Here is a 72089-nt window from a genome sequence, read left to right on the forward strand (position 1 = left end):
CATGCTAACGAGTGCCTTTAGGACGGAAAATTATTATATACTTTTGAAGTACCATAAATGTGTATTCCCCCCTCTCACATGAATGGTGGGTCCCACCATGAATTTAATTAGTGGGACCCACCATTCATGTGAGAGAAAGGAGTACGCATTTATGGTACTTCGAGAGGACACAATAATTTTCCCTTTAGGACATTGGTTAACAATTTATTTTAGGAAAATTTTGTTACCACTTTTATGGGAAATGAAAAAAAACTGTTAAAATATTAATTGTTTTTTTTTTTCCCCATAAAAACTTTATTTAAATAAATTATTAAGCAATATCCTAAGGTTTCGTTTGGGAGGAGGAAATGGAATGGACTGGAAATGAATGAAAATAATCATTTTAGAATATTCTTCCCTTTCCTTGTTTTAGAGTTCTAATGGAGGGAATAGAAAACTCATTCCTTTCTTTGGGAGTTTAAGTAGGAGGGAATGAAATGAGTAGGAGGGAACACTCATTCCTTTCTATTTCCTTAAAACTTCAAATTTTCATTCCCCCCGAAATTGGGAGGAATGGGAGGAAATGTAATTATATTTAACGATTTTTTTTACTAAAACTCCCAAAATACCCATGTATATTCAACTCTTTATTTTAAAGTAGGGGTCTAATAGTAATATTGTTATAAAATGATTCCATTTCATTTCCTCCATGTTGCTCTCAAACAAGATCACTTACATTCCATTCATTTTCATTCATTTATTTTAAAACATCCAATCAAAGTTACTTAATTCCATTCCATTCTCTTCCCTTATGAACTTCCAAATTAGGCCTAAGGGAATTCGTTAGCATTTCCCTTTTAATATTTGTATATATTATTTTAATGTATAGAATTGAAGAATAGAAGATGTGATATATGGTGAATTGTAAAATGGAGTGCTAAAATAATAAAGTAGTGTTTTTGATGTGTCATTTATTTTAAAGTAGGGGTCTAATAGTAATATTGTTATAAAATGATTCCATTCCATTTCCTCCATGTTGCTCTCAAACAAGATCACTTACATTCCATTCATTTTCATTCATTTATTTTAAAACATCCAATCAAAGTTACTTAATTCCATTCCATTCTCTTCCCTTATGAACTTCCAAATTAGGCCTAAGGGAATTCGTTAGCATTTCCCTTTTAATATTTGTATATATTATTTTAATGTATAGAATTGAAGAATAGAAGATGTGATATATGGTGAATTGTAAAATGGAGTGCTAAAATAATAAAGTAGTGTTTTTGATGTGTCAAAATGACATTTTTATAGAACACTTGATGAGAATGCTCTTAGCCTTTTTTTATTTACTTTTATATATTTGCTATTTTAGTAACTTTTATATTATGTATGGAGTTTTTTTTTTTTTTGGGGGGGGGGGGGGTGGGTGGGGGAGAACATTATGTATGGAGTTTAGAGTTTAGATTCTCTACCCATTTATTTTGATATCATTGAGCTAAATTATTATATTTTAATTAATATCAATTTCATGTTTCACATGTATATGCTGAATTGAATATTTTATTATATTATAATATGTGCTTTTTTGTAAGATATCTAGAGCTAAAACTAATATTACCTATAATTATATTTCACATGAAATGCATAACTTGTTTGTTATTAATTTAAAGAAAGACAAGTATACAGCTTATCAAGTCAATCGTCCTAGTTTATTTTATGGTTTCTCAAGACCTATTGAGTTTGATTAGTATTCGTTCCATGGTTTGACGTAAGTTATATCAAAACACTTTTAATAGTTTTGACTTACCCCTTTATGCTCCTATTTTTACAATTTTGAGAATTATAGTATTTTCTTTTTTACAATAACCAATTTGCTCATGCGAATATCCAATTGGATTGTGGCAAGTGGTGATGATATTGTAAAGATTGGGGTAAAGAAAACAAGGTGATGTTATAGATAGATTAGAGCATTCACATCAGCTGGTGGAAAATTGTGTAAAATTGTGCAAAATGGAAAAAGGTGATCATTTTATACAACGAGCAAAAAAAAGACCCACATCAGTGTGGGCAAACTTGTGTATAAATGCAAGTTGCTACAGTACCTATGCAAATATGCACGGTACTGTAGCACTCCTATTTATTATTTTAATGTTTTTTTTTATAAATATTATTTTAATGTTATATTGGATAGTATAAAAACCATCTTTTTCACACTTTTTCTCTCTCCTCTCACTGAGCAGCCCCCACGCCGACAGCTTGTTCCTCCCTGTTTCATTCCTGAGTTAATCCTCTCGTCTTCTCTCTTCCTCTGGTTCTTTTCAGCTCTTGCTCATTGTCATCATCACCGGAAATTATGTGATCGGTTTGGAGTTTTTGTAGCATCGTGAGGAGGGTGAATCAATCCGAAGGTATCTCTATCAGGAGCTTGTTCCTCCCTGTTTCATTCCTGAGTTAATCCTCTCATCTTCTCTCTTCCTCTGGTTCTTTTCAGCTCTTGCTCATTGTCATCATCACCGGAAATTATGTGATCGGTTTGGAGTTTTTGCAGCACCGTGAGAAGGGTGAATCAATCCGAAGGTATCTCTATCAGGCTTTGGACAATTTTCTCTAAGAAGGTATGAGTTTTTCTCATTGAGATTTTAGGTTTTTTTTTTTTTTTTTTTTTTTTTTTTTTTTCAAGCAATATTCTTAGGAGTTTCTCTAAACTAGTTTTTTTTTTTAAGGGTTTCTTGTTTCAAATTTTTTCTGGTTTGGGTTTTTTTTTAGGGATTCTTCGGACACACCCGAATTCCTTTCTCTCCTGTTTCGGACTGCTTGAACAGAGTATGTACGTTCTTGAGGAAACTTAGAAGTGGATATAATTTTTTTATGCATTATTTCATGGTGGGTTTGTGCATTGAGGAATTTTTTTTCTATGACAGATCGTTGTTGGTTTTCAGTTTTTCAGAGTTAATATGCAACGTTCTAGTTCTTCCAATTTTCATGAACATCACCAACAGGTTTGGTTTTTTTTTTTTTTTTTTTTTTGGTTTTATTAATAAATTGCTAATTAAATTTGCAAGATTTTTTTTTTTAATCAGTAGCCTGTCACTGGAACTTACGCATTATGTATGAGTTTATGTCCAATTATATATGGGAATCTTTGCTCATTTGTTTACTAAAAGCTTTAATTTTGTTGTATTGAAAATTTTTTATATCGATGCTTTCACTAGCTTATTGGCCAATTTTAGGATCTATATAGGCAATCCTAAGTAATCTGTTTCTTAATGTTGTTGCCAGGTAGTAGTGTTAACTATTAAAATTAGTCCATCTATTTGAGCACAGGAAGACTATGTACATTCTGTGAATTGCCATGTTATTGGCAGATATTTTTGCTTGTGAAGACTACCCTTTGTCTTTCCGGTAATGACCTTGCTGTGAATTAAAAGACTTTATTTTTCAGTGTCAAACCTTTTGTTTTAGGAACAATAATATTTTGCATTGGTTTTTAGGAAATGTGGTCTTTGAAGAACTTCCAAGTTGATCCAAACTATTCTTTTTCAATTGGTTGTGTTTTGTACTTATGTATTGGTTATATAATTATTTTTTGGTTTTGTACATTCTGTCCACTTTGCATTGGTATGGTAACAACTCTAGGTATTTGGTTTTGGCACTTTGTTAAGGAACCACAAATTGTGTGAAGTGCCTATTATGGTTATTAAGCTGAAAGTTTGGTCTGGGCCCTGTTCGTCTTGCCCATTATTCATGTGCTTTCTAGGCACATTTAACCAAACCAAACCACATGGTGTTAAATTATTTTGTTGCATATTCCTGATTTTCTGTCTCACATGGTATCTCATAAGACTTATTTTGGGGAGTGCCCAGGTGTGGGGGTGGGGTGGGTCAATGGTTGGGAGGAGGGGTAACTACCTGGTTTGAAGTCATCTTGTCTTTGTATAGCTGAAGTGCATGCAATAGTTGGAATAACTCATTTTCTTTCACCATCCCATCTAAGTTCTTGCACCTCCAGTTCCCCCATATCTAAATTACTTTGGTGTTTGTTAGGTGATGGACTCACAAAATCCCTTCTTCCTTGACATTTTACAAGACAAGGAACAAGGTTTTGAGTCTTTTGATAGTAGTATTTTGATGTCTACTCCGCATTTAGACGTGAATGTCCATCAATCTCCACCCGAAGTTGAAATGGGACAATCTACACCCCCCATTGCAAAAAAATCAACTACTAAGAGAAGTCAACGGGGAAACAACTTCACGGTAGATGAAGACATTAAGCTAGTATCGGCGTGGCTTAATGTTAGCTTAGATGCCGTGATATCGACAGACCAAAAACACACAACATTTTGGGATAGAATTTGGTCCACCTTCCACAATGACAAGAAATTTAACCGCTCTAAGGATTCTTTATGTAGTCAGTGGTCAACAATTCAAAGGGAGACCGACAAGTTTTGTGGATACTTAGCCCAAATTGAGAACCGGAATGAAAGTGATAAAACTGAGCATGACAAGGTATTTCAACTCAACATCTAATATGTATTGTATATTAATGCACTTTTAGTTCTATGATTCTCATTATTTTAAAATTTTTTACTTTTGTAGATTGAAGATGCAAAAACTATGTATAAAGAAAATAGTAAAAATGCATTTCAATTGGAACATTGTTGGAGAATTTTGAGGAATGAAGCTAAGTGGTTGATTCAAAGAGATAATTTGAAGGTCCGCCCTAGACAACTAACTACACAATCTTGTAATACTTTTGCAAGCTCAATAAATTTGGATGAAGATAATAATGAGATGAACTCCGACAAAACCTTGGAGAGACCTATAGGCAAGAAGGCCGAAAAGGAGAAATTAAAGAAAAGAAAGAATTGTGATGACGTGGTCCCAATACTTTCCTCCCAATTGGACGAAATCAAGGAAGGAAAAAGGAGAATGCATGAGGAGAAAAAGGAAAGTATGCGCATTGCATTAGAAGAACGAAGAGAGTTCTTGCGCATTGCATCCGAAGAACGAAGAGAGTTGATTCGTATCAAATAAGACAAGAATGAAGTAGAAAAGAGGAAAGCAGAAGATGAAATTATGATGAAAGATACAAGAACTATGGATCCTGAGTAAAAAGAATACATTCGCCTACGTCGTTTGGAAATCTTGGAGATGTTAAAGTCTAAATTTCTATCATCATCATAATTTGTATATTATTATTGACAATATCTAATTAAGTAATTTTTTGTATAGTGCAAAGATACTAGCACATGGTTGACATAGATTGTTTGATGTTAGACATCTCTTTTGTAGTATTTACTTGTACAAGGAACATGATTATTCAATCTCTAATCATGTTAGATATATTTTTGTAATCTTCACTTGTGCAAGGCTGTGATGTCTCCTTCTGTAAGCCTATACTGTTTTCTCTCAATGACTAAAGCTGGTGGAAAAATATTGCTATCATGCTGTGTTGGAATTGGTTGTCATAAGTAGAAAGGGAGGGCAAATGCTCTATTCTGTTAATTTATTTTTATATTCTTCATTGAATATGAAGATTTCTAGTTCCCCACCCCCCCCCCCAAAATATAGTTCTGTTGAGCTCCAAATGTGTAATGGAATTTTGTAGTGGGATTATTCAGATTGCAGTTATCTGGTGCACACTAAGCATATTCATGAGGTCGTTTGTTGGAAATATTATTGTACATTAACTCTCATTGTTTTACTTTAGTAGGAATTCCTAATACAGAATACAAGATGGCACATTTTTTAAGTTTGAATGATGACCATAGGAATGATGGAAAACAATGGAAATCTGCTTGTGAACTCAGATATAATATTAATTTTTTGTGATGCAGGACAAAGTTTAGAGAAGCTCAAATGGGCACTTTTTCAAATAAGTTAGTTTGGGTTGTCTTTGCAAACAAAATTAAAATACTGCTTACAATTTTTGATGGATGAAAGATGACATCTAATTTTGTAAATACAGATGCAAAGTTACATAGATAGATAGATAGATAGATAGAAATATCAAATATGATTCATGCAATAAATTTGAATATGTAAATATGGATATAATGGTTGCAGGGGCTGTAGAAAACAACTACTTGCACAATATTTTCATCACCCCCAACACATTTTCAGCTAAATTTTTTAATCATTCCTAAATTCACTATGTATTGTTTCCTAGGCTACTAATGCACCTCATGTATACAGGCAATAATTTCAAATTTGCTGAAAAGGTTGAGAATTAGAATGCTTTATTTTGACTTTATTTTTATTCACCCATCATGGATTTTTCCAAATTTGTCAATTGGAAGTAATAACACTCACAAAACTATAAATGAATTTGATTTAGGTGAAAATAAGTGCAATGCTTTCTTTAGTTTAGATTCGAGAAGATGGTTTTCCACTTATCAAGTGATTGACACACCATTAGAATTAAGAACATCTTTTATAAGTTGATGTTAAATAGTTGAGTTGTACTTGTTTCAATACATATAGAATGCCACTTTTTATTATATATATATGTGTGTGTGTGTGTGTGTGTGTAGAGAGAGAGAGAGAGAGAGATGCCATCTGTTTTAGTTTATTCTTTTTTTTTTCCTTGGTTTGTGGGGGGTGGGGGGGGGGGTTGTTGAGGTGGTTGATTCTTGATAAGTGGGTGAAGCAATGCCTCCAGTAGTCTCCATTTATAATCCACAAACTTCCAATCTTTCTTGGCATTACAGGAAAGCAAATACACACATCACGTGTTCCTTCATTTCACTAATTCAAATAAATAATCTCATAGAACAGCAAAGGAATGCAATTTGCAAATTTTATTCTAATATTAAACTTAGTAAATTTCAAAGTCCAATGAAGGTTCACATTAAATAAAAGTAGTAATACTTAGAAAATTAATTCCAAATTCCTACGACTGGCCTTATAGTTGCCATAGATGCTCGACGAGATCCGCTTAAAGTTGAGAATGAATTCCTCTATCTCTAATGGAATTATGGCGTTCAATGAATTGCATAAGGTTACAAGTGGGATTATGTGACACCGGTTTGGGTCCACTATTATCGATTTGATCATAATCAAAGTCATTTGCTCCAAGGTAAGTATGTCGCTCATCTTCAACGATCATATTATGCAATATTATACATGCCATCATAATGTCCTTAAGCGTTTTAAGGTGGAAAAAACGTGCAGGCCCACGCACAATTGCAAATCACGCTTGAAGTACTCCAAATGCATGTTCGACATCCTTTCTTGCCGCCTCTTGTGCGGAAGCAAAATGTTGTCTTTTATGGTCTTGCGGTGCTGGAAAAAAAATTATGACTGTTGGGTAAAAAAAAAAAAAAATTTCGGCGGCGTTCGCCGGAGCCACTCTGGCAGCGTTCGCCGGAGCTATTATTTCGACGGTTCAGCCATTGGACCTCCACCACAAGCGGCTCCATTGGCCGAGCCACCAGTGTTGGTTGTTTACTTAAAATATAAGTTTAAATTAAAAAAGTATGACCATTATGGAAAATAATAAAAAATTGATGAAGAATGAATATTTTATTGAAATATCTTGTAAAATAGATAAACTGATGTGGGTGTTTTGTAAAAGTGATGGTGTAAAATAGAAAAAGTAGGTTTTTTGTGTAAAATAGACGGAATCTTTTCCACTAGCTGATGTGAATGCTCTTAGAAGTTAAATGGCTTAGGGTTTTCATTTGAAGTAGATTGTTCAAAAGATTTTCAACCTTCGTATAGATTCCCAATGCACGAGAAATTTCGTTTGATCTTTAAACACATAAACTCTTTGTTTGACAACTCAGATTGAAACTTGCACTTGTGTGTAAATTTTTAATAATGAGAAAGTTATCAAATCACTTAAAAAATGACACATCATTATTCTGTTAAACACATAGGTAAGGAAACTACGAATGTTAAAACATAGAATGAAGACTGATCAAACTCAATAGGTCTTGAGAAACCATAGAATGAATTATGACAACTAACTTGATAAGTTCTATACTTGTCTTTCTTTAAATTAATAACAAACAAGTTATGCATTCCATGAGCAAATTGGTTATTGTAAAAAAAAAAAAAAACAAAATTCTCAAAATTGTAAAAATAGGAGCATAAAGGGATAAGTCTAAGCTATTAAAAGTGTTTGATAACTTAGATTGTGACTTGATTGTGTAATTTTGTAATAATGATAAAGTTGCAATGTCACTTAAAAAATGGCGCATCATATTTCGTTAGACATATAGGTAAGGAAACTAAGGATGTTATGGCAATGACCAATAACACTAATTTTTTAAACTTCAGGGACCAATAGTGCTCATTTGAAATTTTAAGTATCAATAGCACATTATAGGTAAACTTTAGGAACCAATAGTGTATTTATATCTAAAATAACTAAAGTGTAGTTCGGTAAGTCATGTGCAATGCACATAGTAAAGACACATATTATCTTTTTATTGTTGGCTATATAATCTTAAGTTATAACCAAGTTAGTTGTAGCCAAACTTTGTCATTTATTTTAAACTGAAACAAACTGGCAAAATTTGCAAAAACTTTTGTGTTTGGAATTTGCTTAAAAAAAGTTTTGTTTTTTGCCTTTTGGTTTTGATTTTTTTTTTTGTGCAAATAATATAATTTTTAAACTTTTTGAAATAAACTATTTATATTTTGACATAAAATTTACCAACATCTATATATTTTTTATAAACACTTTTTATACTCAAAATAAGCAAAACCCAAGCATTTTGACTCTTATTACCAAAAGTAGAGACACAGAGATCATTCCCAACCAAAAAATCATTACTAATCGCATCCAATACACAGTGGACCAATAAAGCAAAATTTATTTTATTTAACTTTAAAGTTTGAATTATCCCCATAAATGTCATCAACCCAAACTCCAGAGTAGGCAAATACCATAAACAACCAAACTCATTATTATTAAAAAAAAAAAAAAAAAAAATTCATACACAACAATCAGCTTCTTACACATATAGGCTTAGTGGTTGCCCCCTTCTTGATGGCTGTGCCAGGCACGGGTTCGAGTCCTCATACCCCATAGGTGTGGGGTTTGGACTTTGGTTTCTAAAAAAAAACAAAGTGTATGGGTGGAGTCCAAGTCGCGGGCACCATTATGTGCTGGTGGTACTCACAGGCGATGTATCTGTGGGGTGTGGTCGGCTGTGATATCACACGTGAGCCACCCTTTTTGGTTTCTCAAAAAAAAAAAAAAAAAAAAAGCTTCTTATATATAGCTTACGGTTATAGCTTAACCTCAAAATCAAAACCCTCCATTTTCTCCAAAAAAAAAAAAAAAAAAAAAAAAAACACATCAACCAGAAAAGCCCCAAACTTAAAAAAGCTATTTCTCTCTTCTTTCTTTCTCTCTCATTTTGGACTCACAGGTTTTCAGTTTCTTTCACTCTTTTTCTCTCTCTCTGTAAATCGGACACATCTAAGCAAAAAGTGTCCTTCTCTGCAAAATTTTCCAAACCTCAGGGGGTTTTAAAGAAACTTGCAATCGCCACTCCGATTTCGTACGCAATTTCAAGGAAATTTAGGGTTTTGTGGCCAGATTTCCCATTACATTCGAAGTTCAGTTCATTTCGGATAAGGTACTTCTTGCAATCTTAGCCATCAGATTGGTCGATCCGTGGGGGTTGGAGGGGGAAATGGACGCTCGAGATTCGTTATCGCCATCGACGGTCGCTTCTTCTGCTGCTTCTGTTACTGCTACTGCTGCTGCTGCGGCCGCCTCTGCTGCCGTTACCGTTTCTCCGAATCGCGACGGTTCTTCCTCCGGCACCGAAGACGACGCAGTTTTGTCAGCCGCGGCGGCTCTTGCAAAGGACGCTGCCTTGCACTTCCAGTCCTCCAAGTTCGCCGACTGCGTCGAAGTCCTTAACCAGCTCTTGCTCAAGAAACAAGACGATCCCAAAGTAAACCTTCTCTGTCCCTCGCACTCGCTTTCGCTTTCGCTTTAATTCAAATCTTCATTTCCGGTTTTTTTTTTTATTTTTTTATTTTTTTATTTTTTAAGCTAGGTTTTGCTTGGCGTTGTCGTTTTGATATGGATCGCATAATTGGATATTATTGTTTGTTTTTGTGAGAAATGCATGTAGGTTGATTTGGTTTTGGATGTGAAGTTCGAGCCTTATGTGGATGTCTTAAGTGAATGAAAATGGCAGAGATTCGTAATTGAAGTGCTGTTGGTAATTAGTACTGGAAACTTGATAAACAACGAGAAATTCAGGCTGTTAGAAGCGTTTTTAGTTTGTGTTTTGTTTGAAAACTGAGATTTGTATGTGTTTTCGGTTTTATGGTCGGGTTTAGGTTCTGTTGGCGATTGTCATATATTTGGTGTAATTTAATATGTATCGGGTGGAGTGCTTGTACGTGTTAACTGAAAACTTGGGTGAGAATGAACAAAATTACTATCAAGCACAGACATAAGGATCTATGGAGAAAGCATTAACGAGGAGGATCAATTGCAGCAAATGTCATAAGGATTTATTGGGTTTGTCTATTTGTCTATGTTGGCAAAAGAGAGGGACCATTATCTAGAAAAGAGTAGGGTAATTAAAAGCATTATTATCAACCTCTTAGCTTTTTATGTAGAATGACATATGGCTGTCTGGCACACCCTCTAACCCCTAATTTCGTTTGAGGAGTTCTTATATGCATTTTATTGACAAACCATCCCAAATGATTTATACAGTTTAGGGATCCCATAACATCACTAAGAGGGGTTGAATGTAATGATGAGCCTATAAAGTACTAGACAGACACCAGTGCAATTACAACAATTTTAGACCGTCTTCCTATAGATACTGTGGTAGCATTTTGCGTAAATGAACAGTTAGTTGGTCTAGGTTTCTAATACAATTAGCCTGCTACTTTAGGCATTGGGAAGGCATAATCTTTGTGGTTTTTTTTTTTGATAATTAGATAGTTGGGGGAGGGGGGATTTGAACCCTGGACATTTCTGTTGGAAACACCAAGAAGTGTCAATTGAGATTCCAGGCTCTTTAGAACCTTCGTAGATTGGCTGTCAGCTTTGAGAAACCAATCATTCTCTTCCTTTCTTGAATTTCTTGATTTATGTAATTTTTGTACTTGATTTGTTTGACCCCTGTACACTTCCTGTGTTCTAGGGCGTCCCTTTTTTGATGTCAATAAATCTTATTACTTATAAAAAAAAAAGCTTCCACTAATGGTATTATCCATTCCAAATATTAAGTTGGGTCCTTTTTCCTTGAAAGCAAAAATCTCCACTATGGTTATTACTTGGCTATTTGTTGTTTTCTATGATTAAAAAACAGATTAGGTTTTTTTATTTATTACAGAGGAATGTCTATTTGGTAAATAATTAGAGAATATTCAATATGAAGCAGATTTGGTTCTATTAGTAATATTCAATAATGTCAAGCATTCCGTTGTAGAGTATATCCACCCCCCTCCCCAATGAACAAGTTCAGTAAATTGAAGGATTTTCTTACAATTCTACTTGTTAAATTAATTTAAATTGTGGAGTCTTTTCTTATGAAAGTCAATTTTTGTTACCAAGACTACCGTACAAAATCGTAAAGTTTTAATATTATTTTTGTATGGCTTGGGACTAATTTGATACGAGCCTCTTGATTGAATTTTCTGTTCATATGAAATTTTAAGTTTTGTGTGTTATCCAGATTCAAATCTTTTGTAAGCATTTCTGTCAAATCGTGGATCACACTTGTAATCATATTAGTGGACACAGACATAACAATTATTATGCTACATTTTGACTTCCATGGATTATGGGATTGCTTACATCTTTCTTAGCTGTAGGATTTATTTATATATTCTTGATAAGTTTTTTAGCTGTAGGATTTATGCTTTCAAATCTTATGGATATTTTTTTTATAGGTTATTCATAATATTGCAATCGCTGAGTACTTTCGTGATGGCTGTTCGGATCCAAGGAAGTTGCTTGAAGTACTTAATAATGTCAAGGTACATATCCTTTTACCTTTTCTCCTTGTTATATATACGGATGTCTGTTTTATGCTAGTATATGGTCATTTAGTATGCTCATGAACAAAGGCATGAGCATCAGGCACATTGTGCAATACCTTACCAATTAAGTCCTTTACAGAAAATTAATATATTATACTGTGATGTTAACTTCTTTTCACTCTAGATTCCCTTATATCATGTGATATTTTCTTTTTATAATAGATGGCAATATCAAACTAACAAGGAAATTGAGATTTTGTATGTACTTTCATGAGCAGGGAAAAATTAGATATTGAGAAACTTAAGTTAAAAGGATTAGATTACCCACAAAAAGAACTGGCAGTTTCATTATGCCTATGGCAGAGGTTGGGAACTTCTGTTTAGAGTGTTTAACATGATTGACTAGATATATTATTTTCTTTAAGGGCATAAAGTTATCTTGTTTACAACAACCATCACTTCTACCTCCCAGGAGGAACCATAAATTATTGCAAACCAGATTTGGCTTTACAAGGAGCATATGTCATGGGTTGTGCCCCATCCATGAAGATTTCACAAACCTCTATGTTTCCCATATAGTCTGTTGACGAGTTAGATTCCCTTAACCCAAAACAAGTATATTGTATTGGTTCATTATCAAATGCATAATAGTTTAACATATGAGATTTAGCATTATCCAATTGAAGCGTTGTGTACAAGCTTTCCATTTTCCAAGGTAACACTGATGCCCCATTAGTACCTCATTGTCTATGTTTTATGGCCAAATTGAGGGACCTAGAGCTTGGGGGGATGGTAGTCTCTTGGATGCACACACCTATTTGTGTCTTCAGCTACTTTAATTTCAAGCCTTCTAGCATTTCTAAATCTCTCTTTTCTCCAACTTGGGTGGTTCGAGATGTTTTTGTGTTGAATCAAAATCATTTGAAATCTTAATGGAGGAACGGGTTGTAATTTTATGTTTAAGATATTTGAAAAATGGCAATATTTCCTACAATCTATCTTCATGGGATGAGGTGTTGTAAGGTGTTTCTTGGCAATAATTGTGGACCTTTTTACAATTGACTAGACCAAAGATTTCATATGGTAAACCAAAGAAGGTGACAAAGCTTTCTCGATCCAACCACGCTCTAATGTGTTTGGACAAATTTATGGCTCTAAAAGAATATATTAGAGGTGGAAAAAAGAGTACAATGGTTATTCTAGAAGGCAACCTTGTTAGCAGCTGGAAGGGCTTTGACTTGGATACGAAAGTGGTTAAAGTCTCATTATTCTAACGCAAAGAACAAGTACACATCTAATACAATCTTAACAATTAACACATCCGTAATGAAAATTGATAATGAGACTCTATCAATTTAAAGGGTGTAGATTGTGATGCAAAACCATCTAAAGGGTGTAGGTTTGGAAGTGGGAATACAAAGCCAGTGTTGGTAAAATGGAGAAATAAGAGGCACGTGCTTCCTATGAGGCAGTGGTGCAAGGAGAGGTGTGACAATATTCATTCAAATTGGTCGACACTAAGGCTCTGCTTGGGAGGAGAGAATGGAATGGAATGAAAAGAATATTTTTAGAATATTCTTCCCTCCCTCTTGTTTGGGAGTTTTAACAGAGGGAATGGAAAGTTCATTCCTTTGTTTGTGAGTTTAGGTGAGAGGGAATGAAATGGTTAAGAGGGAATACTCATTCCATCCTAAGTCCTCAAAATCTCAAATTTTTGTTTCTCCCAAATTGGGAGGAATAGGAGGGAATGAATTTAGGTTTAATGAAAATTTTATTGAATCTAAATTACCCCTTGAATCTTAGCCCTCTTTATTCTCATTGATTATTTTTTATGTTCTTTAAAATGAGGGATATAATAGTAATGTTAATATAAAATGATTCCATTCCATTCCTTCCAATGTCACTTCCAAACGGTGTCACTTACTTTCCATTCCATTTATTTATTTTATAACATCTAAACAAGATTTTTAAATTCCATTCCATTCCTTTAATGATCATTCCATTTCATTCTATTCCTTTCCTTTATAAACTCCCAAGCGGAGCCTAAAGTAAAAAGAGACCACCAAAAAAGGTGTAAGTTCTAGGAAAAATTTGTAGGCATGATATGCGGAAATTTGAACCAAACATAAATTTCAACTTAGTAATTATTTTGCGTGAAGGAGCTAAGTGGAGAGTTTGTTGTGAGGAACAGGGCCATAAAAAGAAAGAAACGAATTGATTGGCTCTAAAACACATTTGGTTTTGGGCCACGAGACCATCAAGATAGAAACCATAGGTGGGGATTTAAAAAATAGATCTCTGGTCGGGAGCCAAGGAACCAAGATTGAGCTAAAATAGTTTTGAAGTGTGCAAGCGTATAAAAGCCCAAATTGAATTGGTGCAATGGCTTGGATGCAGATTGGGTACTTGAGTCCTTAACATCTGAAATTCTGTGTAGATTTTATGAATCTACATAGCTGAACCCTCAAAATTTGCAATTGTAGGTGGGAAGTATGAAAGACCCAAGATTAAGGCTCGGTTTGGTCGGAAGAATGGAAAAGTGAGAGAACAAAAAATGTCGGAAGGACAAAAAAGTGGATGGATAGAAAATGTTTTAATTTCCCTCATATGTGTTTGGTAGAGAGGATGGAAAATTTGCTTTGAATAAATTTTCTATTATATCCTTATTATGTAAAAAAATGATAGAAAAGATTGTAATTATAAGGGATAAAATAGTAAATTCTCTGTACAAAACATTTTCTCTCCATCTTTTCTTCCCCAGTTTGGGAGGATGGTTTTGTTTCAGCTTGGGTGGAAAATTCCACCCACCCCCTTTTCCATCCTTCCTCATTTCCATCACACCAAACAATGGAGAACTCCCATTTTCCACTCAACCAAATGGACCATAAACGTGATAATGTTGGGGTGTCCCATGGGAATCCAATCGGAGGCTAGGCCAGTGGTTATTTCTAGATAGGAATTGATGGTGAGTATTGAGCATGCAATCTCTTTCTTGGGCTTCGACGGCAATGAGGATGGCGGTGTTTCTTTTCCTAATCAAGTAGCAACAATGGAAACAAATCTCTAGATGATATCGTCCATGCAAGAGGATTGGCGGGTTGACGACAACCCACCAAGAGCCTTGTAGCTCAATTGGTTGGCATCTCATGATATTTCCAATGGAGACATCTAGGGTTGAAATCTCTCCTCCTCTGTTGTAAGTTGTAACCATGGTTTTAAAAACCAGATCGGACTAGCCGGTTCAACTAGGAACCGAGCACCAAACCAGTTCGATAAAACCCCTAAAACTGGTCAGAATCGGCCAAAACCGGGAACCAGAACTAAAAACGGTTCCTTGCCTGTACCAGTTTTAAAAACCATGGTTGTAACTATTGAATTATATAAAAAATGGTTTGACGACAACCTGATTGAGTCATTGAGGCTGAGGACGGGGATGGAAATGGTGATGACATGCATAGTTGCCTAGAAGTGATTACTTGAATGGGTAAAGAAGTGCTAGTGTTTTGGTCCTTGGGTAGGGGTGAGATAGTCTTAGAAATTTCAGTATTGGAGATGGTACTCTTCAGAAGATCCTTTGATGTAAGTCCCTCAGCTGCATTACAAGGCAACACAGTGGTGATGTATGATGTTTCAAGCACCGAAGTTTCAGACTGGGTAAGAAATGTATTAATAGATTTAGTAAATTCTTGGGAACTTCTTTTGAGGCAAGAGGAAGTCATGATTTGAGAACATGAAGAGCACTTCAACAACGAGATAAGGAAACAAGTCTAAAATGAATTGGCAAGGGTATAAGGGACCTATAGAATTTGTTGTCTTTAATAAATTACTAGAAAAAAGGAGCAGTGAGTGAATATCCTAGCATGTGAATATCTTGTAAAATACTAAAATGTCCGTGATATGAATGATGGGGATAAACAATAGAGAACTAGAAATCTACTAAGAGATTGGAGAACAGATATAGTATGCCTTCTAGCAACCAGGATGGGAATAATAAGTAGGGAGACTATGAGAAGCTTATGGGGAACCAGTTTTGATAGGTCTTAAGTACATTGGGGGCTGTAATAGGCACCTTGGTATTATGGGACAAAAGGGTAGTAGACAAACTAAAAGAGTCAGTGGGTGATCACACAGTTACCTGCAAATTCAACTATGTCTCTGATGGTTTTTGTGTGGTCTTTTTTTGGTGTCTATGGTCCCATTGTAGATGGGGAAAGATGTGATTTATAGGAGGACCTGTTAACAGCTGGTGGGTTCTTCCCATGGTGCACAGCAGGAGATTACAACACCAATTGTTTCCCTAGCAAACGAGTGGGAACAGATAGGGCCTGCACAAGTATGTGGGATTTTTCAAATGTCAAGGCATTCAATAAAAAAGGATTTCTTCTTTTTACCCTTATGGCACGATATCCAAATAATATTGATTCACCAATTTTTTGACATTACTGAACATGGTTTGATAAATTTACCTTTGGAAGGAGGTGCTTTTACCTAGTCCAACAACTATGAATCCCCATCCATGTTTCTTGTTTCTCTAGAATAGGACGAATACTTCAGTAATTCAAATCAGAGATTACTTCCTCAAATATTATTAGACCACTTCCAAATCCTGGTTGATGCTAATGGCATTAATAGTGGAAAGGGCCTGTTTAAGTTTGATAACATGTGGCTCAAAATAAAGGGCTTCATGGTAAAGGAAAGACAATGGTAGAGTAGTTACCATTTTAGTGGGACACCTAGTGTTAACGCAAACTGTTGAAAACTGACTTTGGATTTAGAACAAAGACCTCTATTTTAGTAAATGATTGTGGAGTTATGTGCAGGAGATGGATGCACTATGCAGCAATAATTTGATATCAAGTTTGGTACTTCCTTGGCATTAATAGAGGAAAAGGCCAAGTTTGAGAACATGTGGCTCAAAATAGAGTAGTTTGTAGCCAAGGTAAGACAATAGTGGAGTAGTTGCCATTTTAATGGGACACCTCTAGTGTTGCTATGGTGTTTAAACACAAAGTGTTGAAAACTGACTCAAAGTGTTGAAAACTGACTTTTGAACAAAGCCCTCTATTTTGGCAAATGGTTGTTGAGTTATGTGAAGGAGAGGGATGCACTATGTAGCAAGGTAATTGATATCAAATATGGTACTTCCTAGGGTGATTGGCGTTCAAATGACACAAGGGAGGTTTATGGAGTGAGCTTATGAAACATTATAGATGTGGTTGAGACAGCTTTATTAAATTTGTAAGATTTGAAGTGGAAGACGACACCAAGATTTTTTTTTGGCATGATAAATGGAATGGAGATTTAACTTTGAAGGAAAAATTTCTTGAGCTCTTAATTGTTGCAAGGAATAAAGATGCTTGAGTTGCATACTCCATGGATTGCTCAAATGGAGCTATCCATTGGAACCCTTTATTTTTTAGGCCAGTTCAGGATTGGGAAATGAAAGCTAAGGAATACTTTTTGGATGATCTTTATTCTACTAAGGTTAGGCAGGAAGGAACAGATAAAATCGTTTGTCACTCCTCAAAGAAAATGGATTCTAGGTTTAAAGCTATTATTAGATGTTGCATTCAGAGGTTAAATGGGTTTCCCTCGGAAAAACATCTGGAAAGTTTGAGCTTCATTACAGGTAGCATTCTTCACTTGGACTGTTGCTCTTGGGAAATTTTTTGACAGTGGATAACTTGAGAAGTTGTGAAATAGTATTTATGGACTGGTGTTGTGTGTAATGCCTAACGGGTGAATCTGTGGACCATTTAATTATATGCATTGTTCAATAGCATGTGAGATATGGACACTGATCTTCTGTCTCTTAGAGATTAGTTGGGCAATACTGAATTCAGTAGTTGATCTCTTGGCCAACTGGAAAGGGAATTTTGGCAAACAGGCTTCTGGTGAGATTTTTGGAAGTCAGTACCAACGTATTAAATTACTAATGTTGTTAATATGGACCATTTGGAAAGAAAAGAATAGACCTACTTTATTTCATTTTTTATTTAATCCTTTTAAAGTTCAGCAGTGCTTCTTCAAATATATTATTCTTTTTGCTGGGTTAGATTAGAAGATTTCATAATTTGGAGTTCCCTATCTGAATATACTCTCTTTTTGCAAGTTGTTTAAAAGTGCTACTTCCAAGTCTGCTAGGTCTATTTTGCGCGGTATATGATGTTTGATATATAATATAATGGCATTGATCCATTTTTTTGATAAGGATTAAACTTCATTGAAATTGAAAAAGTACGAAAAGATAAGAGCAGGGCACACATGCAGTGTGCTAAGAGACAACAAAGGAAAACTAAACAGTAATGAAGGTACAAAAAAAAAGCATGTCAGGTAGAGACATTCAGGCAAATGTAAACATATGTTCTTCCCTTCTGATAATCATTGTCTCATTTTTATCCTTTCCTCCATTTTGTCCATTGACATTGAATTTCTGTTGTGGGAAAAGTCAAAACAAGGAGGAAAACAAACGTACCTTATACAGATCTGGCTTGTATATTGAACAGTTATGTTCTTTAGCCTAGTAGTTGTGTTTGTTAGTTATGACATGGCTATTACATTGTTACATCAAGCATGCCAATACAAATGGGCTGTTTGCAATTTTCGAACCATGATTTACTTTCATCCTCTTTTTCAGTCATGTTATCTATCTATGGATGACCAATAAATAAGCCATTATTCATGATTTTATTTATTGGCAGAAAGATATTCTGCTGCTGGCCCCAAGTTGTCTAGACTGTGAAAGATACTAATTAATTGTTTAAGCCATTATTACTTGTTTTTCTTGTCCTCACGTATTGTGGGATAACAAGCAGGTGGAAAGAACATTCTCTTATGAAAATTGGAGCTATCGAGATAACTTATCAAAAAACATGTCACTGTAATATTTATGGTTCTGTAACTTAATATTCTCGATTTTGAAGATTGCTAGTTGATGGTTTTATCTTTGTTTATTTTTGGTCATTCATTGTTTCTTTTTGTTGTTATTGGTTCAGAAGAGAAGTGAAGTGCTTGCTTGTGCATCTGGAGAGCAGGTGGAGGCTGTTAGCAATCTTGGGAACAAAGTTATTTCTGGGTCTAAAGGAAGTAGTGCTGCAAATAGTGCCAGTATCGTTTATACGGATGAATTTGACACTTCTGTGGCAATCCTAAACATTGTATGTTTTTGTTATGTTTATAAGTGAATATGTTGGAGACTGCTGAAGGGTAATTCATCTGTCTTGTTTTTTGCTTGAATTGACTTGCTTGTCTTAAAATTGGTCTTATCTAGGCGGTTATCTGGTTCCATCTTCACGAATATGCAAAGGCATTATCAGTTTTGGGGCCTTTGTATCAAAATATTGAACCAATTGATGAGGTATGATAATTATTACCTATGGTTTTCTTTTTGCTATTGTAATCCTGTGTTAAATCCTTTTCTATATATTATACACAGACGACAGCTCTTCATATTTGCCTCTTGTTGCTAGACGTTGCGCTGGCGTGTCATGATGCTTCAAAATCTGCTGTGAGTTCAATTTTTTAATAGTTTATCTAGTTGCTTCATTCAAGATTTTGCATGATGTTCTCAAATGTTTAACATTCTTGCTATAAGGATAATATGGTATTATCGGACAAGGAGTGAATGCTGAACTTAAGCATTGTATGTCATGGGTAAGTTGGTCTCTTGTTATGGCTGTAATGAGATGAAACTTTGCTAATGTTGAACATCTAAAACAAATTACTTTAACCTTTTGGTTGGAGTTTGTGTTCTTATACTTGGGATCAGGGAGTCTCATAGACCCCAGTGAGATGTTGTGGCTTTTTGTTTGTAAACTTTTAGGGAATATACATATTTTGGTCCATGAATATACATGAATGTCTAATTTAGTTCTTGAAGTTAGAAAGTTGCAATCAAGTCCTCAAATGATGTGAAAAGTCACCATAAGGTTAGTGCTACTTTGGTTGGAAATGTCTTGGCAGAAATGGCTGTTCGGTTAAAGAAAAAGGAGAAACTAGAGATTGAAAAGGTTCCCTTTTTTTTGGGGGGGGGGGGGGGTTTTGTTGTGTCTGTGTTTTTGGGATTATTTCTAATAAGACACATCATTGCTTTCTTAGGTGAGGTAAGTGCAGATATTTAAGTGCAATTCCATTAGCAATCAACTGCCTCCTAAGAATTTCATATGACATATCATCAGTTTCTGTTAGTTAGATTGTCAGAAAGAGAGTTCCAATTTTTAAATTATTTATGGACTTCAGCTATTTTAAATTTCATACTCTTTTAAATTTTAGAGACTAAATTAGAACTTCAGCTATTTCTCAGGGACTAAAATAAGTGTTTGCCTAAATTTTTATGAAAGTAATGTGTCTGTGTGTGTATTTTAAGGTCTGTTACTTCCAGTTATATTATATCAAGAAACTCATACAATATATTCAATATGTACAATTTAGAACTAGTTTCTTCAAATTGAATGATTCAATCATTCTAATGAGCTCCTTCATCATGCCAATTCCATTACTAAGTGGTGCTTATTGTGTCCGGTCCAGTTTTGCTAATTCAAGGGATCACTCTCCATATCACCACACTATGACATCTACCCAACTTGCCTTGCCATAACACTCTTTGTCATAACCCAATGAACCCTGAAGAGAGAAAAAAACCATGCTCCAAAGCTCTCGAGCAGCAGGGCAATGGAGAAGTAGATGATTAGTAGTGTCCCCATATCTCTTACACATGCAGCACCAGTCTATAATAATTATCCAATGCTTCCTGAGGTTATCAACAGTTAGAAATTTCCCCAAAACTGCTGTCCAAAGTAAGAAACTGATGTTAGTTGGAGCTTTAGGTTTCCACAAACTCCTCCAAGGAAAGGAGCAATGGGGTGTGGATGCAACGTTTCATAATAGGATTTTTACCTCAAAAGGAATTCCATGAAGAAGGATTCCATTAACAAAAATATACCTGTATTAGAGGAGCCTTAAATGCTGCCCAATGTTAGTATATTATATATGCATATAATTCATAAGGCATTTACAATATTTTATACTTAAAATTTTGATTTTTTTTTTGGGATGGGGGTTAATCTGTTAATTGTGGTCATTTGTTGGTGTCTTAATGTAGTGTAATTTGGCCTCTGAGTCTATCTTTAATTAGTTTTTTAGTTTTAAAAACAATTTTAGTCGCAATTAACTAATTATTGGGATTTGTGTTTCTATCAATTAATTGTGAATTTTTAGAGGTATTTTTGGAAAAAAAAGGGGGGGGGGGTAGTGTAATTTGGCCATTAGGTACAATCTTTTTTTTTTTTTTTTTTTTAATTCGCAAAAATGATTTGAGTGTTAATTATTGGAATTTTGCCTTTAATACTAATGGACTGCAAATTCTTCTGAGGTATAGAGCATGTAAAAATTGGATAGTATCTCTGAATGTTTTGAGAGACTGATAATTAGAAAGCTTGTGATTGCAAGTGATAACACAACTTTGGTGTAGAAGTTAGATGTCTCAGCTAGTTTTGTGTTAATATATGTTTTCAATCATGTAAAAGTGTTGGCCAAGTAGAGAAGGAGCAATTTCAGCCAGTCAAAGTTTGTCATGTGCCAATGAAATCTAGCTCAAATGGCATATGCTCTATCAGTAAGCATTGTTTGAAGGGTGAAAGTTGTGGGTTTGAGACCCACTGGATGCACGTGTAACTTTAACAATCAAAAAAATAATTTGCCATTTCTTGCTAAATTCTCTCTTCTTGCTCACTAGAAGTTTGACTTTTTTCTTTTATAATTGTGCTTGGCCCGAATGACATCTCATATGCTTTCTGGTTTATTTAAAATATGGTATCACTTTCACAACATAATATTGGAGGAACTTAACAAGGGAGTAGTTGAGTTGAGTTTTAAGCAACGTAGAATTCTGGACAACCTAAACCTCGTTATAAATATTTGCAGAAGACAATATATGTGGCCTCCTTGTAAGGGGCCTGCTTTGTGACTCAAGGTCTTGTGTGTGACTGTTGGATTGGCAAATGAATGTTGTTCTGTTGGGTTTCTAATTTAACTACGTGACTATAACTTGATCAAGTCAGAACACTTTTTTAGAAAACTTTCCACAATTTAAATGAAGCTGCTGGCTCTCTCAAGATGTTATGCTAGGGCATTTTAGGCAGTTCATGCCATCTTCTGCAGCTGTACACATGCCATTAATAGGGGCAATGATGACCTAGTCTAGACAGTTCTGATCCAATATGAATATGATGCAAAGCCTTTTTTTTGGTTTAATTTGCTGACAGTTTCAATCTGAAAATTTTTGTTTATCACAAAGAAGGAAATTCCATGGTATCATTTTCGGTTTGCATATAGCATTCTTAATCCAAAATGGTAACCATTATAAATCTTTTTGTCCAGGATGCATTAATTTATGTGGAAAGAGCTTTTGGTGTAAGTTGCATGAGTCAAGTTGACAATGGAAGCATGGCACAACAACAATCTGCCAACCTAGTTGCAAAATCTTCCTCTTTTCCTAGCAGCTCATTGGCTACGGATGCTTCTAATTCAGATTTAGCGTCTAGTGTGATTGCCTCAGAAAATCCTTTAAGAAGAACTTTATCAGATGACGCACTCGAATATGAAACTATGCTATCGAAACTGGATATTGGTGGACAGAATGCAGTCAGGCCAGCTGGTCTCTCATCTTCAAATGATCTGTCAAGGACCCCAGTTGATAGGTCTTTTACCACTGTTGATTTGAAGCTTAAGTTGCAGCTTTATAAAGTTCGGTTTCTGCTTCTCACTAGGAACCTCAAGCAAGCAAAACGTGAAGTCAAGCATGTTATGAACATTGCACGTGGGAAAGATTCATGCACTGCCCTCCTCCTCAAGTCACAGATTGAATATGCACGTGGCAACCATCGTAAAGCCATCAAGCTGTTGGTGGCATCCAATAATAGGACAGACACAGCAATTTCAAGCATTTTCAACAACAATCTTGGGTGCATTTATTATCAGCTTGGAAAATACCATACGTCATCGATATTTTTTTCAAAGGCACTGACTGATACATCCTCTCTTCGGAAAGACAAGCCACTAAAGCTTTCAACTTTTGCACAGGATAATTCTCTTCATATAATATATAACTGTGGTTTACAGTATTTGGCCTGTGGGAAACCAATACTTGCTGCTCGCTGTTTCCAGAAGGCCAGTTTGGTATTCTACAACTGGCCTCTTTTATGGCTCCGACTAGCTGAATGCTGTCTGATGGCTTTAGAGAAGGGTCTAGTGAAAACAAGTCGGCCTCCATCAGAAAGATCAGAAGTCAGAGTCCATGTTGTTGGTGAGGGTAAATGGAGGCAGCTTGTTACGGAAGATGGGATATCAAGAAATGGACTTGTGGATTCTGTTGAAATGGATGATTGTATGCTAAGCAATGATGAGCAACCAAAGCTCTCAATGTCCCTTGCTCGGCAGTGTCTCTATAATGCTCTGCACTTACTGAACTGCTCTGATTCGACCCATTCAAAGCCTGATTTGCCCTCTAATTTCTCGGAGGAAAATGAATCAAGTGAGGTGGCTTCTTCCAAGAACTCAAACCACAAGAACTTAAACAGCGTTGAATCCAAAGCATTTTCTGTAACAGTAGGCATAGGTCAGGTTAATGCAAATGGGGATGCAAGAGAACCAAAGGGAGGAACAAGTCAGGAGCTCATACAGAACTCTCTTTCCCATTATGAAGGTATTCGTAGAAATGAAAATCAGCTGATCAAGCAAGCTGTTCTTGCTAACCTGGCTTATGTAGAGTTGGAGCTGGAAAATCCCATGAAGGCCCTGTCAACCACAAGGTCTCTCTTGGAACTTCCAGAATGTTCCAGAATTTATTTCTTTCTAGGTCATGTGTATGCGGCAGAGGCACTCTGCCTGTTAAATAAGCCAAAGGAGGCTGCTGAGCATTTGTCAATTTATTTGTCTGGGGGAAATAACTTTGAATTGCCATTCAGCCAAGAGGACTGTGAGCAATTGCAAGTGGAGAGGACCATCGACAGTGAAGAGTTAAATGGAGGATTGGTGACTGCCAAGAATTCTTCCCCTGATGACTCACAAGGTATTGTGTTCCTCAGTCCCGAAGAGGCATGTGCAGCACTTTATGCAAACTTTGCTGCGGCGTCTGCAATGCAAGGCGAGCTTGAGCAGGCCTACAATTTTGCGACTCTGGCACTATCCATATTACCCAACAGTCCAGAAGCCACTTTGACTACAATCTATGTGGATCTAATGCTCGGTAAGTCAAGAGAAGCTCTTGCCAAGTTAAAGCAGTGTAGTCGCGTTAGGTTCCTCCCCAGTGGCATAACAGTCAATAAATCTTCTTGATGATTGTACTGGTGGTTCTTAATTCGTTATGTCCAGCCCTCTCTCAGCATTAGTTAGCGGGTAGATCAGCAATCCTTCAAGAGGATTTGTAACATATATATAGTTCAATTCAGGGAATAAATTTTTCTGTTCTTTTTTCCTTATAATTTTTCACATCTAGGGTTCATTACTTGGTGGTGGCTGTGTTTTGGTTAGTGCGGATTCCCACCTTTCAGATTTGAGTTTTAGTTCGATTCAGATTATTGTGTTTCAGTGGCTAATTCTGTTGGTATTAAAGAATATAGAGCATGTGCTTCTCACGAAAGGACTAAAATGATTCATTTTGGATTTGAATTCCAAGTCATATTTTCATATCAAGGCTCTTACCGTTTCTTTTACCTTTTTGTTCTCTACATTTTGAAGTGTTAATATCCAGATTATATATATATATATATATATATATATATATTTGGTTGAAAGGAGATAGATATATTAAACAAACAGCAGAGAAAACTCAGTCCCAAATTTGAACCGGAAGCCCAAACAACCTCACTTGGAGGGCAGAAAAAACTAATGGCCTGTTTGGATAGAGGGGAAAGGAGGGGGAGTGGAAGGGAGTAGAGTAGAGTTGACTAATAATAAGTTAATTTTGTGCTAAATCTACTCTACTCTACTCTACTCCCTTTCTCTTTCCCTCAATCCAAACGGACCATAAGTAATATTTCCTGGCACAAAGGTAGGCTTTCTTGGCAAGCATCCTTAATGCTGAAAATGGATTTACATGTTTAACACTTAATTTATAGTCAAGCTTTCTTCTAAGCAACAAGGTGCACTCGCACAAAAATTGAAAGAGTTTTGCTAACACATACATTACATGCCATTTAAACATGGTTTCTTTTTACTGTTTCACCCAACATCGATACATTCTAAAAAATAAATAGATAAAACAGAATTATCAAAGTGAATCTTTTGACCGAGGAAATTGGTCAAATGACTTGGTGATTTGGCTCATTTGAGTCTCAGGTCTCAACGATCGGTTTTGGAAGCTAGTGGCAAGTTTGCCTTTGTATTCGTGTTTACTTGGAATCGTTGATAGGTCATAGAAAACATGCAAATTGTAGTACTTTTTTTGATACCTCAAAATTTCATTTGAATCATGAATCACATTTCATGTTGCACGTAAAGTAGCGTACTTGAGTTGTCTGCGTACCACTTGTCATAATAATAGAAGGTGACTTATAAAAAACAGAAAAAAAAAAAAAAAATAGAAGGTGACCAATAGGTCCAGTTCTTCGTAATCTGACCAATAGGTGGAAAATATGTAAAAGTTTAATAATACTAAGTGAAATAAAAAACTGAGACGCTGTTAAATGTGGAGATATAATAGAAAATGTACATTTTGACAAGAGAAAATATTGATTCATATTTGTTGATATACACTCCATACACATAATGTCCATATTTGCACATTAACTATCCACATTTTCTAAGAATATACATATTTAACACATGGAACTAATAATGTATATAAAGTACATAATTTTCAAAAAAATTTATGATATACATTAATCAGGATGAGATAATCAATATTCTTTTGACAAACCCGTGAATAATCAACCATTTTCCTAATGGATTTGGTTACATAATTACATAATCCTGGTGCTACACTGCAAATGGGTAAAGCATTATAAATTTATAATGCATGAATTTCAAAATTTTCAACTGGATCATATCAAGAAACTGTATAGGAAACAAAGAAACGCATGAATGTACGAGTAAAACCAGCTATGGTTTCTTTCTTGCAATTATATTGTACATCCAACATGTAGGCAGTTAGTTACTGTACCAAAAGTTCACACTTAAAACTTCCTCCATGAATGAACTCGTCCGCAGGAGTGGCTCAACCATAAGACCATTTTGGTAATGCCCTAAGCCCCAAATGGAAGAAGGCCCCCCTAGAATAGAATATATTATATCTATATTATACTCTTTTCAAATGTTCAATATTTTATAAATACATTTTACTATGTTTGCAGTAGTTTAAAAATACAAAAATTTTCAACCTTCCAAAAATTTTACCCTTCCTTTTCCTTTATATAAATTAAAAGTTTTCGAGAAATTACTAAAATCTATTGTTCAATAATTGAAGTTCAACATTGCCAAGAGAGATAGTGACCATATAAAATATAATATTTCTCATGATATTTCAATATTTTTTAGAATTAAAAGTTTAAAATACGTTTTATAAATATATGAAATTATTCCAATTAATGTAATAATTTTTTTATTAAAATTAATGTATTAAATTATATAAAAATGTTGAATCCTTTTGTATATTTCATATATCATATATAAAATATTAAGTAATAATACACTTTACATTTGCGTTTGACTCCAAAATGTGTTGAGTCAACCCTAGATTAGGCCATATGTAGGGCCTAATATATATATATGTATAATATTTTTTTTTTTTGGTAGACGGTGAATTCGAGCAAGATTTGAAAAGAATATGTTTAAAGCTGGATTGAAGTATTCAATAAAAACGACACTGTTTAGAATTTACAAGTTTTTGAAACTTTTTATTTTATATTTAAAATACTCTGTGCATATGAATCTTCATAGAAATGTGGCCATATTTTGCATGAAAGATATTTAGCATGCCAATAATATGGTTAATATTTCATGATTTTGGCATGATCATAGTGGTATTAATACAAAGAAACTAAATCAATTGAGACTAAAATTATTAAAAAAAAGCAAATTTCAAATTGATAGCTTTACAAAGAAATGTTTAATGAGTACCACCATTAGGATATTGGAGGAAATTAATAACTTTTCATAAATGACCTCATTACCTTGATAATCTGGAACTCAATGGTTTATAAAATTCTTCGAAAAACACATCAATGAACTTATTATCAAGAAACGAGCTCTGTGTTTTCAATAAAAATAAATTTAAACTCAAGGTTGAATAAACACAATAAAGATTTTTTGTATAGGTTCCATTTATAAAGAAACAAGCTTTATGTTTTCAATGAAAATAAATTTAAACTCAAGGTTGAATAAACATAATAAAGATTTTTTGTTTAGGTTCAAGTAGAAAGTTACTCTAAATCTAACAGTATCGTTTAGTTTGGAGTCAAATTTTTTATAATATTATCAGAGGGAGTGTTTTGCAAATATTTAGTATGGTTTTAGTAGTATAAACTATAAAGTTGATACCCAGTCTCCCATGCACTTGGTTAGATAGTTTTATGTCAAAGCGTCATTTAGAACCTAAGACTACTCCAAGTCTAGAAAAGGCTCTCATTACAAAAAATGACCCAATTTTATTTATTTATAATTATTGGGTTAAAAAAAAGGGTTGTGTACTATTTTCTTTACATCCAAGAAGACCTCCAAAATAAATTCTATTGATATTAAATTAGTATCAAAGAGAACCTCCAAAATGAATTGTATAGATTAAGTTATTGAAGAGCCCTATAGCTAAAGATTCCATCTCTCTTGTTGTAATCATTGAATTATCAAAAAAAAAAAAAAAAGTTATTGTATATTTAGATGTCCTGTGATATTTGATATTTGAGTGTTGAGGGAGTTCTAAGGTATACTTGATTGTCTGTAGCGGCGGAGTAACATTTGAACACACACACACACACACACACATATATATACATAAGGATTTACTAACGAGTGCCCTTAGGGCATATATTAGTAATTCATTTTAGGAAATTTTTTTATGGAAAAACGAAAAAGTAATTCACTGTTTTGACAGTTTTTTTAATTTTCTATAAAAACTTTCCCAAAATAGATTGTTAATGTGTGCCCTAACCAAACCCATATATATATATATATATATATATTAAAGTGTTATACATATGAAACGCTTAGGACATCGTACGTATATACCAATTAAATTTAGGAAAAAGTTAACCAATGCCTAAGGCCGAGCATTGGTTTAGAAAAAAAAAAGATTTTTTGACAACTTTTTATATTTCTATGAAAGTGGTATGAAATTTTTTTAAAATAGTTCATTAACAAATTTTTTAAGAGTTAAGAGCATTTGTTTGCACATAACAAGACATATGTCATCTTTTTATTGGTGGTCGGATCTCAAGGCTCCAAACATGTTTGGAGCCAAACCTTTTCCTTTTTTTAATTATATATATCTATAAATAAAATTATTTCTTTTGAAGTATGTAATTATTATGAGAAAGTTTAAAGTTATTTATATTCATTTAAATAAGGCCACAATCTCATTAATGAAAAGTTGTATATACAAATTACTTAAATTATCTGGACATTTATAAAATTATAATGAACACATATCCTAACAATTATTTTAAATAATAAAGAGAAAAAAAAAAGTTTTGGTCTTTACAATTTATAGCTTATAATTTAAATAAAAGTATCTAATTTTACATTATTGTTTATTTTGTTATTTGCCTAATGGCTGATTGTTGATTAAAGACAGATTAGAAATATAAAAAATTTGTCAAGTTGAATAAATATATCTCTTGTAGTACACATATTATGTTTTTTTTTTGGTTACGAAAAACATATATATGATGTTATAAAGTACTTAAAAACCATTTTAAAATTTAAAACTGATTTATAGTATTCTTTTATATTATTATATATATATATATATAATTTATTCATTACATTTTTATTTTGCTGCCGAAGAACAAATTCCTGTCTCCGTCATTAATTATGCCCTTGCTGACGTGAATCGAATAATAATTTTGTTCACTAAAAAAGCAAAAAAAACTAAAGGTGCATCTCATTTTCAGATCAGATAGCCAGTAAACATTTCTCAGTTGATACACTGTCTCAAATCTTGAAGAAAGATCCAATTTAACATTATTATGCTATTTAATTACCTTGAAATTGCATAAAATAACCATGGAATCTCTTGTGATATCAATCAAACAACAGGAACCCTTCAAATTAACAGGCACCACATGTTTTAATGGGAAGAGACAAACAAATTAATTTCATGTGCCTTAGGTCCTTACTTTAAAAACTTAAGGTCTTGGCGGGATTTCTCATGTATTTGTTTTCTTATCCCTTCTCCGTCTTTTTCTCAAGTAAGGCAGCACACAAGATAAGGTTTTCAATCTTCAATCCCACCATTTACCTTCACAATTAATGTAAGAACAACAATTTTCCCTACACAACTTTTTCATAATTTTTTTTAACAGCCAAATTAAGTTTTGGTCACTACTAATAGACGATATAGTGATGTTAATCATAAACCTATGTTAAAGTCAATAACAATTTTTTAAAATTATTATTATAAAAAATTGTTTTGTATGTGATATTACTAATGTAAAGGCTCTTCTTCTTTCTGTGGGTGAAAGCTACCATTTAGTCATTAGGATTTTTCTTTTCGGACAGGAACGTACGTGACTTAAAGTGAAACCCTGGGAAATATGATAAGAAATTAATGTTGCAAAAGAAAAATGTGTAGTGCGTGGGGTCTAGTTCATGCTTTTCAAGTGAACCCTACCTAGTATATATGCTTTGCTATTGACTATTGGACTAAATTAAAGATTCGATGTTCTTCTTCAAGTGTGGTCCACCAATTTACTAGACTTTGCAACACGATCTTCCTTTCGTTTATATCTTGATGGTTGCTACATTTGTTATAAAAGGTTGTAAAAAAAGGTTGTACATTGAAACAGTATGAACTACATATTTCTATACTTTCCTAAAGCATTGAAATATCAATGGGTGCTTCAAGATTTTCCATTAAATTTGGGGTTAGGCTTCAAAAGGGGTCAAGTCCAGCGTTCACAGTAAAGTTGAAGGCTTGGTAAAGAAAAAAAAAATTGGAGATCAAATATATTTTGTAAAGTTACAGGCATGCTTTAGAATATGGAGTTTCTGTGTCAAAAGTGATGGAAAAAGTTGCACTCTTGGCAAAGGTGATGTGTCCAACAATATTAATTTATACTCAATCACTCACTTTTAGCGTAAATGTAACACTTTAAGAATGGTGGAATTTCTCAACGCCCATTGGAAATCACAAAACCAGAATCTCTCTTTTCTCTCTCTCTCCAATTATATGGTGTTCTTATAAGAAAAATTATCTTGTGTGTACTGAGTCTAAGCTGGCACCAACTACATATGAGAATGGGGCATATGCACTTGGGACAAAAATATCTCCCCCTCTCCAATTACATGCAAGGTGTTTTAAAATGAGAAAAATTATCGTGTACTGCGTGCACATAGGCTCTAATTATAATAGGTATGAGTCTCATGCAGTCAGAACTTAGAACACACAATATCTAAGATGAAAGATTAGGTTGATTTAGAGCTAGCTATGTACTTACCAAATCAAGAAGATCCCCTTGTTCAAGCTCAACAAATCTATTAATTGTACAAAACCGCCACTCTTTTAAGATTTGCTTCACTTTTTTACTATAAAGAGCCTTATACCTCAAGTTAAAAATAATTATCATATGGAAGATATCGTTTGATAGAGATCCAAATTATAATTCTCATGCGAGGATTCCATCTCGCAGTTATTATTAATCTAAGGCTCACTACTTTTCTCTTCTTTTTTATTTTTATTTTTTAGGCTCACTACTCTTATTATACAATAAATATAATACAAGATGATATACAACAAGGAGAGAGACCGATAAAGAATTGAAATTTGAGACGAAAAAGCATCTTTGATTGCTTCCTTGCTTAATTAAGACAAAAACACACATGCAACAATCCCTTAATTTAAAAATAAATGTTGTACAATTTCGCCAAATTAAAATACCAATCAACAAAAGGATAAGATTCTCGGAAGAGAGAGAGAGAAGGAAGGTCGACATCCTCTCATGTCGATCTTGTCAGTCCAGCCATCAATCTAGCAACCTGCAATCCAGCAATTACGACATCCAGTGAGCCAAATTTTCCTAATTTTCCCATATCCAAAGAAATAATACATATGCATGCTATTAGCAAATAACATTTGAATGGTTGGATATTTCAAGAAAACGACTAAATTGGCTAAACTATAGCTTCACTATTTATAAATGCACTATATTCAACCTTAAAAAAAGGGTCATTGTCTTTTCTTTTCTAGTTCAGATTATGAGTTAGTGAGTGCGCAAATTGCCTCACATTTTTAGCTCTCATATATTATAAAAATCATAAGCGTACCAATGTTAGGTCAAGCTAGCTAATACACCTTTTTCGGATTACAAGCACAAGTAATTAATTAAGTTAATTAACATCATTTTCAAATGCTATATCTTCAAATATTAACATGAATAAATGATTCCGTACAATGTAAAAGAAGAATTTTCCTTGATATGAAGCAGAAATAAAGTTTTTGCAATGAATTTACTCCTAAGTCCTAATAGTGATAAAGCTCATGAACATGCAGAAAAAGCTTATGGGCTCATGAACATGCAGAAAAAGCTTAAGGGTTACCTACGGTTTCGAGATAGATAAAGTGCAGTACTTAACTTGTTTCTACAGAGAACAGGTGTAACCAGGAGGAGGTGTCTTCCCACAAGTTACAAGGAGCTGAAGTGCTAGTGGGACATAGATGTTAAGGTTGAGAAGCTTGAGCTTGAGAGTGGTGCACAAGCAAACTGCAGCTTCTAGCTCAACAAGTCCTGCCAGAACTGGACAACACTGATTAACCACTGGATCTCCAAGCCCAATGTGAATCAACCCACCTAGAAGATCCACACAAGCACCTAGTTTCAATGTGTCAATGGGGCATGTTTGGGCCGTTCCTGGTGGCGGTGGGCATGGCGTGCCACTTGGTGGCTTGGTCACTGGAGGAACTGTAATTGGAGGGACTGTAACTGGAGGTAGAGTCACAGGTGGTTTCACAATGGGAGGGAGTACTACTGGGGGCAGAGTCACTGGTGGTTTTACTATTGGGGGTAGAGTCACTGGTGGTTTTACTATTGGGGGAAGAGTCACTGGTGGTTTAATGGGAGGGACTGTCACTGGGGGCAATGTGATTGGGGGCTTGACAATGGGTGGAGTGATGGGGTGTTTGGGATTCTTTACCTTTGGTGGCCTTGTTATTTTGGGTGGCCTTGGATTCTTGGGTGTGTTGTGCTTTGGGGGCTTGCCACCACCACAGTATCCACAGCCAAGAATGGGGGTGACTGAGGAGATGAAGAGCATGCAAATGAGCAAGAGAGCAGAGATCTTAGAGGATTCCATTTTCATGGGGTTATAAGTCTCTCTCTGGAACAAAGAGAGAGAAATATAGAGTGGTGATTTTTTTTTTGAAGAGGAAATAGGGTGCTATATAGGGATAGTGAGGATTGCAAGAAAACAAGAACCCTAGAAGCATATCACGTGAACATAAGGGGACTTGCTAACCTCAAAAGGCAGCTGTCAAACTTTGCTAGTTGGCAACTACCATACAAATGCATGAATCCATATGACTATATGTTCATGTGCTATTATTCTTTTTTCCATCATTAACATTTAACATCATCTTTCGTTTTCATTTGATTGAGGAAGACACGCTCATTAAAAAAAAAATTTGAGGTAGAGACTTCATTAGCGCTAACATGCATGGTTTTTGGTGGAGGAAACTCGATCTATGCTTTAGAATCTAAATTTAATTAAAATTTATATATATATATATATATATATATATTAAATAATAACATGTAAAATTGTGAGGTTTCAAAAACTTATGTGGCAAAATATTATGAAATCAACTAAAAGACAATTGTTTTCGGTTATATATATATATATATATATATTATAGATAAATTGATGATAATAACAAGTAGGTGTTCACAGTGCAGCTCGATGTAGTTTTGGGCCATATTTAACACCACACTGCATAGTGAGATTTGCCCAAAACCTTCACTGTATCTCACCTTAATAGATTGCTCATCGTGTGGTGCAGCAAGATTTGATCTGTTTTCATATATATATATATATATATATTATATATTTTTTTTTTGTGGGGAATCCATATTTTTTGGAAATTAAAATCTTAGAAATTTTAATTATGCAAAATAACATATATTAATAAAAGTATATATATATATATATATATTATATTTTGTGGGGAATCCATATTTTTTGGAAATTAAAATCTTAGAAATTTTAATTATGCAAAATAACATATATTAATAAAAGTTTGCCGAGCCTGAATCTAACTCCATCATTTACTCTTAGGATTATACTTCAACAGTCTAACTGTCATGCATATAGCCTCATATTTCATCGGCATTGCTGGTCCTTTATAAGGAGGATTGGATTCAAATTATCTCTTTTAAGTGTCGTTTGGCAATGATTATTTTTGTCAACTAATTTGACTATTTAGTTTATTTTTGCTATTATTTATGAGTTCTATTGCACTTTTTAGTGTTATTCATGGGTCTTATTGTACTATTTCAACTAACTTTTACTTTTATCTATAGTACTTTTAGTAAAAAGTTTTCAATTTCGGCAAAATAAGTGGATTCCAAATGAACACTTATTATTGTAATTATCAAATCATCAAAAAATATATATATATTTATATATTATTTTGTTGATATTCTCAACTGATAAATGCTACGTGCAAATGAAATTGATCTATGGTTTAATTATTGATAGTTAAAATAATAAGAAAAGAATAAAATTGTTTAATGGATGTTTGATTTGATTTAGATTATTTTAGTACAACACATGCATCTTTCGTTCCCTAGTCATAATATATATAATCAATTTTGCACTATTTTAGTCTTGCCCCACGTGATACATTCTCATATCTCAATCAATCTTGACGGAATATTTTCTCCCTAAAATAAACATGAAAAAAGGATTGGTAAAGACAAAAATACCCTAAGATTTACAATTGTAGTAACCCTTTTTTGTGGCTTGTAGTAAAATGCGTCAAATCTACTAAAATATTCGAAAATTTATTTCACATAATATATATATATATATATATATATATATTTATATTTACCGTCTACTTTATTTAAAATGTCAGTAAAAATCTTTTAAATTTGAGTTTAAATTAAAGACAATAACTTTGAAACTTAAACTGTTTGGTATATATGGATTGGGATCTAGTTGCTAAATGCAATTGCACCGTGCAGTTCACCTAAGTCCCTCATATTTTATTTTATTTTATTTACTTTTTTACTTTTCCTCATTTTTTATATTTAATGGTTGAAATTTAAAGTTGCTTTTTGCAACTTTAAATCTTGATTATCCATACCAATTGCATAAGGTGCAATACCCTAAGTATTGCACCTGATCTCAATCAGGTATATATATGTTTTCACAACTTGTTTCTATCACTTAATTAAAACAAAATGGGGCGGGACCTACTTTGAAAACTCATTTGGCTCATCATTTCTAAAGACTCAAAAAATCACCTCACAATTTCATTGTGGAGACAAATTTTGGTACTAGCTAACTAACTAGGGGAAGAATTGGAGAAGGACTGGTGGGGTTTGAAGCCAAGTGCCTAAGCATCATAAGAGGTGTTATTAAAGAGGTGTTATTAAGGTATCCCTCGATTCCTCCAACAATTTTTATTTTTTTGATAAATTCAATAGTTACAAAGAGAGAAGATGAATTTGAATTATGAACATTTCTATTAAAAATACTAGTTTGTAACCTCATGCATATATTTATGCATGGATATATATATATATATATATATATATATTCTTCTCCAACGTGTCAGTCCCACTTCCTCAGAACAGATAGTTTGTTTTCACTCAGGAATTTGGACTCCCACTCAGCTTAACTATAGTACTATTAAAAAAGAAATTTTATCTATAGTACTATGCATTTCAAAATTTCAAAGTGATCTTTTGAATCAAAAGTTTTTACTAAGGATTGATTCTTGGACCCCAGCACATACCTCTGTTGTCCAAGAAATCAAAAAAATATGTCAAGACACTCCCTTGTCTAGGAATCCCCTCACAAAATTCCTTCTACCTTTATCTTCCAATTTCTGGATCTAACCTTAGATCTGAAACAGGGTGTTCTCAAAGAGACTGGTGCCTTCTGTGAATACTGTGGAAGGCTGTGGAGTATGGTCTAGTGGTGAATACTGAAATCCTGCCAGTATTTCAACCTGAGCCAAACAGTAATTCCCGTCAAGCCAAGAGAGCGTTAGGGTATGAGCGGAAAGGTTGTTGTAACACCAGAATAGGAATAAGCGGAAGTAAGTAGTAACAGTAGGGATAAAGGCCCAAGATCATATATTGGGCCTTGGGCTTTGTCCGAGGATATTGATAGGTCCGAGGATAAACAAACAACTATTAGGAGTTCTCAATTAAAGTCTCATAAGTAGGGGACGAGTAGAGGATGATTCGAGGAGGAACTCCTCCTCGGATATAATAAATGCAGCTTAGATATGTATTCCGACAATTAAAGTGACCCTTCAAGAAGCTCTCATAATAGGAACGTGCCTTACGAACATACTAGAAAGAAGGAAACCCAAAAATATCTTAGGGAAAGCTGCTACCATCGCATTAAATGCACTGCAGCTACTTTTCTGGCCGCATTTATGTGGAGAAGACCTTCGAACAATGCTGCCTTGACCACCACAACTCACAGAAAGCCAGAGAGAGTGTCTAATGGGACGGGTATTCAAGTAAGGGCTCAGATGATCAACAAGTGTAAGACCAAGATGACCCAAAGGAAGCTATATAATGTGAAAGACCCTCCATGAAAGAGGGGGCAAAAAAATAGAGAAAAACATTGTAGAAATCTAAATTATCTTTGTATCCATCTGTGATTAATTTATACAAAGGGGACCTCCTCGGACTGAAAGTATATTAAAATAAAAATCTCTTATTTGTGTTAGACTGTCATTCAAATCAAAACTAACCGTTGTTCAGTTTATTAGGGCCTAATTCTTCAACCCACTCTCTACAAATTTATTGTATTTTGCTTATTGGGCCAACATCCCATACGTTTTGGCCTTGGACTGTAAATCGAGACCCTACAATTGGTGCCGTCTGTGGGGAGAGCTTATGTGATAGTGAAAAAAATGGTCAACTATGGTAGGTTCAGGTCCACACCAGGCAGAATCCATAGCATCTCAACGTGAAAATCCTTTCGCCAACTTTGAGCGTAGGAGAGATCAAGAGGGCAGTGTGCACACTATGCATACCAGCAAAAGTCACTCTCGAGTTGGGAGTCATGTCTCTCAAGAGCAACATAATAAAGCCATGCAAAAGGAAATCGATCATCTGAAGAAGAAATTACTCCATGCACAACGAAAACGAACTCCCACCCCATTTGATTCCTCTTCCGACGATGAGAAGGATAGCGATTATAGACGTAGATCAATGACTCCTTCTAGTGAATTCTTCTCATATGAAGAGGAGCACCACCGTGAACGCAGATGTAAGAGCCCAACTCATAGAGGGCTGGGAAATGATGTGATGAGCAAAGTTTTGAACCAGATTTCCAAGTCGCCCTTCACACATAGGATTGAAAGGGCAACTCTTTCTCGGCATTTCCATCAACCAACATTCACCATCTACAATGGGCGAACGGACTCGATGGAGCATGTGAGTCATTTTAGTCAGAGAATGGCTGTCTATTCTAAGGACAAATCCTTGATGTGCAAGGTGTTCCCATCCAGTTTGGGACTTGTGGCGATGAGATGGTTCGACAGCCTGAAGACAGATTCTATAGATTCCTTCAATGAGCTCACTCAGGCATTTTTCTCTCATTTTATCACATGTACCAGGGTCCCTCGGCTCTTAGACTCCCTACTGTCTTTGTCCATGCAAGAAGGGGAGACCCTGAAAACATACTCGGACAAGTACTGGGAGATGTACAATGAGATAGATGGTAACTTTGATGACGTTGCTATTAGTACTTTCAAAAGCGGCCTCCTAACTAAGCATGGTTTAAGGAAGTCCCTAACGGGAAAACCTGTCACCAACCTGCACCAACTCATGGACCGGATTGACAAGTATAAAAGGGTGGAAGAAGACCAACAACTAGGTAAAGGAAAGGCTAAGGTTATCCTTCAGGAGAAGAGGGATTTCAGGTTAGACCGATTCAATAACAACTGACCTCGGAGAGATTTTGCTGGATAATCAGGATCTACCAACACCCAGACCGTTAATGCAGTATTTCGAGAACCGGTGCATCGGGTTCTAGAGAAAATTAAGAACGAGCCATTCTTCAAATGGCCGAACAAGATGGTTGGAAATCCCATGAGACGCAACCAAAGCTTTTATTGCCAATATCTTCAGGACTAGGGGCACACTATAGAAGACTGCAGGAATTTGTGGGACCATCTAGACCAGTTGGTCCGAGAAGGGAAGTTGAAGTAGCTGCTGCGCCTTTCCAGTGGCCAAGTGGGGCAGACAGGTTCGGATCCCCAGAGAGATGCCTCTTCAAGACCTCCTCTGGGAATAATCAATGTCATCTTCGCTGCCCTTGGTAGGACCGGTTCTTGTCCTTCCAGAGTGATATATGTGGCTCGGCTATCCACCGAAGACAGAAATTCAATGCCAAAAAGAGTCAGAATAGAGGTCCCACTGGTTCTGGGCTTCTCGGTCGACGATAAGATCAGAACTATCCAACCCTATGACAATGCTTTAGTGGTCACACTCAAAATAGGGGGGTATAATGTGAAGAGAGTGTTGGTAGACCAGGGAAGTGCTGTCGAGATAATGTACCCCGACCTTTATAAGAGGCTAAATTTGAAACCCGAGAACCTAACGGCATACGATTCCCCTCTAGTAAGTTTTGAAGGGAAGACTGTTACTTTAAGAGGTCAGATTAGACTGCCCATACAGATCGGTTCGGACGTGGTAGAAGTGGACTTTATTGTGGTGGACGCTTATTCACTGTACACGGCTATTGTGGCTAGACCTTGGCTTTATGCCTTAGAAGTTGTCTCTTCTACCCTGCACCAGAAGGTGAAGTATCCGTCTGATGGCCAGGTTAAAGAGATTGTGGGGAATCAGTCCATGGCTAGGCAGTGTATGGTGGCTACCATCTTACATAGGCCCAATGCTGAGTCCTCGGCCTTTGCTGAGAGGGACTTATAGCAATCAAAAACTCTGGTATTGCCCAATAATGGATCAACCGAGGAAGTAAAGTGCGAAGATTTAGAAAAGGTTATTGTTGGCGATGATCCGGAGAAGTTCTTCCAGGTCGGCTTCGAGCTACCTCCCCAAGAGAAAGAAGAACTAATTGAGTTCCTTAGAAAAAATGTGGATGTATTCGTGTGGAATGCTTATGAAGCTTCGAGGGTGGACCCAAACTTCATTTGCCACCATTTGAATGTCAATCCATCTATTACCCCCAAAAAACAACCTCCTCGGCGCTCATCTAGAGATCATTTCGATGCTGTTAAAGATGAGGTGACAAAATTTAAGCAGGCAGGGGCTATCAAGGAAGTTTTCTACCCTGAATGGCTGGCCAATACTGTGGTAGTGAAGAAAAAGAATGGGAAATGGTGAGTATGTGTGGATTTCATGGATTTAAACAAGGCTTGCCCAAAAGATCCCTTCCCTATGCCTCGAATAGACCAGCTGATAGATGCCATTGTTGGCCATCCTCGGATGAGTTTCTTAGATGTCTTTCAAGGATACCATCAAATACTACTGGCCCTGGATGATCAGGAGAAGACAGTCTCTGTCACTCCCACTGGAAACTACCATTACAGAGTAATGCCATTTGGCTTAAAAAATGCGGGATCTACCTATCAAAGAATGATGACTAAGATGTTTGAGCCGCAGTTGGACAAGAGTATTGAGGTCTATATAGACGATATGTTGGTGAAGAGTAAAGTGGTGTCTGAGCATGTGGGAGACATTGGAAACATTTTTGAAATTCTGAGGAAACACAAGCTACGCCTTAACGCTTCCAAGTGCTCTTTTGGTGTGGGATTAGGCAAGTTTCTAGGCTATAAGGCTTTACTGGAGGGAATGTCTATGGTTCAAAGAATGGGAGGAAAGACAGTAAAAATGTTCTTGGACTCAAGGCTAGTCGTTGGCCAGGTAAAGGGCGAACTAGAAGCAAGAGATGAGAGAATGCAAGGGTATTTAAGCCAGGTTAGGCATTTGCAATCAGGATTGAATCCTTCAGCCTATTGCATGTCCCCAGGAGTGGAAACACACACGCCGATTCCCTAGCCACGCTTGCAACCTCCTCGATGCAAAGTTTACCTCGGGTTATCCTTATAGAAGACTTGTGCAAACCCACAGAGGTAAGGGGAGAAGTGGTTTATGTTCACCAAGTCAGGCCTAATTGGATGGATCCTATAGTACTATACCTGAGAGAGGACATCTTGCCGGAAGACAAATTAGAAGCTGATAAGATAGGAGAAAGGTGCCTCGTTTCTGGTTGTCCGAGGACTAAAAATTGTACAAACGCTCTTTTTCTAGGCCATATCTACTCTGCATTCACCCTGAAGTATCAGAGCTACTCCTTGAGGAGCTGCATGAAAGGATTTGTGGAAGCCACAAAGGAGGCAGGTCTTTGTCTCACAGAGCCATCACTTAGGGCTACTGGTGGCCAAATATGCAGAAAGAAGCACAAGAGTATGTGAAAAAGTGTAATCAATGCTAGAGATTTGCACCAAACATACACCAGCCAGGAGGAGTTCTTAACCCCCTATCCAGCCCCTAGCCATTTGCTCAATTGGGCTTGGATATAGTTGGTCTTTTCCCTAAAGCAGTAGGGAACAAGAGGTATCTGCTAGTTGGCATTGACTATTTCACCAAATGGGTTGAAACTGAACCTTTAGCAAACATCAGAGATGTAGATGCTAAGAAGTTTGTCTAGAAAACATTGTTACCCGGTTCAGGGTCCCTCATTCCCTAATCTCGGACAATGGTCTTCAGTTTGATAGTAAGTCCTTCAGGAGATACTGCTGTGAATTGGGAATTATAAACAGATATTCTACCGTAGCCTATCCTTAAGGTAATGAACAAGCCGAGGCTGTTAATAAGGTCATAGTGAATGGACTCAAGAAGAGGTTGGATGATGCAAATGGAAGATGGGTGGAAGAACTGCCCCATGTCCTGTGGACGCATTAAACCACAGCTCGTAGATCAATAGGGGAGACCCCCTTTTCGATGACTTATGGAGTTGAGACTGTTATTCCTTTAGAAACGGGTTTTCCAACGCTAAAGACCAGCTCATTCAGTCTGAGTAGTAACAATGAGTTGTTAGAAAGGAGCTTAAATCTCATTGAATAAAGAATAGAAAGTGCAATGGTCTAATTGGCATACTACCAACACAAACTCAAGCAAGATTATGATGCTAAGGTAAAGCTAAGGCCACTAGTGCCTGGTGACTTGGTATTGAGGAAAGTTCTGGGCACTGCAAAAAACCCAGCATGGGGAAAGTTAGGACCCAATTGGGAAGGACCATATTGCATCACCTTTGTGGCTGGTATAGGGGCATATTTCCTAGAAGACTTAGATGAGCATGTAATACCATACCCTTGGAATGTAAACAACCTGAAAATGTATTATTATTAATGAAAATTTCCTTAATCAATAAGTTCTTTTGTTGTTTAAAGGCATTGTGCTTCCTGTTACTCAATCTATTCAAATATTAAACAGAACCTAAGTCTTGTATGGCTCTTCGGACCACAAGCGTAGGGGAAATTAATATCTTATGGCATCTTTATAAGTGTTAAACAGATTCCAAGTTATGTCAGGTTTCTCGGACCACATACTTAGGTAAAATTAACACTCAATGACATCTATTCAAGTATTAAACAGAACCTAAGTTTTGTATGGCTCCTCGAACCACAAGCTTAGGGGAAATTAATATTTTCGAGCATTTATTCAAGTATTAAACAGAACCTAAGTCCTGCATGGTTCCCCGGACCACAAGCTTAGGGGAAATTAATTACTTTTGACATCTGTTCAGGTATTAAACAGAACCTAAGTCTTGCATGCTTCCTCGGACCACAAGTTGAGGGGAAATTAATACTCAGTGGTATTTTTATAAGTGTTAAACAGATCCTAAGTTATGCATGGTCTCTCGGATCACATACTTTGGTGAAATTAACACTCAAGGGCATCTTTATAAATATTAAACAGAACTTAAGTTACAAGGCATGTTACTTATTTCCTTTAGATTCAACATTCATTGTATAAGGGTTGATTCATAATACAAGTGGATAATAACTCTCTCTTGCTGATACTTAGTTAGATTTCTTGAAATATCAGTAATGAATTACTGTTAGAACACATTGGAAATGGAGCAACAATAGTTCAAACTTGTTTGCAATACTAATCAATATGAAAAGCATAAAAAGTAAAGATCCAGGGAATAGAAGGAAAAGTTCATTCATTAATTCAAAAGAAGATATATTACAAGCAGTGACCTAAGCCACAGGAAAAGAAAATAAAAGAAGGTACATAAAAGAAAATCCTACAACTACTTCTTTGTTGGCTGAGGATCCTCTTTAGTATCAGCGATCTTGGACTTAGCATCCCCAACCTTAGGCTTCTCAGCTACCTTAGCCTGGGAGATTACATCCTTGATTGTGAGGGTGTCCTCAGACTGAGTATCTTTGATTGGAGGCAGACCCTCCTTGCCCCTACCTACCCCTATGGAAGCCCCAGCATCAAGAGTAAGATCTTGAATACTGGAAACCTACTCAGGAGGGGGCAGGGGCAGGGTAGTGGAGGGGAGGTCAGCTGGAACTTCTCTAATGTATTCAGGGAAAAACACGCTCTCAGCCTTCCTCAGCTCGGAGTCCGCAGAGACCCCTGCACTGTTAAGAGCCTCCATCCAAGTCATAGTGCAGTAGTCCCTGCACACTTCGGCTACTTCCTCAGCCAGCCTCTGCTTCGTCTCAAGCACCCCCCGCTTATAGGCTGCTTCCTCCGCGGCTTTAGCAGCTTCCCTGACTGTCTGGGCTTCAACTTTAACTTTTTGCAGTTCAGCCTTCAGACTTAGAACCATCGCTTTCTCGATGGCCAGTTTCAGCTCAGTTGTATAAAGTAGCTTGCGCTGGTCCTTAGCCTGGGCCTTAGCAGTTTTAAGCCCCGCCAAGGCGCTTAGATGATCATGCTCTGAGGTTTTCAGCTTCTCGGCCAATTGTATCTTCTCCTCCTTTACGACCTTGAGTGTTTTCTCAACCTTGTGCCGAGAGTGAGTGGGACTCAGCTTCAAATTTATTATGGGCATTTCGAACCCACTCCTCGGCAACGTAGATTTGTTAAGTGACCTGCATAAAAGTATCAAAGGGGCTACATATAAAAAAAAATATATGAATGAAAAAGGGAATGAATTAAGGTATTGCTAGAAGCTTACTTACCATAACAAGGTCTCTCTTTAGAGACATAAATAGGTTAGGTTGCCTTGTCCGCCTGAGGGCTTCCATGTCCCTAGAAAGGAGGAGAGGCTGCTCCACATCTTGGGCTAAATGGGTAGCGTGCCCTCTACTGGATTCCCTTATGGTAGAATCATAAGGGATGGGGGCTCTGTCCTTCTCTATCACGGGAGCCCATGTGCGTTGCTATTGGTGTACCTCAGTGTCATCCCTACTGTCTACAGATTTAGCCCTCTTATCTTTAGGGTCTTTGGTTTTTTGCTGTTTGGTGCCCCTCTGAGGGAGCACCTCCCCCTCTTCCAGCTCCTGTATTGGTCTCTTTTTCTTTAGATCAGGATTAATACGCTGTCCGAGATCAGCAGGAGGAGGAGGAGGAGGAAGAGGAAGATTGGCAGAAACCTGGGCTTTGGGGATTTCTGTCAGAGTTGCCCCTTTGTTCCTATTGGCGATCAAACCCCTCAAGCTTGGCCTTTTCTTTTGATCCATATTCTCTCCTTCTTCGGAGCTTGTATCAACTAAAGCAACCGCCTGTTCTGGCTGATGAGCCATGGAAAGCCTGTCGGACTCAGTCTCAGAATCCGAAAGCTTCACAAGCTTCTCTGGGGTTCTCTTTTCCTCTGCAAAGTGAAATCTGTCAATCTCCTCTTCAAGTGATAAACGTGAGGAGGAGGCTATCTCTTCTGCTACTGCTACTGCTGCTTCGTATGGAACTTGCCGAAGTGGTATTGCTAATGGTGGAGGGTTCCGTTGAATAGGCAATACCATAGGTGGGAGATCCCGCCTCGCTAGGAACCCCAGTTTGAGACGTCTATTCGAGCGAGCCTAGGGTTACCTGCTCTTAGTGCTTGGCCTGCGTCCTGGTATATGTGCAACAAGGGCTCGTAACTTAAAATGAGATGAGCAGCCCGCAACTGATTATTTTCGCTCACGAATATTTCTGACCTCAGCAAAAAGTTGAGCCTAGGAACGTTGACCAGACTAAGCTTCAGAGAGACGTTATCTTTATCTGCAAAAACATTCGAGAAGGGAATTATGGTTAAATCGGTAATAAACACTATCCGAGAAGACAAATTACTAAAAGTAAGTAAAGGGAGAGCTCAGAAAACTAAGGTCCCGACCGAGGGACCTGATCCTAGGGTACCTCACCTGGTGTTCCTACCCTAACTGGGTAGTGAAGACCATCGTGCCATTCCTCAGAGACGACCAGATAATTGTCCTTCAAGCTTTTGTTGGACTTAGGAAGGTAATATATCAATCTTACCTCGTCGGACCGAGATTTGAGGTAATATCCCCCGGTAAGGGAATGACACTCGTACAAATGAGTGACGTCGTGCCATGTAAGACCGAGGTTCATCTGGTTGTTTAGAGCGTCTACACACCCTAGGACTCTAAACATATTGGCGGCGCATTGATGGGGGCATAACTTATGGTTGAGCAGATAATCTCTAGTTATCCTACCTATGGGAAGCGTTATTCCTCTCTTTATAAAGGCGATCATTGGAATGACAACTTCGCCCACCTCTCTATCTGTGAGTACATGGTTTGGGGAACAGTATTGTAGGCCTACTCCTTGGGGGATATGGTACTTGGTCCTAAAGCTCTCCATACTAGCCGGAGAGTCTACTAAATACTTGAATCTACCCATTTAAATGAACGGAGATGATGCAGGAAGAAGTTTCTAAAAAAGAAAGAAAGCCGAGGAGGAAGGCCGAGAATAAAAAGGAGAAAAAAAAAAAAAAAGGACTTATGAGAATGAGTATGTTTATCTTTGAAGCTTTTAAAAGATTTTCAAAGAAATCTTGAGGGAAAGGTTTGGGAAGCTTTGTAACTTAGGAAGTTTTGTGAGTTGGAGCGCTTGAAATCACTAGAGAGCTTGAAGATTGGTAAAGTAAAAGGAAAACAAGTTCCCTCGAGGCTTTATATAGGAAATGGAAATAAGTGGGAGTTATCCCGCTCAAATTTCCAAGAAAAGGCTCAACCGTTGGATCTGAGCTTTGCCATTGGATCTGGGGAACAACACGCCACCTGAAGCAATTAATGATGCTTTGTGGGCTGCGAAACGTCAGAGATAATCATGAGGCACATAAAACAGTACTCCTACATGTACGAACAACAGAGTCAAATGGTGTTAACTCTTAAAAAATCAAAACCCCACTTCCCAGTTAAAGTCTCATAAGTAGGGGACGAGTGGAGGATGATTCAAGGAGAAACTCCTTCTCAGATATGATAAATGCAGCTCAAATATGTATTCCGACAATTAAAGTGACCCTCCAAGAAGTTCCCATAATAGGAACGTGCCTTACGAACATACTAGAAAGAGGGAAACCCAAAAATATCTAAGGGAAAGTTGCTACCATCGCATTAAATGTACTGCAGCTACTTTTCTGGCCGAATTTATGTGGAGAAGACCTCCGAACAGTGCTGCCTTGGCCACCACAACTCACAGAAAGCCAGAGAAGGTGTCTGATGGGATGGGTACTCAAGTAGGGGCTTAGATGATCAACAAGTGTAAGATCAAGATGACCTAAAGAGAGTTATATAATGTGAGAGACCCTCCATGAGAGAGGGGGCAGAAAAATAGAGAAAAAAATTGTAGCAATCTAAATTATCTTTGTATCCATCTGTAATTAATTTATACAAAGGGGACCTCCTCAGACTAAAAGTATATTAAAATAAAAATCTCTTATTTGTGTTTGACTGTCATTCAAATCAAAACTAGCCGTTGTTCAGTTCATTAGGGCCTAGTTCTTCGACTCACTTTCTACAAATTTATTGTATTGAGCTCATTGGGCCAACATCCCATACGTTTTGGGCTTGGACAGTAAATCGAGACCCTACATATATATATATATATATATATTTTTTTTTTGGATATTGCATGGATATATTTAAAAGATATATATTAAGATGTATAATATAATTCCTATATATATAATTTAAATACTATTGATATATAGTTATTATTATATTTTGTTAACTCTTTAGAAAATCAAGTAAGAATATTATTAGGTAGAAAATGTAAATTTTCCATATTAAATTTTTTTTAATGAATTCTTAATTTTCGATATTATGAAGTACTTTTTTTATTTTATGTATTCTTAATTTTCGATATTATGAAGTACTTTTTATTTATTTATTTATTTTTTTTTATAGTTCATTAATTCTATACTTTTTGGTTTTTGTACTCAATAACTCACTTAAATAAATATTTATGATGTGATCTCATAATTAGCTCCAAAATTAAGAAATAAAAATCTTTAAAAATAAATAATTTAGAATATATAATACAAAATTAGACTTTAATTGTAAAATCTAATTGAATTTTCTCTAAATTTTACCTATTAATATATATATATATATATATATATATATAAATAAATTAGATGGTGTCAGTTGAGCTGTAATACAGAAAAACTCTTGGCATCCCTCCAACAATTTTAGTTGGAATGGTTGACGAAGGTCAAAATTTACCTTAATTGCTTCATTTATTAGAGTTGAAGCAAAAATAGGCATGGAAAAAGATGTACCTTGAGGTTCCATGCTTGATCATTTCTAAAAGAGATATAGGTCCCACATGAAAGGGGACTGAACGTTTGGACTGACAAAATCCGCTTTATAAACACGTTGATGGAGGTGGGGTTACAGGAACTACTTTGCGTTAATTATTATGTGCAAATAACAAAGAAACTTCATGGAAATTACAGAAGCTAGTAGCTAGTACATGCAAATCCTTGAAATCTTTCACTTTATTTTCACTCCATTTCATTTTTTTGTTCTGACAATTGTTGCTAGAAAACAATTCTCTCTCTTATGATTTAGTCCAAACATTACATCTTGATCAAATTTGTTTGGACATGGTAAGATCTGAAAAAAGTTAAAATAGTCTTGGACGAAAAACAGTGAGCTAACAAAAAGCAAAATACCATCTGCTATGCTAACAAAAAAGAGAGTATTATATATGCAAACATACAGAGAGTGGAGAGTGGAGAGTGGTGAAGCTGCTGTGTTTGGGGAGCAGTACAGCTATGCAAGCATGTGCAATGGTGGGGTTAGAAGAAGAAGGAAAAGAAAAGAAAGAAAGAAAGAAAAGGATTATACAGTTAGAAAGTGTGTACTGAAGCAAGGTGGGGGAGATCAGAGGGGCATACATGGACATGGTGATGGGTCTGGAAGTTGGTCTATATGTCCGTCCGTGAGTTAATCTGTGAAAGGATATCCTTGAGAGGTTGGAAGTTTTGTAATGTTGTGTATCCGTGATACTGCTTTGCTCACTCTGATGTGATCGGTCGCCCTCTTTTGCTCTTGCCAATCTCTCTCTCTCTCTCTCTCTCTCTCTCTCTCTCTTCAATGATCATCTTATTTCTTCAACAATGAAATGCTATAAATTACAAGTATTTATAAAAATTGCTTGCAAAGCTTATTGGCCAAAATATCCCACAATATAACAACTTAACCAACTTGACTACACTTCTTCTCAAAAAAAAATAAAAAATAAAAAATAAAAACTTGGCTACACTAGTTGCAATCTTACTACTACCAAGCTAACTAATCTTGTAACTGTGTGATTAGAAGAATTACACCTGCACCCCTATATATAGTACATGTTTGGGTTCATTATATATATTACCCTCCCATTTAGAACACCTTGCTCACATGGTAAACGTTATTGATGGGGAGAGCTTTGGATCATCTTGCATGCAATTGCAGCAGGTTGTAAAGTCCACTTGGAAAAATGTTGTCCCAAATGAGATGAGTGGATTGGCTTGCTGAACGTGGGGGACCTATCAGGGGATATCATCGAATCTAAACTACGAACACATCCATTGACAAATCCCACCAAAGAAACTTTGTATCCTTCTGTTATTTTTGAGGGAGAGTAACAAAAAAACCCCTACAGTTGAGTTTCATTTTAGGGTAGAGGAAGAAACTTTTCAATTGACATCTTTATCATGAGTGACCTATTACTTGGATCAATATCTTAGTGACATCTTGTTCATTTTATTATTACAATCTGTTTTTAGCAAGTTTGAGAATGTCTCTCTCAATGTTTTTCTACTTTTTGGGTTGAGTTTTAAACTATCTAGCCAAATTCTTTTTACTATGAGTAATGCTAGAGATATAGATTTTTTTTACAAACTGCTGATGTGGTGAGTGGTTATTGGTAAAAGAAAAAGTGATGTTAATGGTAGGCCTAGATGAAAAAACTGGCCATATCAACAATTTATAACTGTATCATTACTCGTTTCACTAATATACCATGTTTGCACCATTAGGATATTCCTTTATCCTTTTTGTTAAATTGGTTATCCCTTTATGATCATAATTGATTATTAGTATATATGATCATCGTGCCCCTCGTTGCGTGATAGTCACTTCACAAGTTAGTATACTTGTAAGATATAGGATCCGGACAGGGTGAATAGAATTCTATCTTAGATAAAAAGAAGTTACCAGCGTATATACTTCAACACACGTACGACGAAAAATGTGAATTTATCACGAGACAGACTTCCTGGTCAAGACTCATGAAAACATTAATCCAACGCATACGTGTACATTACTCCATGTTTGATCCACATCGATTCACAAATTCCTCTGTGCATACGCACGAAGACACGAGTCTTATTAATTGGTTTTTTTTTGTCGCGTGTGGTGTCTCTATACTGTAACATTTAAATTTAATGGACGCTGGGTCTTCATGGCTCAGAATCAGATTTCCTCCATGAAATTCATGGCCCTGAATGCAAGTCTCTGATAAAAATGAAATCTGAGCCAGTGATGATAGTGTTGGGTTGGGTTGGCTGTGATCATGTACGTGGATATTGTACATCCACAGAATGCTTGACTAATTGTTTTTAGTTTATTTGTATAGGGAGCCAAAGAAAAATGTGATGCTATCAATAATGGCACACGGGAAGCACGGGGAGCGATCATATTCTTTTGTTTTGTTCTTTTAGTTCGATAATTAAAATAGAGAAGTGAGATTTAAATTATAAATGTTTTCATTAGAAATATTAAAAGGTATTCGTTTAACTACAAACTTACAAGGCTTTTGGTCATTTATTTGTTATACTACATTTTTTGAAGAGATATCAATTCCAATTTTCATGAGCGTATACTGTGTAAATTAATGTAGCTAGCAAGGCAATGCAACCAATGCTATATAGATTGATCCCAATGCTTTGGACCTGGTCAGAGTAGCCCTATGTTAAGTTTAAAAAATTATACAAATCTTCTTTGTGATTTAGAAAAATATCAAAATCTCCTTATATTTTTGAAAAAGACAGTTGCTTGGAGTTATTATTTTTAATTTTTAATTTTGCTTATCATACAATTTATTTGGTTAGTAAGCATTATTTTAAAATTATTTTGGATGAGAATCAAACTTGGAAAATATTTATTTTGACTTAATTTATAATGAACAAAATGATCATAGGAGTTTTTTATTTTATTTTATTTATATATAAATCTCAAGGTCTGAAGTGTTGTTTATAAAAATTGGAGGTGACTTATGATATTTTTACAAACCTGGAGAGAGATGTTGCAAGCATGTAATTTTCTAGAAGATGAACTAAATTGAAATAGCTTAGTTCGTATAGGTTTTTTTTTTTTTTTTTTTTTTTTTTTTTTTTTTTGAATAAGGGAAGGATATATATTCTAAACCCGGCCCATCAGTCCATCACCCATCTCCTCCACAAAAACTTCAAGGTAGAGATTATGGATGGGGATCATATTCTACAAAAGAACAAGAATCAGCCCAATCATGAGCCCACGCAGCAATGGGCGTGGGCCTAGCAATTAGAATGTCCATACTCCATACACATGAGAGCATGCCCATCTGAACTGAAAAACAAAAGAAAATCGAGAGAGAATCAAGGGCTTTTTTTTTTTTTTTTTTTTTTTTTTTTTTTTTTTTTAAATTTTTTAATTTATAAAGAAACATCAACAGGCTAGCTTATGTCCTCAACAAATATAGACATTCTAATTGCTTATTTTCCACAATCCCCTCGCTTGCATTCCAAATCAAGCACATTAGAATGGAAAAAGATACCAAATTGGTGCTGTTGTACCCCTCTTGGTAGGTTGGCACTGGTTTATCAAACTCACTCAAACTTGTTTGCTTATGCACAATTTTTTAAAATCTCACTTTTTAAGCACAACTAAACTTTTATGTTGTTTTCATATTTAAGAAGATTATAATGGCTTGACATCTGATCCCATTATGCATTAGAGTCGACTTGATACAATTTGAGATTTAAATAAGGAATTTTTTAAACTAAAATATCATTTAAATAATATTTATTCAAATTCTATATTATAATTTTTTTTTAATTTAAAAACCACTCTTGCTTTTTGAGTTGCAAATTTATTGTTCAAGTTTTTGTATTTAGGATTTTTGCTAACAATTCTTTTTCAATTGATAATAGTTTATCCAATTAATTTTTTTGGGACATGATCGATTAATTTCGAGAATAATTTTATCAATATTAATTTAAAAAAAAAACTTATTTATGAATAAACATATGTAAAGTATATTGTCAATAGAATTCTGTTAGCGATATACATATTTGGAAAAAAAAAATTAGTCTTTAGTCTTTTTTAAATAATAAAGAATTGTCATTTTTCTGTAGTATTATTTCATGATCTTCCTAACTTTTTTGATGAATTGCTTGTTCATATCCAGAGTGATATTTTTTTGGTAGACATTTATAATAACAAAATATTTATATAAAAAAAAAAACACTAATTATAATACAAAGTTATAACATGATAAGAACAAAACTTTAAAGCTTAGAATAATATAATCTAATTTTTTAAAGGCATTATTGCAACTGCACTTTATAATAGAATCACCCAAAAGCCCCAATCTACCAATACAACTTCACTTCACTTAAAACATAAGTCAATGAATGAATACTAACCAAACCAAGATTAATTTCATATAGAGAATCAACTATCATAGTTCAAGTATAAAATTTAACAAAAAGGAAATGAAGTTTATTGTCTATACTACTATTTAAGGGGCTTCCCCTATTTGGACCGAAATTTTTTTTTTCCAAAATACCTCTACACCCTTAGGTTTAAGTAGAAACTGTAAGGACACGATTTAGTAACGAACCAAAACAGTATCGGGTTCGTACGTGAAGGGCCCAGACAATATGATTTTTAGAGCGTGGGTGTAAAGAACTAGGCTAACTGTAATCTAACCTCCCAAGGCTCAATTTTATGAACGTTCAAGGTTTTTCAGTTGATACTCTGGATATTCCCTCTTAGTGACTAATACAAATCCTTCTTTCTCCTCTCCCTTCTTTCTCTCTACTTTCCGTCTCTTCTTCTTTTTTCCTTCCCTTTTCTGTCCCGATCCCCCTTTTTTATGTTCTTCTTTTAGTTTATATATCTCCCTTTGCGCTCCATCCTCGCCGCACACGTGTAGGTTGGGTTCGGAGGATTTCTTTCTGTCCCATCTGGCACCTCCTGGAACTTCCTATGGGCAGCTGTAAGGCTGCTTCCCCACTGTTCAGGTATCACCTCCACATTAATGCGGCCAGAGAGTTGGTTGAGGGGTCATTAATGCAGAGGTAGCTGTAGCTTCAGATATTTGTTTGCCTTATCTCTTTCATCTTTAGTCGGCTACTCTACCCTTTGAGATGACTGAATTCTGAGATCTAATCGCAACGAGACCACGTCTTGATCGTTCTCGGACGCGATCGTCCTCGGATGCGTTCTGTCGAGGACCATGGTGTCCTCGGATGGGTATATGGCCTCCGATGGGCCACTGGCCCAACAATCCTGAACCCATTCTGAATCCTATGGGCCTATTAGTCGAACGATCCCCACAATAGCCCCTCAAAATCCTACTTTTCGACTCTTCAGGAGAAAATGTGGATTTTGACGTCATAAGCCTGCACCTGTGCGCGTTTTGGGGCATGCCCCTGACGCTTCAGCACTCCGGTTTTGGTAGCACTAAATTCTGACAACTCCCTTGTCTCCCACGTTCGACGGTGAGATCCAAATCTAACGGTGGGGGGCTTCTCTTGTTTTGTGAGCGGGAATTTTACCGCTCACAACCTTCACATGACTATAAAGGCGCTCCTAAATTGAACCTGCACCTTGTCCTTAATGGTTACGTGGTTCCAGAGTTTATACATTGAATCTGCCTTCTTCCAGTCTTCACTGTTCTCCTGGCGACTACAAATAATCATACGTTGTCCGAGGTCCTTCTTTTGAACCTGTAAGTCCTCTTGAAGCTTTTGCCATTGTTTTTCTACACCAAAAAGTTTTTTCTCTACTAAGTCTCTTTAGAAAAATGGGGAAACAGAGGAATCCCTTTCGGCGTCTCGTTGACTCCGAGGAGGGTATTAGAAACTTCCGCTCTAAGTACAATATCCCACCTATGGTAGGGATGAGGTATGCAGCCCAAGGGGAGTGGGTTGACGCCAGGCAAACTGGGGAGGTGGTTATCCCCATGATCGCCTTTATTGAAGGCGGGATGACCATCCCCATGGGCAGTATCACTAGGGGTTATCTTAATTTCTTTAGGCTATCCCCCACCCAATGCGCTCCCAATATGTTTAGGGTTCTGGGGAGTATAGACACTTTGAATCAGAGAATGGATCTAAACCTATCCCATCACGACGTGAATTGGGTATACAGCCTTCACCGCCTAACTGACCAGGATTATTATCTCAAGTCGAGATATCCTGCAGTGAGGCTAATTCAGTGCCTCCCTACTTCAAATAAGTACTTAAAGGAGGATTTCCTTATTTTTTCTGGGGAATGGCATGATGGTCTACCTTGCCCGACAGTAGAAGGAACATCAGGTGGGTGCAAAGTTACAGACCTATGCCACTTAGCTCGCGAACACATTTTTCTTACCTTTATTATTTTCGGGTCTTGCAAATTTAACTTTAAAATTAATGGTTTTGCAGATAGACGCTACACGAAGCCCAATCTCAGATTAGTCAATAAAGCGAGCCTAGACAGATTATTGAAAGCCGAAATATACGTGAACGAGGCTGATGGTCAGCTACGGGCAGCCCATTTAATTCTTGGCTACACCCCCCTTTCTTTTGGCTTTCAGGCGCCGAAGTACGTGATTAGGGCACGCGATCCTCGGCTTCGCCGTATCAGTGTTGCCTACGAAGGGTTCGTTGTTCCAGAGGGTATCCCACTTCCCAAACACACACCTCTCACAGAGTCTCTTCTCGTGGCCAGCGTCTCGGCGGGGCCTTCTTTACCCTCATCTTCCTTAAAAAAAAAGGGAACCAATAGAAAAAGGAAAAGGGGAAAAAAATAAGGAAATCGTTGTAACAGTGTCTGAATCCACGGACGACTTAGAGATTCTTGATCAGCCCACAAGCCCCGAGGAAAGTTCTGACGGGATGGGGGTACACAGGAAACCCCAGAAAAGTTTAATGGAGCTGATGGAAGGTCAACAGGGAGAGGCTGCACCTGCCCAAGCAGTACCATCTCTGGTTTCATCTCTTCCAGCCAGGTCTCCTCCTACAGTTCCTCGCCACCCTCCTCAATATTCTCCGCAACCAACGTCGACCAGTGCTGCCGAGCAAGAAAAGCGCAGAGAACAGAAGGGTAAGGAGGTGATAGATGCGAGTAAATCTCACCCCACTCGAGAGGAGGATGTCCAACGAGCTGCAAAGCAGCAGAAAACTAGGCACGCTGCTACGCGGGGTCAAGAGAAATCCGATTCCCCACGCCCCAATTCACAGGCGTGGCTGCCAGCTCCTATGCTCGGTGGGGAGCCCCTGCGAGACGATGCCTCTATAAGGGACTTCAATGGCGGAATTGGGTGTCATGTAGCCTCGGCCATAGAGGAGGCCTTATTGCTCCCAAAGGATATGGCTGAGATAAAGAAGGTGCGGAAGAATCAACTCATCCTTGACAATAAACGATATTTGGGCATGGTGAGATACCGTTTTTTACACTGTTTCATTGTGCGACTGTTGCTTACTAATGCGCATTTTTCATTAGCTAGGACGCTAATTCACACCCCGTTTCTTACAGATCATCCAAAATACTTTCAAGCTCGACGAGATGCTCAATACTTGCTCCAACCAGCTAGATGGTGAAAGGAAAAGAAGGGCAACGGCTGTACAAACCTTGTCCAAATCTGAACAGGATTTAATCGCCGCAAGGAAAAAACTACAGGTCGAAGAAGAAGCTCGCAAGAATGCTGAATTGACATCAGAAGGTTACCAGAAGCAGACCGAGGAACAAGCCAAGCTTCTGCGCGAAGCGAATGCCGAGCTGAAGAAGACTCAGGAGCAAGTTCTTGTTTTTAAGAAGCATCTGGAAGAGACTCAGAAGCTAAGGGAGAAAGCTGAAAAGCTCAAAGAACAAGCCGAGAAAGCGAAAATCAAGTCCGAACAGGCGATGAATGAAGCCGAGCAGAGGGGCTATGAACTTGGGATAGCTGAAACTGAGAAGGCCCTCAGAGCCGAAGTTCCGGAGGTGTGCCGCATCTTCTGCGCGAGAACCTGGAATGAGGCTCTGGACCGTGTTGGGGTTGAAGCCTCATCGGAACTACGTAAGCCAGAGAACGTATATTACCCCGAAGCGATACGCTCTTCAGCGCCTCAATCGTACCAGGCTGATACCCCTTCCCCAGCTATTAACCCTAACGAGGAGGCTCTGCCTCGCAATTCCCCTCCAGGAGCTTCCCCTAACAAACCCACCACTGCTTCAAAGGCAGAGACGGTCTCACAAGGTTTTCAACAAGAATTGGACTCCACAGTTCAATCAACTGGGGACATTACCAAAAAGTAAAAAAGTAGAAACTGTTTTGTAACTTTGACTAGACATTTAATAGTGTACTTTCTCGTTTAGCTTCTTATCATTCTGATGACTCTAAGTTATCTTCACCCGTACTTACTTTGTCGTCGTAATTTTGTATGGGTCTATCCCAATCACCTTTTTCATTATACGCCAACCGTGCATTCGGGGCTTTCTCTTTCTGACTCTGTAATGAATATTCATAGGGCATTATTTTCACCAAGTTTATGATTTAGAAAGCTTATCACCGCTCTACTTACCATTTAATAATTCGATACACCACTTAGCAGGTCAATTTTTACCGAGTTTACGGTCTGAGGACTTGACACGACCTAGTTTCTGTTCAACAGTTCAGTATGAATGATAGGATGTTAATTTCCACTAAGTTTGCGATCTGAGGACCTGGCATAACTTAGTTTCTGTTTAACAATTCAGTATGAATGATAGGATGTTAATTTCCACTAAGTTTGCGATCAGAGGACCTGGCATAACTCAGTTTCTGTTTAACAATTCAGTATGAATGATAGGATGTTAATTTCCACTAAGTTTGCGATCCGAGGACCTGGCATAACTCAGTTTCTGTTCAACAATTCAGTATGATAGGATGTTAATTTCTACTAAGTTTGCGATCCGAGGACCTGGCATAACTCAGTTTCTGTTTAACAATTCAGTATGTTAGGATGTTAATTTCCACTAAGTTTGCGATCCGAGGACCTGGCATAACTTAGTTTCTGTTTAACAATTCAGTATGATAGGATGTTAATTTCCACTAAGTTTGCGATCCGAGGACCTGGCATAACTTAGTTTCTGTTTAACAATTCAGTATGATAGGATATTAATTTCCACTAAGTTTGCGATCCGAGGACCTGGCATAACTCAGTTTCTGTTTAACAATTCAGTATGATATGACAGGATGCGAAATTTACAAGATGCATATTCGACGTAAGTTTAAAAGAGAAAATCTGAATTGAAACTTCTTTACTAGTAATAATACCTTCTGAGATTATTTACATTCCAAGGATGGAGTACAGGTTTTTCATCTAGGTCTTCTAGATAGTAAGCCCCTATTCCTGCTACAGAAGTAATCCGGTATGGTCCCTCCCAATTGGGTCCCAGTTTTCCCCAATTTGGATTCTTAGTGGCCCCCAGGACTTTTCTCAGCACCAGATCTCCTATGGCTAACGGCCTCATCCTCACATTGCTATCGTAGCACTGCTTGAGTTTGTGCTGGTAGTAAGCTAGTCGTACCATCGCGCTCTCCCTTCGTTCTTCAATCAGGTCTAGACTTTTTTCCAACATTGCATCATTGTTGCTAGAAGAGAATGCACTGGTCTTCAATGTCGGGAATCCAGTTTCCAGGGGAATAACGGCCTCGGCCCCATAGGTCATGGAAAAGGGAGTTTCTCCCGTCGAACGTCGAGGTGTTGTTCGATACGTCCAAAGCGCATGTGGTAGTTCTTCCACCCATTTTCCTTTCGCGTCGTCTAGTCTTTTCTTAAGCCCATTGACAATGACCTTGTTAACAGTTTCAACCTGCCCATTGCCTTGCGGATAAGCTGGAGTGGAATATCTGTTTCTTATTCCCAGTTTTGAACAGTATTTCCTAAAGGCATTGCTATAGAACTGGAGCCCATTGTCCGAAACAAGAGCTCGTGGGATTCCAAATCGCGTAACAATGTTCTTCCAGACAAACTTCTTCACATCTACGACCCGGATGTTCGCCAAGGGTTCAGTTTCAACCCATTTAGTAAAGTAGTCTGTGCCGACCAGCAGGTACTTCTTGTTTCCTATAGCTTTAGGAAAAGGGCCGACAATGTCCAGCCCCCATTGTGCAAAGGGCCAAGGGCTCGAAAGAGGGTTAAGAACTCCTCCGGGTTGGTGGATATTCGGAGCATATCTTTGACACTGATTACATTTCTTAACGTACTCTTGCGCTTCTTTCTGCATATTCGGCCACCAATAACCTTGCGTTAGTGCTCGGCATGACAGGGACCTTCCTTCGGTATGGCTTCCACAAATGCCCTCATGCAACTCTTTCAGGATTGATTCTGCGGTCTCAGGAGGCACGCAGAGCAAGTATGGCCCAGAGAAGGACCGTCTATATAGCTTTTTATCCTCGGATAACCAGTACCGAGGTGGTCTCCTTCGTATTTTCTCAGCTTCCACCTTATCCTCGGGCAACACGTCATTGTCGAGAAATTTTAATATAGGGTCAATCCAGCATGGCGTCAGACTAGCTTGACAAATTTGGCAAACTTCCTTTTCTGGGGAAGCGGGAGTATGCAAGTCTTCGACAATAATTACTCGAGGGAAACTTCGTACTGAGGAGGTGGCAAGGGTCGCTAAGGAGTCTGCGTGGGTATTTTCACCTCGTGGAATATGTAATACGTCAAAAGATTCGAACTCTGTTCGCATATGCCTAACCCGGTCCAGATACCCTTGCATCCTTGGGTCTCTGGCCTCCAACTCTCCAGTCACCTGGCCAACGACCAGCTTCGAGTCCGAGAACAGTTTCACCGCCTTTCCGCCCATTTTATGGACCATGCTCATTCCCATTATCAGAGCTTCGTACTCTGATTCATTGTTAGTAGCTGAGAACCCTAGTCTTAGCGACTTCTTGATGATGACCTCTTCGGGAGATATCAGAACCAATCCCAATCCAGCTCCCCGTTGGTTTGCGGCCCCATCCACGTATACCTTCCATACCGGCCCTCCTGGAGCGGATATTACGCCAACCGATTTTTCATCCATGTGATCTTGATTCCTACTAACTTCTTCAGGGCACTCAGCGAATTCAGCTACCAGATCGGCAAGAACTTGACCCTTCACAGAGGTGCGGGGCATGTATTTGATGTCAAAAGCACACAGAATCGTTCCCCACCTGGCAATTCTGCCGGTATAGTCAGCACTTCTAAGTATGGATTTGAGAGGCAATTGGGTCAAGACAACTACAGTGTGAGCTTGAAAATAGTGCGGAAGTTTACGTGTTGCATGAACGACTGCTAGTATGACCTTCTCTAACGACAGATATCTCACCTCGGCTTCATGGAGGGATTTACTCACATAATAAACCGGCCTCTGGACGCCACTGTCTTCTCGCATCAAGACGAAACTGACTGCGTGAGGAGCTACCGCCAGATAGGCATACAACACCTCATCCACTTCAGGGCTAGACATGATAGGCGGTTTGGATAAATAGTCTTTCAACTGCTGGAACGCCTCAGCGCACTCCTTGGTCCATTCGAATCCCTGCCACTTATGTAACAGACGGAAAAAAGGACGACACCTTTCAGCCGATCTGGAGATGAACCGGTTCAACGCAGCAGTCATCCCCGTCAACCTCTGGACTTCCTTTGGATTTCGAGGCGCTTGCAAATCATTAATGGCCCTAATCTGATCTGGATTCACCTCAATTCCCCTATGGGTCACCATGTACTCCAAGAATTTCCCGGAACCTACACCAAAGGAACACTTCGAAGCATTCAGGCGCAACTTATGCTCTCTTAATATCCCGAAGATGCTAGTGAGGTCCTCCACATGTTCAGTCACTACCTTGCTTTTCACCACCATGTCATCAATATAAACTTCAATACTTCTGCCCAACTGTGGCTCAAACATTTTCGTCATCATGCGTTGGTAGGTAGACCCAGCGTTTTTGAGACCGAAGGGCATCACCTTGTAATGGTAGTTCCCAATCGGGGTCACGAAAGCGATTTTTTCCTGATCATCAACGGCCAGCAGTATTTGGTGATATCCTTGAAAGGCATCCAAGAAACTCATCCTAGGGTGGCCCACGGTTGCATCCACCAACTGGTCAATCTTAGGCATAGGAAACGGGTCTTTAGGGCAGGCCTTATTAAGATCGGTGAAATCAACGCACACTCGCCACTTCCCTGTTTTCTTCTTTACTACCACCGTATTGGCCAGCCACTGGGGATAAAAGACTTCTTTAATAGCCCCAGCCTATTTTAGCTTGGCGACTTCACTTCTAACTGCCTCGGCATGCTCTTTCGATGGTCGCCGAGGGATTTGTCTCCTAGGGGGAATGGCAGGGTTCACGTTGAGCCGGTGGCAAATGAAACTTGGGTCTACTCCTGGGGCTTCATACGGGTCCCATGCAAAGACGTCCACATTGGCTCGGAGGAACTCCAGCAAACTCGCTTTCTCTTGCAGAGGCAGCTTAGCCCCAACCCGGAAGAATTTTTCTGGATCATCAGCGACAATCACCTTTTCCAGATCTTCACACTCCACCCTATTGGTTAGTATGTCTACACCCGATGCTGGGGGCTTTAATTGCTATGACTCATTATCGGCTGTAGCCGAGGTTTCTGCCTCTGGCCGATGCTGAATGGCCGCTACTTGGCATTGCCGAGCAGCCGCTTGGTTCCTTACTATCTCCAACACTTGGTCTCCGGATGGGTACTTCACCTTCTGATGTAGGGTGGACGAAACCGCTTTGAGTGCGTGAAGCCAAGGTCTGCCCAAGATGGCCGTATATGGAGAATAAACATCTACGACAATAAAATCCACCTCCACCACCTCCGTGCCTGACTGTACGGGCAACCTGATTCGCCCCATAGGAATGACCAATCTTCCCTCAAAACTGACTAGAGGGGAATTATAGGTCGTCAAGTCCCCCGGTTTCAAACCTAGCCCCTTGTACAAATCCGGATACATCACATCCGCTGCGCTCCCCTGATCAACCATCACTCTTCGGACATCGTACCCACCAATCCTCAGCGTGACCACCAAGGCATCCTCATGGGGTTGTATAGTTCCAATCAAATCTTCATCTGAAAAACCCAAAATCAAAGGGACACGCCTCTTGGCTCTCTTCGATGCTTGAGAACGATCCTCGGCGGGGAATCGGGACACCGACGACACTCTTGTGGGGCAAGAGCCAGTCCTTCCCGGGGCCGCAAAGATGACATTGATCGTTTCCCGGGGTAGCCTTGATGAGGCATCCCCCCGCACCTCAGAACCTGCCTGGCTCGCCCTTCCGCTGGAATGGTGCAAGAGTTGCTTTAATTTCCCTTCTCGGACCAACTGCTCCAAATGGTCCCATAAATTCCTACAGTTATCTATCGTGTGACCATGGTCTTGATGGTAATGGCAATACAAACTCGGGTTGCGCTTTGTAGGCTCTCCCGCCATCCTGTTCGGCCATCTGAAGAATGGCTCATCCTTTATCTTCTCCAAGACCTGTTGAACAGGCTCCCGAAACACTGCATTAACGGCCTGGGCATCCGCTGAGGCCGACTGCCCAGCGAAGTCCCTCCTTGGTCGATTATTATTATAACGATCCGACCTGAAATCCCTTCTCTCCTGGGGGATCACTTTGGTCTTTCCTTTCCCCTGATGTTGGTCCTCCTCTATTCTCTTGTACTTCTCTATTCTGTCCATCAGCTGGCGCACACTGGTGACAGGTTTGCCAGTCAAAGATTTCCTCAAGTCGTAGTCAGCTGGGAGACCGGCTTTGAAAGTGGTTATAGCCACAGCGTCATTCTTCCCCCCTATCTCGTTAAACATTTCCCAGTACCTGTCCGAGTAGCTCTTGAGAGTCTCACCCTCTCGCATAGACAAAGTCAACAAGGAGCCCAGAGGCAAAGGAGTTCTGCTGCATGTAATAAAGCGAGCGCCAAAAGCCTAGGTCAGTGCTTTGAAGGATCCCATAGAATTAGCCCTTAAGCCATTGAACCACCTCATCGCCGTTGGACCCAAACTCGATGGAAAAATCTTGCACATCAGAGCATCATCCCCGGAATGAATAGCCATCTTCTGGCTGTAATAACTTACATGTTCCACCGGATCCGAGTGGCCATCATACAGAGAGAACGTAGGTTGATTAAACCGCCGAGGATGGGTAGCATCATCTATGCTTCTTGTCAATGGTGATTTGGAAATCTGACTCAATGCTTTGTTCATCGCATCGTTTCCCAAGCCCCTGCTAGTGGGACTTTTACGCCTATGCCTATGACGACGCTCCTCTTCGTAGGAGAAAGTTTCGCTTTGCGGAGTCCTCGACCTCCGCCTGTAACTAGTTTCATCCGACTCCCCGGATGATAGTTCAAAGCGAGGTGGTGAACGTTCCCGTCGTGCATGGCGCAACTCTCTCTTCAAGTCCGCAATCTCACGTTGCAGATCCCTATCATGCTTCACGTGGGAAACGTGACTCTTCCCGCGTGAACGGGTTCTCGTGGCGTGAGTAGTATGTATACTCCCCTCCTGGACTTCCCTCTGTTCGGGACCTCTTCGAGGACCACCGTGCTGAGAGCCCCTTGACTCTGCCTGATGCGGGCTGATATCACCCTGATGCAACCCCGCTGCGGGGTGAGGCAGTTCCACTCCTTCCATCGAAAACGTTGTATTAGAGGTTACACAAGCTAATACAAGTTCTTCCCACAGACGGCGCCAATTGTAAGGACACGATTTAGTAACGAACCAAAACAGTATCGGGTTCGTACGTGAAGGGCCCAGACAATATGATTTTTAGAGCGTGGGTGTAAAGAACTAGGCTAACTGTAATCTAACCTCCCAAGACTCAATTTCATGAACGTTCAAGGTTTTTCAGTTGATACTCTGGATATTCCCCCTTAGTGACTAATACCAATCCTTCTTTCTCCTCTCCCTTCTTTCTCTCTACTTTCAGTCTCTTCTTCTTTTTTCCTTCCCTTTTCTGTCCCGATCCCCCTTTTTTATGTTCTTCTTTTAGTTTATATATCTCCCTTTGCGCTCCATCCTCGCCGCACACGTGTAGGTTGGGTTCGGAGGATTTCTTTCTGTCCCATCTGGCACCTCCTGGAACTTCCTATGGGCAGCTGTAAGGCTGCTTCCCCACTGTTCAGGTATCACCTCCACATTAATGCGGCCAGAGAGTTGGTTGAGGGGTCATTAATGCGGAGGTAGCTGTAGCTTCAGATATTTGTTTGCCTTATCTCTTTCATCTTTAGTCGGCTACTCTACCCTTTGAGATGACTAAATTCTGAGATCTAATCGCAACGAGACCACGTCCTGATCGTTCTCGGACGCGATCGTCCTCGGACGCGTTCTGCCGAGGACCATGGTGTCCTCGGACGGGTATATGGCCTCCGATAGGCCACTGGCCCAACAATCCTGAACCCATTCTGAATCCTATGGGCCTATTAGTCGAACGATCCCCACAGAAACAAAACTAAAGGATACTCTGGTAAAAATATATATCTAATTTGCACTAAAATATTGCCTACAAAATAGGAACACTCTTCCACTAACCCATTTTTTTAAAGCAACTATATGTTTTTTTTTTTTAATAGAAAAAAAAGTTAAACAACTTAGCAACATTGTTTTTTTTCCTATAGAAAAAACACCCCACGTTCATCCAAAAAAAAAAAAAAAACTAAATAGTTATAAAAAAAACTAAACTAAATAGATATATATATATATACGTTTTTTTTTTTTTTTTGATAAGTAGATACATCTTTAACTCTCACTAAAACGTTGCCTACAAAACATGACCACTCTCCTGATGGTTTTCAAATTGCTTTATCCATTTATAAAAAAATTAAAATTAAAATTAAATTTAAAATTAAAACAAATACACGCTTTCTTTGTAAAAACACATTTGCCATATTAATAATTAAAGAAAAACACATCTATCGTTATTGCAAAAAAAAAAAAAAATTTGAACTAGAAGAGCCTCTGAGCACACGCGTGAGTGTGTGCTCAGAGGCTAGTTTCTTTATTAAAAAATTATGTATACTTTACCTTAGATAAAGTGATGCATGGATAAAGAAAGTTGAAACAAATTTTCAATTTTGATTATGGTGTTGAGAGAGAGAGAGAGAGAGAGAGAGAGAGAGAGAGAGAGAGAGAGAGAGAGAGAGAGAGAGAGAGAGAGAGAGAGATTAATGTGATTACGTGGGAGATTATGTGAATAATTTGGACAATTTATTGTGTGAAATACTGGTTTACAAAAGTTAAAATCTCAAGCTATTAGGGTAAATAGATTGGCATTGATGATTTGACATGCTCAATGGTTTTTTTTTGGTTTTGTTTTCTTTTGGGGGTAAACTAGTTCGAGGTTTCAATTGGATTGGATTTTTATTGATGCAATATTTTGGAGAATTTTTGGAGGTTAGGGAAAGAGGGCACATTCCACTTTTTTTAGTAAAAAATATCAATTATTATCCTACAATATTTATGGGACCATAGGCCTAGAGCTGGCCCGACATCCCATTAGGGTAAATTTCCTTTAGAGGTATAACCAAGCAATTGGATCAACCTTGCACTACATGAGTTCATTATTCTTTTGGTTGAACTTTAGGATTTGAATTCATGATGTATTATCGTGACAAAGGCCAAGGGGAAGTTTGAAACAACTCATCGCAAATGTTGGAATAGCTTGTACCACAGCTTTAAATAAGATTTCTCTACCTGCTTGGGACAATAACTTTTCCTTCCAATACCTTAATTTATTCCAAACTCACTCCTTAATATAGTTAAGGCTTGCCTTTTTGTTTCTCCCCACTGTTGTAGGGATCCCCAAATACTTTTCATATTCTTTGATTTCTGGAACACCTAATAGATTTTTTATTTCCTCCTTCCTCCCATCCGGGACACACTTACTAAAGAATAGTGTGGTCTTCTCTTGATAATTTGTTGACCTGAAGCTTTTTTGTACAAAGACATCCCTTGAATAATATTCAATTCTTCCAAGTTTGCATGACAAAACAATAAGCTATCATCAGCAAAAAAAGAAAAAAAAAAGAAAAGAAGAAGAAGAAGAGTAGTACGAGGACCATTCTTACAAAGAGAGAAACCTCTAGTAGATTCCTCATTGGTTAAATTGTGCAATAAAAATATAATCAAAATTTATTTCACAGTCACTTTTTTCTTTCATACAACAAGTGGAGAAAGGGGTTCATTTAAACTTATGTTTTCTCATGATAAAGATCGTGTAATAACACTAAATCACAAATCTCTTGATCTATTTTTAATACTTTAATGTAACTTTGAGATTATTTTCAACGACATTATCCAAGTTTTGGTACTCCGTATTTGTTATGACCTGAAACTATGTGCTTGATAGATTGTTATTTTAATTAGAAGAATTTAAATTTAGACTTAGTGATAAATCTTTATTTGAATAAGGTAGTGATAGATTAGTATTGTTATCTACTTGTATTCAAATTGATCCCTATGTTTTAGGATAAGATTAGTTCCTATATTTAGGATTTGTTGATGAGGTTATCTCATACTTGGCTATTTATGTACGTTAAATGCATTAATGAGAAAAAGCAGATAATTAACCCAAAAGTTCTATTCTCCCTCTCAAGTTTAGGAGACTAATCACATAGAATCGACTAAGTTATTTTTTTATTTTTCAGGTTCACAACAGTATTTTTAAATTTTTTTTTTTAAAGAATACTAATGATTTAACACACACACATATGGGGAGAGGGAAGAAGGTCTTAAAGAAATTGACAGTGATCTATATTTAAAATGGCCTAATTCTTGGATACACAGTACAGATTTTAAACCTCTTTAACTCACACTCATTTTCTGATGTGCGATTAACCCACTGTTAACAGTATTGTAATTCTCATGAAATTGCATTTGGATTGAATTAGGGTGTAATCATATGCCCAATATATATGATAGGGTAGTTGAACTTGTTATATATTCGCCATTGAACTCTAGGAGGCCAATGGGGGTGCTCAACACTTTTTCACCTAATAATTTAACACTCGAGCTTAGTTTATGAGATACATTAGGTATTGTCCATATAATTTCTTTTAGAATATTACTAGAAAATAAAACCGTGAATTTTTCTTTTCTTACAATGTGCCTAGGACCAAAATGTTGTATTTTATTTATTGTCATTAATAATTAATTAAGTTTATTTATGATATTTTCTTAATTTTTCTAGTAAATTATATTAAGTAGCAATTGCGTTATAAGTCTCTTAGGTTAAGGGGAATCACTATCAACAATGGACTTGAGATTTGCTACCAGAAGAATTCTTCTCCTTACTTATTAAATTAAAGAGGAGAATCTAACGTGGTCCCCTTGGGTCGCGATCTTCACATATGACAATTTTTTTTTAGAGAAATGATATGTCTACAACATTTTTACAACAAATTCTAAGTGGCAAGTTGTTACTAGTTGTTATTTTTGGGACAAAAAAGTAATCTTAGCATTAGTTTGAAATTTGAACCAATAACAATTAACCACCTGTGATTTGTTATAAAAATGTTGTAAAAATGTTGTAATTGTATCATCTTTTTTTTTTTTTTAAGGGAAACATTTATCCATAATTAAGTACCAAAACAACTTTAAAAGGAAAAGAGAGCAAGGAATAAGATATTACATAAGAAATCACCTTAAAATTACAATATTTTTCTTTCTAAAAAAAAATTGAAGCATTATCGTTAGAACATGCTGCTTTTACTGTGCAGTTTCAATAGACAAACATAATTTTTTTTTAAAACAATTGAGTTAATAAGTTTTTATTATTTTTTATCTTGAAGCACCATTGACATTACTTTATCTTGTCCTATTCACAATTTGCTACCTTAGTAAACGTGAAATATTTTGTGAAAATTGTTGTGAATCTGAACTTATTGTTTTCATGATATGAAATGTTTTGCCTATATGCTTAGACTTAGGACATGTTTGGTATGTTGTAATATATCTTATAATGGAATGCCTATTTATGTGGAATAACTATTTGATTATTTGGTTGAATTTTTATTACAAGTAATATCATTCGTTAGTAATAGGTATTCCTTAATTGAGGAATAACTTCCTCTAAAAAAAATGTAATATCTATATCTTAATATGTGTAATAATTTTTTAAATTAATATATTTTTCAAAATATAAACTTTACATATGCACATAATAGTTTTTTTTAATCAGTGCACATAATAATTATAAAAATAAAAAATCATCATAATAGTCTCTCTCAAATTTTAAAACTATTATTTTTTGGGAAATATAAATGAAATATGTAATATATTCCAATTCCAAAAATATAAATCATGAGTTTTATTTTAATGTTACAATAATAGAAGTAATTCCATTACAACATCTTTATTTTTAGTAAGAAATATTATCATTCTTATTGTAATCTCTATTGATTATATGTTTCAAGTGAGTTGGCACTGTGTTTGGCGATCTCTTTGGTGTATATGACTAATGTGGATGGCTATTCCAAGTGTTTCGCACGCACTCGCTCTCTCTATTAATCATTAATTTCTATTTTTTACTCATAGATGTTAAAATTTTAATGTTAAGTTTTATTGTAATATTACAACAATAGAAGTTATTTTATTACATCTTTATTTTTAGTAATAAATTTTATAATTCTTATTATAATCTCCATTCATTATATATTTCAACTGAGTTGGCACCGTGTTTGGTGATCTCTTTGGTGTACATGACTAATGTGGATGGCTGTTCCAACTCACTCTCTCTATTAATCATTAATTTCTATTTTTTACTCATAGATGTGATTTTTTTTTTTTTTTTTTTTGAAAACATAGATGTGAAAATTTTAATCTTCAATTAAAAAAAAATTACCGGCTCATATATAAGCCAAGATGTACCAGAAGGCAGATGCTACCCAAAGTCCTATTTAATTATTATTTCTTTTTTTTTAAGGGGAATTTTCACCTTAACCATCTTAGTGTGAGTTTGGATAGCGGCAGGTTACATGTTTTGTGCGTCTGTGTTTTTTTTTTTTTTTGGTTTTGTATATTGTTTACAGGACTTACAAGTACGGAATCTGACAAAATTAACTTTAAAACTGAGTCCTACAACACTATTTACACATTTAAAAATTATTTCGTTACAATATTTTTAATTTTTAATTTTCATTTTTTAGTATTAAACGGTATCTAAACAGAGTCTTACTAGTTTGGAAAATTCCTCTCTCTTTCCTTTGCCCCTGTTCCGTTCAAATTCCACTCTGTCCTTTCCCAAAAAGGAGTTGAATGAAAGTTGAAAAGTTGAAACCAAACGTCCAGTGTCCACTTTCCACATGGACATGGTAATAGACTCTCTCTATCTCTCCTAAATTTATGTTTTGTTCTTCCAAACCCCACCTCTCCGCCGAAAGGCTAACCTAGCAGCTGAAACGTCCTCATCTCTCTCACTGTCTCTAGAATATGATAGACAGACAGAGATGATGGGTATATTTTACTGCTTGGTGGCGAGGGGCAACGTGCTATTGGCTGAGTCCAGCGCCGCCGCCACGGCCCCCAATGCAAGCTCTTTAGCCAGGCAAGTCCTTGAGAAGACGATGCAAGCAGCTAAAGATAACAGCAATGCCTCGTACTCCCATGATCGCTGCATTTTTCACGTCAAGAGAACCGATGGCCTCACCGTTCTTTGCATGGCTGACGACGCCTTTGGACGTAATTATTATTATTTACCCTTTTTTTTTCCTGCTTTCACGGTTTTTTTTTATTGGATATTTGCGGGAAGAGGTGATTTGATCCTTGAACCATCTCCGACTCTCTGTTAGAGACATTAAAAAGTGTCAATTGAGTTATACAAACTTTTGGCTACCTGTCCTTGTCAAAAGGTGTCACAATTAATCCCCCTCCATTTGTTTAGTTTTTTGGTTTTCTGGTTTTTTGTCTGTTTATATTGGTTTATGTTATGTAAGCAACAACGTGCATGGTAGATGAGGTGAATCTAAGCCTTCGAATTCTACGTTTGTTTGACGTGTGAATCAATTCATGGTCCTTCTGTTTAATCAATTAATTAATTAGTATATCGTTTTATGTTATGGAATTTTTGGTTTGATGATGTGAATTATTTGGAATGAGTTTTGATCAACGGAATGAAGTTTAGGAATTTGTATTTTTTTTTTTTTTTTCTGGGTTTATTTTTGTTGGGCTAAAAATTGTGGTTTTGTTAGGACTTTGGAATGCAGGATTTTCTCTCTTTTGAAGATCATGTTTTGTGTATCGGAAATATAGTGATATTTGACATCAATAAGTCACGTCGCGTGTCCACGCATCTAATATAGTGATCACTTTTGTGGTGATAGATTTATGTAGTTCTTGGAAATTTAATGACATACTGAGCTAACATTTACAATGAAAAAGGTTTTAGGATGGTCACATGATTTTGCAGGGTTGAGATTTAAGGATATCCAGGGGTAATTATTGTTTGTTAACAGTGAATTCCACTTAAAAAATGGCTACATGAATGAACAGAAGCAGACTAACTACTAGGAAAGAATTTCAAAATTATATTTCTGGAGGGCCATTTAAGAGATTTGCACACTGCATTTGGCCATTGTTACATATAACCTAATGCTTTGAAACAAGAAGATGTGGCTGGAATTTATAATTGGTGAAACGGTTGAAATCATGACGATCTTTAGACTTACTCTTCTCTTTTAACTGCAATCAGACGCGTTTTGCAATACACTAATTTTGCAGAAACTCTAATGTAATTTTGAAATTAAGGTCAAGTAGTTTTTGTGGTTTTTTTTTTTTGGGGGGGGGGGGGGGTGGTTTAGAAGAATGTCAGATTGTTAGTATGAAATAAAATTGAGACTTCAGTAACAGTTATTACTCTATTACATACAATACTTTCTGTGGAGTTGTTTGTAGTACTCCAACATCAGGATGAAATTCAGTCTTGTTTCTATTGATTTGTAATGCGTGTCCACTTGAATTTATTATGCACAGGGAGACTCCCTTTTGCATTTCTTGAAGATATTCATCTAAAGTTTGTGAAGACTTACGGTCGTGCTATTCTTTCTGCTCCTGCCTATGCCATGAATGAGGAATTCTCAAGGGTCTTGAGCCAACAGATGGACTATTACACAAATGATCCAAATGCTGATAGATTAAATCGATTGAAAGGTGAAATGAGTCAGGTAAGTTCATATTATATGTCTCTATATTCTATCTATAAAAATATGGGTGTCTGTATGTGCCTGTGTGAGCATGTGTGAGTTTATATACATTGGTTTATTGGATTGTAGTTACTTTTTTCTCTTTCATATTCATTCATGCTTGTCTTTTGAAAGACATGATTCCTTTAACTTTCCATGTTTAGTTGATTAACCGTCCAATTTGTACTGGCTCTTGTCAATTGCTCCTGTTGTGCAGTTGACTATGAATGATTGTTAGTTGGATTATTATGAAAGATATCCCACACGAGATTCTAGGGATGGATTTGGAATTATTTAACCAAATTGATTTTGTTGAGCCCTTTGGAGGTTTTACCAATTGTCTTAGTCACCATGCTATTTGTTAATAAATATCTTCACTCAGCTTGGCTTTAAATTGTCTCAAAATACACTACAATGTGATATCCAGATTATCTATAATTGATTCTGAAGATTAAATTCTTACATATACTGGTCATGTGATGATGATAGGTGCAAAGTGTCATGATTGACAATATTGAAAAAGTCTTGGACAGGGGAGACCGCTTGGCATTGCTGGTTGATAAAACTACTTCATTTCAAGGGAGTGCAGTTCGCTTCAATAGGAGTTCCCGTCGTTTCAAGAATAATCTATGGTGGAGAAATGCCAAGCTCATGTAAGTAAGCTTACTGCTGTCCACTTTCACATAAATGGATTTGTTAAACATTTGCAAATGCGTGTACAGATGCTGTGCAAGTCACTATTGTCAATGAAACTACTCTATTAATTGGATGCCACTTGTTGGGTTAAATTGTCTTTAGATTTCAAGTTGTCATATTATGGAGGTGCAGCCCTTGAGTTTCTTGTCAAGAAGGCTTCTCTTTCTTCCATTATTTTCATTATATTAAGAAAATGAAATCTTTTGTGTCATTCTTTGAAAACTGGCACAAAAGAATTCTTCCCAAGATTTTTCTGGTTGCCATCACCTGCAGTCGATATGAAATGGTGGCTATCTGTCACCAACAGATCTTCCTCTCTCTCTCTCCCCCCCCCTCTCTTTCTCTCTCTCTCACACACACACTGTGGTCAAATCCATCTTCTATATTCATCTACTATATTGTTCTGCATAAAATGGATAGTTCAACACATATTGGTAACCGCCTAAATAATCTGTGAGTGAGATGGATCCGTACTGTTTTAATTAAGTTGCAATGTACCATGTCGTGAAAAGCTTACTCAGCTCATTGCGAATTTCATTTCGTGCTGCAGGTTTGCTCTGGTAGCTGTTCTCTTGATCATCATTTATGTTGTGCTTGTATTTGTTTGTCATGGTTTCTTGCTGGCGTCCTGCTTCAAGTAAACACAGCAGTTGCAGTCGAGTAATTTTTGTATGGCATATTTCATATTTGTAGATCTTATAGCCTATTCTTTTAAAGCTGCTTTTATGATTTATTTACTCAAAACTAGGGGACGTAATTTCACATATAGTACAGTTGTCCCTTTCTTGTAAAGCTTACAATTGCTTGTATATGTTTTCTGAATTCCCAGCATTGCCAACATATTGAAGTCATATACTCTCATGTACTGATTAGTTTTGAAAGATCATTCTGATATATACATAGGTGGAATTTGGGACATCGTGACTTTAATGTTTACTACTTTTACAAATTTCTATTATCAATTCCGTAGGAATTGTGCATATGATGGATTGTCAAAATCATTTTATCAAAAAAAAAAATTGTTCAAAGCATTTATTCTTTTCTATTTTTTGTTTTTGTTTTTGTTTTGTTTTTTGGAGAAGAGTTCTTTTCTAAACCAAGTCTAAAAGATGTCATTTTTCTGGTAAGAAACAACACTCTTGTAGTAGTTATGATTCGTATGGCTCTGAGAGTCTGAGTGTTACCTTAATACGTATTGGATCGATACATAATTAACTTGCAAGTTCTGCCTAACTAAGCTCAACCACTAGATGATAGTACATTTTGGGATCCTTGCAACCCAATTAGAGCTTTCAATGCATAATTGACCAATTGTGGTACATGGTTTAATATTAAAAACATACACTATCACTACCTTAAGTAATTTCTATTAGTTAAAAATTAAATAATACTACTCTCTCTTTGAGGTACGTACATAAACTGGTTTTGTTATTTATGGTCACTAAAAATTTGTTATCAAAATTATTGGTGCTTGGTTTAGACAAGTTGGTTTGGTTTGAACTCGAAGTCAAAATCGCAATATTGTGGGTATCAAGTGTGATCCATTTTTTAATAGTATATGATAAATTTTGGTCAAAGGCTCTCGTTAAAGGATATGGGCTTTTGTGGCTTATTATGTGCAATGGCCCTTTTATGCTAATTTACTAGCACCTTAATAATATTCATGGTATTTTTCTTCTATTAAAAAAAAATGATAATCCTCAATTTTGGAGATTATCATTTTACTTTTCGTTATCAATTTATTTTCTCTTTCTTGTTTTTTCTCCTTTTCATATTTTCCTACTCCCATTTCTATTCCCTTTCTTTGTTTTTTATAATCATTTTGCCTCAAAAAAAAAAAAAAAAGGGAAAGAAATAGAAATGTAAAACGCATTCTTCATAAAATGCATTTCAGGAAAATTGAAAAGCACAAAAAAAAAAAAAAAAAAAAAAAAAAACAAAAAATGCAAAATTTATTTTACTACCTAAAAAGATTAAATGCATTTTTGGTAGAGTTACCAAACATAGGCTTAATAGTATGCAAGTGGGTTCCAGGGAAATTGAAAAGCTTTACAAAACAAGAAAATTGCAAAATGTATTTTACTACCTAAAAGATTAAACGCATTTTTGATAGAGCTACCACTTACCAAACATAGGCTTAATAGTATGCAAGTGGGTTCATTTGCTTTTCACTGACGAGATAAGTGATACTGTCATAGCTTTCTCAAAAAAAAAAAAAAAAAAAAAAATGTGATACTGTCATATATAGATACAAGGGATCCGTAGAAGAAAAGAAAATAAACTATCGGTTCATTAATGTTGATGGAAAACTTTTTGTGAAGATAGTTTTATGTTTTTTCCCGTGTTTAGTAATATCAGAAAAAATATTTTGAAGGAAAACTATCTTTAGTTAATGCAAAATTCTATTGAAAATATGACTCTAAAGATTGTTTTTCGCTAAAATATTCCAGAAAACAACTCTGTCCACGCTAAATGAAGGAAGTTAAGAGGAAATATGGAAAATATTGAAAATAAATTTATTTTATTTTTTGAGAAATTGAAAACAACTTTATCTCGTTTTTAAGGATGTTACCAAACTATTACCAAAATAAAAAAGGATGCTACTAAATATAGGAAATAAGGTAATATTAAAAAAAAAAAAATACTACCAACCATAGGAAAAATGAGATAAATTTTTAAAAATATTGATGTCTAAAAAAAGTTTTGGAAAAAGTTTGGCTTAAAAATTTTGTTTTAGCCAATGTCTACAACTTTACTTAATTAATATTTATTGGACAAAATTTGGTTACAAACTTGGTTGTAGCCTAATGCTACAACTCCTACTAAAAAAAAAAAAAAATTTACATGACCTCATTTTTTGAGAATCTAACTGTTGGATTTCATATAATTTATGTTCTTAACACATGTCAAATTTCGTGCAAATTAATTAGAAGTTATTTAGTACTATTTAATCCACAAACCAATTAATTATGCATAATTTGAAACCACAAAACTTGAAATTTAAACATTTGATTAATGACATAGCTATTGATATTTAATTTTATATAAATTTTACAAGCATGCAGGATATTAAAAAAAAAGAAAAGTAATTCAATGATAGATTTGTCAAAATTCATATCTAATAAAATGATACTAAATTTTACAACCAAGTTTGTAGCCAAATATTGTTGATATCT

General features: G+C 36.6%; 4 protein-coding genes across 6 annotated transcripts; 3 read left to right on the plus strand and 1 right to left on the minus strand.

Annotated features, from left to right (window-relative positions):
• The first annotated feature begins 4026 nt into the window (after nt 1-4026).
• LOC115973786 (glutathione S-transferase T3-like) lies at nt 4027-5013 on the plus strand. The gene is made up of 2 exons (XM_031094024.1): nt 4027-4485; nt 4576-5013. The coding sequence occupies exons 1-2, from the start codon at nt 4027-4029 to the stop codon at nt 5011-5013; spliced, it is 897 nt and encodes a 298-aa protein (XP_030949884.1).
• A 4274-nt stretch (nt 5014-9287) lies between these two features.
• Nucleotides 9288-24642, plus strand: LOC115977109 (CCR4-NOT transcription complex subunit 10). Its single transcript, XM_031098769.1, has 6 exons — nt 9288-9896; nt 11863-11949; nt 18948-19109; nt 19223-19309; nt 19388-19459; nt 22330-24642. The coding sequence occupies exons 1-6, from the start codon at nt 9630-9632 to the stop codon at nt 24283-24285; spliced, it is 2631 nt and encodes an 876-aa protein (XP_030954629.1). The 5' UTR covers nt 9288-9629; the 3' UTR covers nt 24286-24642.
• A 6276-nt stretch (nt 24643-30918) lies between these two features.
• On the minus strand, nt 30919-32532 carry LOC115977110 (36.4 kDa proline-rich protein). 3 transcript variants are annotated; one of them, XM_031098773.1, is made up of 2 exons: nt 31703-32532; nt 30919-31137 (listed from the first exon to the last, which is right to left on the minus strand). In XM_031098773.1, exon 1 carries the CDS (start codon nt 32455-32457, stop codon nt 31741-31743), a length of 717 nt encoding a protein of 238 aa, XP_030954633.1. In that variant the 5' UTR covers nt 32458-32532; the 3' UTR covers nt 30919-31137; nt 31703-31740. The 3 variants fall into 3 exon arrangements, with proteins under 3 accessions (XP_030954633.1, XP_030954632.1, XP_030954631.1); XM_031098772.1 differs by having other exon boundaries at nt 31699-32532; XM_031098771.1 differs by having other exon boundaries at nt 31734-32531.
• A 33903-nt stretch (nt 32533-66435) lies between these two features.
• On the plus strand, nt 66436-69763 carry LOC115961188 (vesicle-associated membrane protein 711-like). Its single transcript, XM_031080211.1, has 4 exons — nt 66436-66718; nt 68009-68199; nt 68707-68870; nt 69464-69763. The coding sequence occupies exons 1-4, from the start codon at nt 66487-66489 to the stop codon at nt 69552-69554; spliced, it is 678 nt and encodes a 225-aa protein (XP_030936071.1). The 5' UTR covers nt 66436-66486; the 3' UTR covers nt 69555-69763.
• Nucleotides 69764-72089: the final 2326 nt, after the last annotated feature.

This window comes from Quercus lobata, chromosome 2, assembly GCF_001633185.2.
Source record: "Quercus lobata isolate SW786 chromosome 2, ValleyOak3.0 Primary Assembly, whole genome shotgun sequence".
In the NCBI taxonomy this organism is placed as follows: domain Eukaryota; kingdom Viridiplantae; phylum Streptophyta; class Magnoliopsida; order Fagales; family Fagaceae; genus Quercus; species Quercus lobata.

Coding starts and splice junctions, on each gene's coding strand:
- LOC115973786 (XM_031094024.1), top strand. CDS start 4,027: ATGGACTCACAAAATCCCTTCTTCCTTGACATTTTACAAGACAAGGAA. Junction 4,486..4,575: donor ATAAAACTGAGCATGACAAG/GTATTTCAACTC, acceptor TTACTTTTGTAG/ATTGAAGATGCAAAAACTAT.
- LOC115977109 (XM_031098769.1), top strand. CDS start 9,630: ATGGACGCTCGAGATTCGTTATCGCCATCGACGGTCGCTTCTTCTGCT. Junction 11,950..18,947: donor AAGTACTTAATAATGTCAAG/GTACATATCCTT, acceptor TTATTGGTTCAG/AAGAGAAGTGAAGTGCTTGC. Junction 19,310..19,387: donor ATATTGAACCAATTGATGAG/GTATGATAATTA, acceptor TATTATACACAG/ACGACAGCTCTTCATATTTG.
- LOC115977110 (XM_031098773.1), bottom strand. CDS start 32,457: ATGAAAATGGAATCCTCTAAGATCTCTGCTCTCTTGCTCATTTGCATG.
- LOC115961188 (XM_031080211.1), top strand. CDS start 66,487: ATGATGGGTATATTTTACTGCTTGGTGGCGAGGGGCAACGTGCTATTG. Junction 68,200..68,706: donor TGAAAGGTGAAATGAGTCAG/GTAAGTTCATAT, acceptor TGATGATGATAG/GTGCAAAGTGTCATGATTGA. Junction 68,871..69,463: donor TGGAGAAATGCCAAGCTCAT/GTAAGTAAGCTT, acceptor TTCGTGCTGCAG/GTTTGCTCTGGTAGCTGTTC.